Source organism: Carettochelys insculpta, chromosome 23 (assembly GCF_033958435.1).
Source record: "Carettochelys insculpta isolate YL-2023 chromosome 23, ASM3395843v1, whole genome shotgun sequence".
Classification (NCBI taxonomy): Eukaryota; Metazoa; Chordata; order Testudines; family Carettochelyidae; genus Carettochelys; species Carettochelys insculpta.
Genome location: NC_134159.1, coordinates 11510540 through 11580528, shown reverse-complemented (window position 1 = coordinate 11580528; position 69989 = coordinate 11510540). Strand labels below are relative to the sequence as shown.

Below are 69989 nucleotides of genomic sequence, written 5' to 3'. Positions count from 1 at the left end.
TCTCTTTGCTGACTTCAGTGAATTCCAAGGAGAATCAGGTCACATCCCACCTGCCGTCAGTTCTTTCCTTTCTTTAACCCCTCCCCAGCCATTCAGGGGCCTTTCGTCTGCATGCATGGCTCATTCTCATGCCTAGATCCTCCATCCCATGGCAGCTCGCTGGAGCAGCTACCAAGACCATGCCTTGCAGAGCTCCTGGCTAACTAACCACAGAGCAAAAAGCCAGCAGGCTCAGGGGAACATGCCTGGCTATAGAGCTTTTCTTCTGCCTGCTGCTAGGTTTCGCCTAATCCGGGATGCTGGATGCTGGTAGCTTTCAACCCATCCAACTCAGTTTCCCTACCCCACCCCCGCTTAACGATCCTGCTCCGTGCACATCTCCCTCCTCTTCCCATTCGGGGCCTGGTGTTTTCTAGCATCCTTCTCTTTGGCCAGCTGGGCTAAGCTACTAAGCATCTTCTCTCTGCTTTTTGAGTGCCCCTGGCTTTGGCTCCCTTCCCATCTCAGCAGCGGCAGCCCACACGGCCAAGCTGACCTCGCCTGATCTCTTGGCTTCATCCTAACTCAGATTGCAAGCTGCTCTTTGGGGCAAGGAGCAGGTGGTCCGAAGTGTGCATCGGGCACCAGGTACAGGGTTGTGCTACTGATTAAAGGGAGAGTTAGAGGCTATCTCATGACATCAGTTTGGTGGGCCTCAGACAGGACTATAAATCACACCCCAGCACTGGCAACAGAGACCAGCACAGGTGAGACCACCCAGACCAGTGTTCTTCATTGGAAGGCCTTTGGCGCATCCAGTTTTTGAAGGAAGTTTTGCATTATTCTGCTCTCGCCTTGGTGCCTTTTTAATTCCATATATTAAAAGTAACTTCTAGTTATTAGTTCATAAAGGAGAATTGTTTTCTTGCACAAGTGGACTTAGTTTTAGTCACTAGAGTGGCTCCGTAACATTACATCATTGAGGAGGAGTAAGCAACGCAGGCCCGTACGTGGGAGGTGGGTTGTGCAAAGGGTGTGAATGCATCCCCTGTGTCTGGTTTTATTCCCTTCCTCCTAGCTGTGCTGTGCAGAGGGCGCCTGCAGGGTATGATGGGAGAACCCCAGGCACCCTGGGAGCTGTAGTTCTTTGGCCAGCTCCCTGCCTAGTGCGCTGGCCCTGGAGCAGGGAAGGGGCTACATTTCTCAGCATGCCCTTGGCCTTTAGCAATGGGGAAGGGAGGGAGATGAGAGGATATTGGTTCTCAGGATATTACAGCAAGATCCCAGGAGGTAATGTGTGAGAACCCTTTACACCTGCCTACATATGTTGTAACAGCATTTTACCAATCGCTGTTGCCACAGTTTTCGTTAACCGCTCTTATGCACACTCCTTGCCCAGCTATTTGGAACCCCTTTATATTTAAAAAAAAAAAATGGGATCCACCTTTAATACCAAGCCCCACCCCGCGACATTCCTGCGTACGGGCCTGCAACGTGTCCGTTTAGTAGCTGGTGCGGCTCTCAGGTAGCAAAGATCCCTGGCCTAGACTATGCATGCTGCTCTCTCAGCCCCGAGGGGTCCCTCTAGGGCAGCGTCAGAGCTCACTGGCAGCAGGACAGGACGGGGAAGTTTGCCCTGTGACTACCCAGACTGTGCCTGGCTGGGGATATATAGGGTACAACGACAGGGCTGTTTCCTCTCCCCCGTGGTAATGTGCATGGCTGGTACATACTGATCTCAGCCGTTCCAGGGCGTTGTGCACTGACACCAGCTCTCTCAGAGGTCAGGTGCTGGGGACGGGATGTTCTGGACGGTATCCATGGCGATGTGGTGCACTGTGCTTTAACAATCAATCTGCTCTTAATCCCTCCACGGGGAGCTGCAGAATGATGTCACCTTCCCCAGCCCCTCCCGTGCCTCCCTTCCGACTGCAGCTCCAGGCTCCTTGTTTGGAAGCATCCAGGCACAACTCGCTATGGTGGGGAAGGGACTGTGCTGCACCAGCCTCTTCCAGCAGGAGGCGCTGTAGTGTACGTTGCCCGGGCTCAGGCTAGCAGGGCGTTTGCAGCCCCTCCAGCGTCAGCCTCTCCCAGTGGGAAACACAGTAGCACACGGTGGACGAGCACTGGGCAGGGGGTGCTTACAGCTCCTGCCTGCCTAGCCCCGTCCAGCAGGAGGCGCTGGAAGGGAGGTGCAGGAGGCTGGGGCTGTGCACGCGCCCAATCAGTTCCAGCACCAGTGGGATCAGTCTGGGGAGCTCACAGCTACCCCAGTCTTAGCCTCTGCCAGCAGGGGGTGCTGTGAGCTGCTGCTGCCCCCCAGCCCTGCCCCCTTCTACACGACCTAGGGCGGCAACTCTTGGGAGAGGCTGCCTAGTCAAGTAGCTGGCAGCTCCTCCATGCCTGTAGCTCATACGCAACCGTTTTCATGCTGCACAAAGCCTGGGAGAGCAGCGTCATGTGTGGTCACCCCACCATGGCAGGGCCACCCCAAGAGGGGTGCATGGGGCCTAGGACACCCCCCCACTGGGGGGCCCAGGGCACCCCCCCCACTGCAGGCTCCGCCCCTCTTCCCCCCTTCCCCAAGCCCACTCTCTGCTCCATCCCCACCCCCGGCCCCCTCCCTCAAGCAGTGCGGCCCAGGGGATGACAGTGGCCTGGCACAATAGTGGCAGCTGAGTTCACCTCCCCCCTCGCTCACCGAGCAGGCAGCAGGAGCCAGAGTGGCCTGGCAGCCTGGTCCGCGCCACCCCCGGCCTGCTGCGCCTCGCCTCTCCCCAGCAGCAGGAAGTGGGGCGATGGGGGAGGCGCTCTGTTTGCCCCGCCGTGGGCCGGAGGGTGGCGCAAGGGAGCAGACCAGGCTGCTGGACCCCTGCAGCTCCTGCTGCCCTCATGGTGCATTGGTGGGGAGGTGAACCCTGCTGCTGATGCAGCAGGACCCCCGAAAGCACGGGGCTTGGGGCGGAGCTCCGGTTCAGCCCAGGGATGGGGACACTGCCCCACGGAGCAGGCGGTGCCTCTGAGGATGCCCAGAAAGGTTTTCCCCACGATAGCCGGGCTTGGCCCAGCTCTGGCACCTTTCATCTGCCAAGCAGCAACCGCTCTGTAACCCGCGGCAGTCAGTCAGTACAGGGTCCGTCCGTCAAAGGAGGGGCGCTGGCGGGTACCAGGTGGCAACAGGACTGTGGCGCTTCCACGCCCCATCTCCTCCTTTAACCGCTCCCTCCCTGAAAGAGCCATTGCTCTGCAGCTGCCTTTCACCCCAGCCTTAAACAGCGTGGCGCCTGGGGAGCCCGTACATCAGACCCGAGAGCCCAAGGCCTGGGGAAGTGGCTCACACAAGCTCACGGGCAGGGAGGGCAGAGCCAGGAGCGGCGACAGGTCTCCCAGCTTCTCTCCGTATGGGACCTAAAAAGTGACCCTGGGTACGCGTGCTTTCGCCCCCAGCTACAGCATGCAGCCAATAGCATGACCCACTTCTCTTTCTCTCTCCCTCCCAGCTGGCTGCTGACGGGACCGTCATGAACACCTTCACCCACAAGTGCCAGCTGCCTGAAGACGTGAACCCCACCTCCGTCACCTCGGCCCTGGGGGTGGATGGCACCCTCACCATCAAAGCCAGGCGGCACCCAGCCAAACACACAGAGCACGTCCAACAGACCTTCCGGACTGAAATCAAAATCTGAGTGGCTGGGGCTGGGAGGTGGGCTGGGGCTGGGGAAGCCTGTGGCCCCGCGTGCCCTAGCAAAGCCGCTGCAGAGTAGCTGACTCAACTTACTAAACTTCAACAAAGCAAGGGCCAAATTCTGCTCACGGTGACGCCATCATGGGGGCAAAGTCCTAGTCCAAGTAAAGTTAGAGGGGGCCAGATCCTGAGCTGGCGCCAAGCGGAATAACCCCGTTGGCTTCATTGCCTGCAGTGAAGTCCATGGAGCGATGCAGATTTCCACCCAGCTGAGGAGCTGGTCCCAGGAGTTTTGCCCTTGTCCTCCAGTTGGCCCCTCCACCTAATAGAATGATTTAGCCCGGCACCAGTCAGGAGTGTTGCCAGGAGCTTCGGTGAGAGCAGGATTTGGCCCTGGCTCCTCTGGATTCACACCAGCATAACTGGGATCAGGATCTGGCCCAATGGGCTTGTGCTGATGCAAATGGGAGGCAGGTTTAGCCCCCGGCGTTTAACCCGGAACTCTTGGATGTTCCCAGTGAGACCCAACCTCCACCCAGGCCACCCGGTGCAGCAGGGAAGTGGGGAGCAAGTCTCTTAGCTGGCTTAGCACCGAGGAGGCTCCCCCAGGCAGCTCCGTGGAGGGCGACCCAGGGAGGTTCTGTGGGGCTTAGATTTTATTCATTCATAAAACTAAAGTCACTGGGCCTGAGTCGTCTCTGACCCTGGTTTTACACCACTGCTGTAGCCCCACCGGCCAGAGTTCCTCCTGCTCTGACCCAGTGTACGAGGAGATTCATGAGCGCTGACTGCATCCAAGGGGGATGGGTTTGGTCCAGTGAACGCTGAGCTGCCCCTGCTGAGCGCTGCCCGAGCTGGGAGCAGAGGGATTCTGCCCGCTGGATTCCCCCGCCTTTCCCAGGAGAGATCAGCTGCTCTGGGAGTGGAGGCCCAGTGGGAGGGGTTGGAAGACGGCAGCGCTGGAGCAGCAGTGCTGGGCAGGGGAGGGGGCAAAGGAAATATGATCTCAGTGCCAGGCTCTGCTCTCCACGTTCGGTTTGTAAGAGGCAAGACAAGAGCGGCCAGGAGCTGAGTTTCAGCCGCACGTCATCGATCTCCGCTGCACACCCGCGGCACTCCCTGGTGATCGATGCGTTTGGCCCCAGCGGTTCTCCCGTAGGACTGTCCCAACGCCAGGCTGGGCACGGATTCGGCACTGCGAGAACGTGGGCGCCCTCGTGGGGGAGAGCGAAGCTGCTGGTGGGACTCCTGCTGGAGGACGACTTTGGTGGTTCATGGGGCACTGCTCCCTCAGATGGGGCGGGGGAAAGACCTACTCAAGCATTCGAGTAGCGCGAGGAGGGGGAGAGGGCGAACCACACTCTCAGCCCCCGAGCTTCCGAACTCCGGCAGCGCTCACATCCGAGTCTGAAGTCTGGGTCAGTCCCATCCCCAACAGAGAACCTGCCAAGGCTCATGACAGCCCCCCAGTTCAGTAAGTAACACTGGGGCCAGGTGCCATTTGGAGGACCCAGCATGGGGGCCCGAACAGGTGGGTCTTGTGGGCATAGAAAGCTCCAGGAAAGCTGGAGACAGGAGGGAATCTGTAGGAGTCCAGGCCGATTTATTTACACGTGTAAATCCAGTCCTGCCTCTGGGACGGAGGGGCACATCGCAGGAAGGTGAGTTCAGTCAGAGCCAGTAGTGTGAGTGCTGGGAGGGGATTGGTCCTGTTTATACCGCCACCCGTCCCGTTCCGCAAGGCACGGCCGTCCTACACCCAGGAGCAGAGCAGGGACCTAGAACACCTGCTCCAAGGGCCACCCAGCACACCCAGTGCGCAGCAGTGGGGTCAGCAGTACCGTGGAGCCTGCGTGCAGAAGGCAGAGAGCAGAGAGGGGCAGGACGTACACATGGGAGGAGACGTGATCTGCCAGAGGCCAGCCTGGACTGCTCCAGATCCAGCTGCAGCCAGGTCCCGATGCAGAAGGCCAGGAGGCTGGAGGAGCGAGCGAGGTCAGCTGAGCGCCGGCCTGGGAAGCCTGTGACAAGCTAGGGGAGGGGTGGGGACTGACTCTTTGAGCCGTACACGCGTTGAATAGAGGGACGGAGCTGATCCCAAGGGGCTGCACTGGCAGGAGGGGAGCAGGGCTGTGTTCCCCACTGGTCGTGCGCTGGAGGTGTGTGTACATAGAGGGGTTGGGTGTTATAAACGGATCTATAACTCCTGACTGCTGCGTGCTCTTGGTTTATTGCTCTGCTGCTGCTGCTGCTGCTGCTTGCCCCCCAGGGAGCCTGTCTATGGGGTGAAGCCATTACCCCTCAGCAGCTGCCATCCCAGCTTCTCCCTGGCTCCTCTCTAGGCTGCCCCGGCAGGTGAGCCATCCCTGGCCAGACCCGCTGCACTGGGCCTATGTTCCAGCCAGTTGACCCCTCCCCAGGATAGGGCCATCTGGGCCTCCCCATCCCCACGGCTGGGCCCTTCTCAGTCCGGGTGCTGCTGCTCCGTCAGGCGAGCCCGAGCCCACTGGGGCCGCCTCCACCACAAACGCCCACCGGGGCACCCAGCCATGGCGAGGAGCCAGCGATGGGAAGGGCCACTGAGATGGAACTGGAACCTGCCCCCGGGGCTGCCTGGCCCCGCCCTCTTCTGCGCCCGCCCCGTCAAGCCGGCCCTCTCACCTGCATTCATAGATGGCTGAACACCCGCTCTGCCCACACAGCCGGCGCACTGGGCGGCAGGCTTGGGCTGGGCACGGCTGGAAGCCAGCGTCTGCAGCCAGTGAGCAGCATCAAGGGGCTGTCACTATAGGAAGCTTGTTCCTTCCAGTCCCCTTCGGCACCTGGCGCTGGGGAGCCTCGTGGCGTGTGGGGCTGACTGGCCACAGAGCGGGACGGGCCCGGCCTGCACCTTTGCCAGTGCTACCCCCTCTGCAGCACCATCCTCACCGCGCGCACTGTGTCCAGCCAGCCCGCCTGCCCCCCACGGAGCCCCTCCGTCAAGGCGCTGAACTCCCACGTGCCGGCCGCCGCTGAGCTTTCCACAGGAAGTCTGGCCTTCCCCAAGGCCTGTCCTACCTGCACCAGTCTCACACCCCTCACACAACGCACACCCTGTCCATGCACGCTTCAGACAACGCGTGACACGCACACCCCTCTGCACGCCGGCCGCATCCAATGTGTGCACACGCACAGCCCTCTGCACGCCTGCCTCATCCAATGTGTGCACACGCACAGCCCTCTGCACGCCTGCCTCGTCCAATGTGTGCATACGCGCAGCCCTGCACATGCACAGCCCTGCACACGCACCCCTCTGCACACCTGCCTCGTCCAATGTGTGCACACGCACAGCCGTGCACATGCATAGCCCTCTGCACACCTGCCTCGTCCAATGTGTGCACACGCACAGCCGTGCACATGCATAGCCCTCTGCACACCTGCCTCGTCCAATGTGTGCACACACAGCCCTGTACACGCACACCCCTCTGCACGCATGCCTCATCCAATGTGTGCACATGCACAGCCCCGTACATGCACAGCCCTGTACACGCATGCCTCATCCAATGTGTGCACATGTCCCGTGCACGCACACCTCGTCCAATGTGTACGCACACACACCCCTGCACGTGCATGCTTCAGACAGTGTGCAAACACAGATAACCCCCTCACACAGTGTGCGCCCCACCAACTCATGCTCCAGGGTGTGTACATGCACACCCATCACACACAGCATGCAACCTGCACATGCACACTTGTGCGTGAACATGCGTGCCTCATTCCACTTGTGACACACGTAACCTTGCACATGCATGCCTCATACAGTGTCATACACACACCCCCATGAATATGCCCACCCCATGTAGTTTGCATATATACATGTACTGCCCTGCACATGCACACCTCCTAGTGCGTGCACACGCACATCCCTACGTGCACCCCCACACACTATGTGTATGCACACATCCTTGCTAGTGCATGCCCCATACACAGTGCCTACAGTCACACCTCTGGACACACACACACTTCATGCATTCCTGCACACCCCTGCACGTACCCCCTCACTCATTGTACACCCCTGAACACACCCCTCACACAGTGCACACCCCTGTGCGCATGCACCCCTCACAGCGTGTACACACACACACCCCGTGTACACAGCGTGTATACACACATAGCCAGGCACACACTCATACACCACGCACACGCACCCAATCCTGCACGCACGCACACACCTCCCGGACAGCAGCACACAAATCCACAACCATCACACAAGGCCAGGTAGCAGCAGGCTCTACGCAAAGCTTGAAACTTTGGAGAAACCTAGGAGAGAAGCCACATGCAGGGAGCCGAGCAAACGCCTTCGTAGTGCAAGCAGGCCATGAATTCAGCCCACCGTGTGCCCTCAGGCAGAGCTGCGGGACATCAGGGCTGGCTGGCAGGACAAGCGCCCGCTCCATGCCAGCACGCTGAGTTCCACGTCCCTGAGGTGCCTGGAGATGGAGGGCGGAGCTCAGCCCCTGGCTCAGGTTTCAGACACACCAAGTGGCATCTGCAACCTTCTGCACCAGCCCCTGTTCCAGCCTCTGTCTGTGGCCAGCCCCTCGGCAGTGCCCAGGGCCGGTTTGCTGCGGGGGGCTCTCTCGGCTCGGGTGGTCTGTGAGTGAGCTCCCCTGTGAGCTCCTGGCACCCGTCGTGCTGCTGCTCCGGGAGGTGTTGGCAGCTTGCTGCCCTCCCGCCCCGCTGCCTTGCCCGGTAGAAAACTTTATTTCCAGAGCCGGTGACTCACTCCTCCCGCCTTCGTCTGGTTCCGAGCCGTCACCTCAGGCCGCTGGGAGACAGCAGGGTCAAACCCCCAGGTGTGGCAGGGGCATGAGGCCATGCAAAGGCCACCCACGAATGGTGCCACCTCCCCCAGCAACCAGGCAGGGGATCCCTTCGCGCCCAAATCCTGTGTCCCCCGCAACCACCCCTGGCCACTTTGTGGGCAGCTGAGCTGACCTGAGCCTGTCTGTGTTGCAGGGTGCAGTCTGGCCCTGGAGCAGAGGGGAGCAGGGAAGAGGAGGGTGAAGGCTCCCAGCAGAACCCCCAAAGTTATTTTCAGCTGATGCATTGTGTGTATTGCCTCCCCCCACACCCCACTGGACAGGCTGGAGTCCACTGCCATGGAAATGGTTCCCAGCTGGAAAGCAGGATCCAAAGCCCCCCAGCCCCCTCCCCCTCTGTAACCAGCAAAGCCCCAGACACAAGCACAGCCCCATGAGTGGGGATCCAGGCTTGGATCCCACCCCCCTTGCAGGGAACTTGGCTTTAGGTCTGAGAGGGGTTTGCTCCGCCTGCCAGTTAAAGGGCGCCTGGCTCCCTCCCAGGTGTCCCTCTGCTTCCGACTGGCCCCCTCCCCACCCCACAGATCAGGAGTCTCTGCAAGCCAGTGTCTGGGCTGCTCCCCACTACCCCCCCCAGCATCCAGACAGGCCTTTCCTAACCAGCCCCCGGGGGATCAATGTCAGGGCTATTTCTATGCATGACCCTAGAGACCCCAGACCCACCCCCAGCCAAGCTCTGCCAAGGCCAGTGAGAGAAGAGTGCTGAGGAGAGGGGCTGGCCCTATCCCCCCGGGACAGCCCCTGAAACTGGCCCCATGGGCTCCAGGGCTCCAGCTGGGAAGATGGAAGATAAACTATTCACTTCTCAGCCTGGGCACCAGGCCTGTGCAAGGCGGCTTGGGCCAGGCCATGTAAGGGGAAGGAGGCCGCTGTAAACCTGTCAGTCTTATTCCTAATGCACGCGGCTGGGCTGGCTCCCAGGAGGGAGGCCGAGCCGGCTCTGGTGTGCAGCCGGGCAGCGAGCAAGGAGAAAGGGAAGTCGCCAGCCGGAAGAGGACGCCAGCCCAGGCACAGCCAGTGAGCCGCAGGACGGCCCCTGTGGAGATGCGGGACCCAGCGGTGGGAGCGCCAGGCACTGCCCGCTGCCGGGGCAGGCAGCTCGCTGCACCGCCCAGTCGGGGGTTTGTTGGCAAGGGGGGACTAATCACTCCCTGTCGGGAAGGGGCAGGGCTAGAGGGGTCCTGGGCGTCTCAGCGCTGGGAACTGGGCCTCTCTCAGTCACAAGTGCAATGAGTTTGGTGGTGCTCACAGCAATACCTCTCATGTGTCCCCTCCGAGCAATGCTGCCTTCCCGCCCCATGCTGGAGGGACCCCTTGTGCAGCTTGGAGGGGAGGGCCATCTCCACGGCCCGGAGACTGGGCGAAGGCCAGTGCTGCCAGCGAGGGGGTGTGCTCTGTGCTGTTGAGAAGGGACGTGAGCCGTGCGAGCTTTGGGTCTGCTCACCTCAATCAGACAACATCGGTGCAGCCTCTGGGGGGATGAGCCGGTGTTTGACGAACTCCTTCCCCCCAGAATGGTTCATGGAATCTCAGAGCTGGGTGCGAAGCCCTGGGTTTGCCAGGCACACAATGTCAGCAGGCTATGCTAATCCAGGCCGGTGAACTGACGGCCCCCGGCGCCCGTCTGCAGTCAGCAAGCAGCTGTAAACCAACCTGCACCCCCCACACCCCTCCCACACACCCCTCCTGTAAACCAACCCACACCCCCGCCCCACATACACACACACACACCCTTCCTGTAAACCAACCCACACCCCCGCCCCACATACACACACACACACCCTTCCTGTAAACCAACCCACAACCCCGCCCCACACACACACACACACACACACACACACACACACACACCCCTCCTGTAAACCAACCCACACCCCCGCCCCACATACACACACACACACACACCCCTCCTGTAAACCAACCCACACCCCCGCCCCACATACACACACACACACACACCCCTCCTGTAAACCAATACACACCCCCACCCCACACACACACACAACCTGCACCCCCCCCACACCCCTCCTGTAAACCAACCCACACCCCCGCCCCCCCCACACACACCCTGTAAACCAACCCGCACCCCCCCCACACACCCCTCCTGTAAAACAACCCACACCCCAGCCCCACACACACACACATCCCTCCCGTAAACCAACCCGCACCCCCACCACACACACACACACACACACACACACACACACACACACACCCCTCCTGTAAACCAACCTGCACCCCCCACCCCCCCACACACCCCTCCTGTAAACCAACCTGCACCCCCCCCACACACACCCCTCCCTTGTGTCTCAGCGGCTCCACAAGCCCCTACTGCACACAGGCTGGACTGGTTTCAAGCAAGGCTCAGAGCATCAGCATGAACTGCAGCCTGCAGCAGCTTTGTCTGTTTGCATTAGGGGCTGGCTGAAATCCTCAGCAGAGACCCGGCCAGGGGCCAGTGAAACTCACTCCCAGTGGCTATCAATAGCTCCGGATCACTAGCACCAGGGGAGGAGGTGGATCCAGGTTTGACAGTTGCTCTTCATAAAGCCCCATAATCCCCATCTCTTTTTATTATCCAGCCCCAGCCCTTGTGCTTCAATGGTGGTGTGAACCCCCCCCCCGGAACCCAAAGACCCCGCCACTGGGGGTACTTGACTCCAGATTCCTTTTACAGAGACGGGCAAATCTCCTCCGGACCCCTGGCGAGACAGATTTCTGGGCTGGCTCCTGACGCCAACAACAGCCAGGCAAGGTGACCTCTGTGCGTCAGACCAGCAGCCAGATTACGCCCACATTGGAAGCTGCAGGGACTTTCGTCAGCTCTTTAAATGGTGAAGTTGGATCCCTGGCAGCCCCTTTGTTTTATTTTCTCTCCCAGGCTGTTTGCCCAGCGTCCTGGAGATGCAGGGCCTGATTCTGATTTCAGGCTGGTGCTGCTCCTGAGCTACCCTGGGCTGAAAGCAGAAGCTAGCCGGGCTGTTGGCCCCCAGCTCACCACCCGCGCTGGCCTGGCTCGCGATCCCCGGCACAGCTCCAGAGGTAGCAGCGACACTTCCCCAGGGGTCTGGTTTTGCCTGGCTAGCCTCATGGAGCAGCGCAGCTCAACTTTAGGGCTTCTGAAAGGGAAGGATTAACAGCACTGGAGCCCTGCAAGTGACAGATCCCACCGAGAGCTCTGACCCGCAGCCCTCCTGCTGCCCTGGGACCTCGCCCAGCTCCGCCAGTGTGTGTCTGGGTGCATACGCATGTGACACAGCATGAAGCCTCCTGCTATGCTGTGTGTGTACACATGTGATGTTGCACAAGGCCTCCTGCCATGCTGTGTGCGTACGCGTGTGATGTCGCACAAGGCCTCCTGCCATGCTGTGTGCGTACGCGTGTGATGTCGCACAAGGCCTCCTGCCACACTGTGGCATCTCAGGGTGCTCCAAGGAACACAAAGGACAGTGCAGGAGGTTTGTCATGTGGGCGCACATCAAACAGCAGCTGCTTTTACTCCATCAGCCTGAGCTCTCCTGCAGTCAGCCACAGAGAAGAGAAAAAGCCTGGCCCAGCCCCTCAACCATCCAGTCAGTTGCTCTGAGGTCCTGAGCTCCATTCCCCTTGGGCCTGGCACCCTGTGGCTGAATGCCACAATGAACTCCTGTCCATCTGCACAGGTGGTTAGACGGTTGCAACGGGCCAGCGGAAAATTCCTCCCATACCTGACCTTTCCCATCACTCTGCAGCAGCAGAGAACAGCCGGGGGCTCAAGGTGTCAGTGAAGCTGACTTGGGGAAAATCCCGCATCCCAGAGCCACTCTGAGAGTGTACAGCCAAGAGTGTTTGCCTGGTGGCAGAATCACCCCTGGAGGAGTCCGAACTCCCCCGTGTCTGCCCAGAATGAGGACCAGCTTAAGAAAACTTTATAACTTCCCGGTCCCATTGGCTCTCTCCAGGGGCCCAGAGCTAGCCCCAGTCTGAGCCCTTGCACGGCTGGGTACAGGACATTGCCCGGGTGGTGGGACACAAGGAAACTAAAGGGTGTGGGGTGGAGCAGTGCGAAAGCATGGGCGGGGTGGGGAGATCACCAGCCAAGGGCGACGTTCAGCTGACGAGTTTCATGCTCGTTTCTGGTGCAGGTGTCAGCCTACGCCACACAGCAAGGGTCGGGCTGCAGAGCCTATGCTCACCCCAGCCCCAAACCAGCTCTGGCGCATCAGTGCTAGTTCAGGAGCCTGGCCTGGGGCAGGGCGGAGGGGTCATTAGGTACCACTCACATGAGTCTGCATATGGTGCAGGTAGAGATTTGGGGCCTGGTCCCATGTACACTGAGGACAAGGCAAGTCCTGCACCAGAGTAGCTCAGGAGTGACTCTGCAGGGAGCAGGTGCTGGCTCCTGGTCCTTTCCAACATAGCCAGTTGCTGGAGGACATTCTCCTGATCTTGGTTCCAAGGTCAGCAGGGCCCCTGGAGGGCTCCAGGTTTCTGTTCCCATGGCCGAGCTCCTGTACGATCCCTGGCACATCATCCCTTCTGGAGCAAGGGCTCCGAACAGCAGAAGTGCAAGGTGCTTGCATAAGGCTTTGGCCTGACTCCCAGCGATGAGGAATGGCTGGAATAATTGGGGTTGTGTATACAAACAGCACAAGGTCCCTGTGTTTTGTGCTCCGCAGAGGCTGTTTATAGTTACCACATGCCTGGCAGGCCCAGTGTTTTGTTTGTGAAGCGCTGTGATCAGCTCAGAGGTCACTGTGTCCTCACCATTCGGGGAGGGGGAGCCAGCCCGTGACAGGCTGGGGGAACGGCTGGGACAGGATGGGGTGATAAGACAGATGTGGCCCTGGAAATGACGCACAGCTTGGGACTGTGGTGGGGAGTGGCGACAGCTTCGGGAGCTCGGCCAGTGGATCTTCATTTAATTAATTGAGGAGGTTGAACCGCTGTCAGCCCACAGGTCCTTTGCCCAGGTGTGACAGCAGTGTGTGTGTGTGTGCGTGAGAGAGAGAGAATGAGTCACACTGGGGTCCAAATGTGGCCCAGCATTGCAGTAAGTGTTTAATGCCCACCATGAGCTAGCACCCAGAGATTCCAGTCCAGGATCATGGTCCTGCTGGCCTAGGCACTGGACACACACACAAAGGCTGCCCCTGCTTCAAAGCGCTAGGCCCAGAGCAAGCCCTTTGCTCGGGAGACACAAGCTACAGACGTCAACTCCCAGGATGCGCCACGCCAGCTGTTCTGGCAGCCGGCCTCTCTGTTGAGGAGCAGGCCCAGGCCACGGCGTGGCTCAGAGAGTCGTCAATCAGCTCCATTTCGTGCAGCCCTTGCTGTCTCAGGCACAGCTGGGCACCCCCGGCAGCAGCTCCTTTCGCACCCCCAGTCGAGGGCTGCACTCTGGAGCAGACACTTGCCCAGATGCTTCCCCCTGCGCAGCTCCCCCGGTTCGTGGCTAGTGTCCACGTCCCCCAGCTGCTCCTGTCTGCGCACGGCTGCAGCTCCGACTGGGGCTCTGGGGCACCACAAGCACCAAGGCTGACCCTCAGCCATGTCACAGCTGCCTCTGGCCAGCTGCAGTCCAGGCTCAGAAAGGCGTAAAGCCACCAAGGGCAAGGGAGTCAGCCCCATGACCGGTAAAACAGTGACCCCTAGTGGCCTCCAGCTGGCTGTGCCGGGCCCTGGCAGGAGTAGCCGCACTGTCAGGCTGAGAATCCCTAGGGGTCCCCGGCCCTTTCATCGGCAGAGCTCAAAGAGCTTTGGGGCACAGAGGGGTGACATGCCTTGCCCTAGGTCACCCATTAGGCCAGCAGCAGAGCCAGGGGCCCGGTTGGGTGCTCTGTGCTCCAAGCCTCTCTAATGCTGGATGAGAACGCGAGGCTGACAGCCCTGGAGATCCCGTTCACTCTGCACGCCCTGGGTACGGCCCCAGCAGCCTCCGGGCCAGGCACAGCACTAGGAGCATTGATGATTGAGGGCAGGCCGCCTAGCCGACCACCAGCCTGTCCCTCATTTCAGGGGACACCCTGCCCTACGCTGGGTGCTTACCATGGTGGGGCAGGGCAGGGCTCGCTTTGCCCCATAGCTCAGGACTGCAATGCTGGCCATGGGGTTTTGTCCCAGCAACACAACAAAGCTGAACTGTATTTGTGCGAAACAGCCAAGGGGGCTGCTGGCTCACACTAGCTGTGTCTACACGTGCACGCTACTTCGAAGTAGCGGCACTAACTTCGAAATAGCGCCCGTCGCGGCTACACGCGTCGGGCGCTATTTCGAAGTTAACTTCGACGTTAGGCGGCGAGACGTCGAAGTCGCTAACCTCATGAGGGGATCGGAATAGCGCCCTACTTCGACGTTCAACGTCGAAGTAGGGACCGTGTAGACGATCTGCGTCCCGCAACGTCGAAATTGCTGGGTCCTCCATGGCGGCCATCAGCTGAGGGGTTGAGAGATGCTCTCTCTCCAGCCCCTGCGGGGCTCTATGGTCACCGTGGGCGGCAGCCCTTAGCCCAGGGCTTCTGGCTGCTGCTGCGGCAGCTGGGGATCCATGCTGCAGGCACAGGGTCTGCAACCAGTTGTCGGCTCTGTGGATCTTGTGTTGTTTAGTGCAACTGTGTCTGGGAGGGGCCCTTTAAGGGAGCGGCTTGCTGTTGAGTCCGCCCTGTGACCCTGTCTGCAGCTGTGCCTGGCACCCTTATTTCGATGTGTGCTACTTTGGCATGTAGACGTACCCTCGCAGCGCCTATTTCGATGTGGTGCCGCGCAACGTCGAAGTTGAACGTCGACGTTGCCAGCCCTGGAGGACGTGTAGACGTTATTCATCAAAATAGCCTATTTCGATGTTGGCTTCACATGTAGACGTAGCCACTGAGATGTAAATATCCAGGGAGGAGCTTCAGGGCAGGGACTTGCCAGCCCAGCCTGGAGCCAGCTACAGATGCTTGAGTCCTGCTGAGTTCCTCCCAGGAAGGGATCAGTGGCTGTTAGCGCCAACCACCTTTGCACCCTGCACGTCCTTGGCCCAGCTGGTGGTCAGTTGGGTCCATCAGCCACCCACAAGTCCCATCTGTCCGCTTTACCCACCTCGGAGGGACCTGAGGCAAATTCTCTCACCCCAGAAGAGACAACTCGCGCTAACGGCCTGTGCTGCGGCTGGAGTTGTCAGCGCCGGAACTCACTTCTCCCTGTCCTCTCGCCAGTGCCGGGTCACTGCCAACTTCCCAGCCGCTGCTGCTTCCTGTTCTCCCTGGGTGGTGTGGGGAGAGCCTCAGCCCAGGCGGGCTGCATAAGCATCCTGGCCCGTATCTCATTAGCCAGCTCTGGAGCCCTTCGTTAGCAGCTGCAGCCTTTGTAAGATGGCAGCAAGTAACCTCCAGCAGGATGCCCACATGGCTACCGCGGAGCCTATTGCAAGCCCAGTCACAAAATAACAGCCCAACAGGCCTTCCACCCCTCGGCCTGCTGGGGAGTGGAAGATGGAGGAGGGAATTCCCAGGGGTGAGATGCCACCCTCGGAGAGAGAAAGCACAAGGCCGCCCTGCTTCCCTGGCTGTTATGTTCACAGGACCCCCACCCCAAGGGCAGTGAGAGAACGACCATCCATGTTCCGGCTCCCCCCACGGCTTTCATCCTTAGAATCCGGAACAAGGGCACACAGCAACCCGGATCAGAGGGAGACAAAGCAGGCTGCTTCCTCGTGTAACAATGCTCCACTCCCCCACCTTGCTGCAGAGCGATCCAGCTCAGGCGCTTCCCTGCAGAATCCCCCACCCTGCGAGCAGAACCAGGAACATCCCTCACACGCCACTCTCTTAAAGTGACAGCTTGCAATTCCAACACAGTCCTCGCACACTGTGTGACAGCTCCCCCCGCACAGCCTCTCGCCCTGACCCACAGTCACTTACCCCACCCCCAATTTGATGGGACTCTGTTCCCACCAGTTCTCTATTACCTGCGTTAGACAGGCAGAATCCTCAGCAGACCTGGTGTTAAAATAGCCTCAAAGCCATGTCACTTCCAACCCACCTAATGCAGCCCCAGAGTAAAGTGGGTTTAAATACTTCCCAACCAGGCAGGTCTCATGGGTCCAGCAGCAGTGGGAGAGGATCTGAGCTGTCCAATAATAACGGCACTTCTAAACTACTTTCCACCCAGGAATCTAGGAAAGAACTTTTAGGGGCATGCGCGATCCCGCCTCTCCCTTTATGCACGTTCCCGCTTGCCTGGAAACATTTGCTATGGCATTGCTATGCACAGTTAAGCGATATTTCTCCCCAGAGGTGGCTGCATTTCAGTGCTGGTGACTTCTATAATATCTCCACTTTGTTGGATGTTTTGGGATGCTTCAGGAACAAAAACAAACACACCCGTTATTCTACTGACTGGGCCAAGAATCCACCTTTCGGCAATCACCAATAACACGAGAACTCCTGACTTGAGGCCCACGTAAGCTGAGCCCTCCCATGGGAGGGGAGTTTACTCTACTGTCAGCCAGTGATTAGCTGATGAAGCATGAGGGTTAATAGCCCCTGTCCTTTACCCTGCCTAGGCTAACTCTAGGGATAAGACATTAGAACTGGAAGGGACCTCGAGAGGTCATCAAGTCCAGCCCCCTCCCATCACGGCAGGACCAAGCACCTGAGCCTTTCTTAAATTTTACTGTGATATTAGCCTCAATAACATCCCAGGGGGGTGAATGTGCAGGTCAGCTATACATTGCATTCAGTCAGAGCATTTCCTGTTACCCACTGCCTGCATCCTCTCAGTCCGATCGCCCTACGGCACACATGGCTAAGCCCTTTAGGAAGTGTCTGACCACGTCCCGAGCAGACCTGGAATCAGACCGCCACCGTGCGGTGTTACTCTTAGCGTGGTTCTGAAGGCATTGCTGGTGCACAGAGACTAGAGCGTTGCTCCTCTTGGGCTCAGGTGCCTCCGTACATTCTCCAGCGCCCAGCTGTGAGGCTCGGGCTGGAGAGCAGGATACATCCTCCTTGCACGCTTTGCTTTGGACCATCTGGTGGCCATAAACAGACACATCACTGCAGAGTACCATGTAAGTCTCCATCCTTAGGCCAGAGGGGAAGTCGCTGAGCGGGCGCCTGTATATTTTGCTACCTGGCTGCCGTGTGTTCAGGAGTTCCTTTCTCCCATTGGGACAGCCTACCAGGAAGGTCAGGTGCATAAGGGAGACCCTGGCGTCTCGTTTTCCAACCAGGCACCAGCACTTCTCCGGATCTAGAGGAGAGGAAATGAATCAAATTACAGAGGAAATTGTTGAGGCAGGAGATGACAGCTCGGCCTTTCTGCTTACACGGAAGGAAGTCGGAGCAGCCGATCGGCACAAAACCAAACTAGCCCAGAGGCACCATTGTCTCTCTACCGACAATACCCAGCACTGGAACAGATCTGAATTCTCTGGAAGTGGACAATACTGAGGCCTTCCATAGCATTCTCCCTCCAAACTCCTCCAAGCGTTTTACAGACATTCACTTCTCACCAGTAGCTACCCAGCAGCTGTGAAATAGGTATTGTCTACACCAGACAGAGAGGGAAACTGAGGCACAGGGGTGACGTAGCCATCACTGTATTCATTTCAGTGGAATAAATGGACCCAAAATGGCAAAGGTGTCAATGCAGCCTCTCACTGCCCAACATTAAACCAGCAGTCCTGTAGCACCTTGGAGACTAATGAATTTATTAGGTCATATGCTTCGGTGGGTAAAACCCACAAGCTCATGAAAGCTGTAATACCAAAATGTGTGCTGTTGCGGCCTGCTGTCCAAGCTAGATTGACAGCACTACCAACGTTGTCACTCACTTTCTCCCATCCTGTAACCCACAGAGAAATGATTCCTTGTCAGCTTCGATTTGGCATGAAGAGTCATCTGATAACCAGCAAGCCAGGCCTCGGCATCAACAACAGCTGAGCCACGGCTCGCAGATCCAGCAAAATCAAAGTCAACCTCGCAACCCAGGTTTACGGGCTGGGTCCCGGAGAGGCCCAGGAGACTGTATAACTTCTGAGTTACCAGAGCTGGGCTCTTTAGCTCAAGCAGCAGAGGCTGGTGAGCAGCCGATTCAACTCCCACTTCACTAACCTCCCCAGGGCTGGGGCTCTGGAAAACCACTAACCTACTCTCTCCTCCTGAATCCTGCTTGAAGCACAAGGCCCCTGGTGCTGGAGGGCAGCCTCGGGACCTCTGCCCATAGAAAGGGGACCTGCACGTCCATGAGCTACCCAATCAGACCCAACGGCAGCGTTCTCACCTGCCTTCCAGCTCCCACCCTGGCCCTCTCCGCGAGCAGGTGGCACACCCAGCCCACCAGCAGACAAAGGCCAAAGGTCCACTGATTTACACAGCAGCAACTCAGCCCCAGGATTTCTCGCTCCCCGACACTGCCCTTCTCCACCTTCCGCTCCCCCACCAGCTGGCAGTGAGGGCGTCCCCGAGCTGCGCTTAGGCTCTAACACAGTCCAGCCTGCCTGCCACCTGCACTGACACCTGCTCAGGAGGGTCCGTCCTTAACCACACCAGGTCTGCCAAGCAGCAGCTGGTGGATCTCTCCAAGGCGGGGCTGGGGCAGCGTGAGGCATGTTTCTGGGGGAATCCCTGGGTCAGGCATCACCCCACAGTGCTAGAAGCAGGGGTGAAAGTAACTAAAATTTCTTATGGGTACAGCTGTATTGCCCTGGGGTTGGGGGAGGGTACTGGGGGTGGGGGCAATATGACAGTACCTGTAAGAAATTTATGTTTGGGTTGGAGTGCAGGGGGCTCAGGGCAGACGGTTGGGGTGGGGGGGCAGGAATCAGAGCTGCAGGTGTGGGGGGCTCAGGGCAGACAGTTGGGGGGGCAGGAATCAGGGCTGGGGGTGTGGGGGGCTCAGGGCACAGGTTGGGGTGGGGGGTTCAGGAGAACCAGGGTTCCCTTTAGGGAGGGCGTGGCAGCTGAACCCTCCCCCATTCTTACCGACACTGCTTGCTCTTCTCGTCCCAGCGCTGCCAGGCAGTGAGGGGAAGCACACAGTGTAGGTCACCTGCCCGTCTGTCGCTCCCCGCCCCAGCCAGGAGGGAGATGGATGCAGGGATCCGGCAAGGGAACAGGAAGATCAAGCAACAAGCAGCATCTGGGGGCCATGGCTTCAGCCCCCATTAGCTTTCCCAAAGGGTCCCGGAGGTGGGGGACTTGCGGCTGAGGCAGTTCTGACCCGGAGTGGGACATGCCCCTGGGCCAGGCCGTTTGCGGGGCAGCCTGCAGGAGAGCCCCAGCAGCCCAGCTGGGAGGGCACGGCACCTCCTCCTGCAGCCAAGCACCCAGCTGGCTCTTTCTGTGGTGGAGCAGCCCACCGGGGCACGGAGCTGCACGTTCAGCTCTGGCTGGAAGGCAGGACAGTCAGCGCACAGCTGAGACACCCTGGAGCGCTCTGCAGCCCCCAGACAGCAAGTGCTGGTGGAAAGCTCCCGCTGCCAGCCGAGCTCACAGCTGTGCTTCCCGTGGTCACAGCACTCACGGGCATCCACTACCGAATCCCTACAGCCCCCCCGGGATGCATGGAAACGGCTCCGTGGTACCAGCCCCAGAGTATGGTGGGGAAACTGAGGCACGGAATAGTGACACCGTGAGGCGGCCGTACAGCCGTTCATGGGACAATAGTCTACCCTGCTGGCCAGCGCTGGGGGAGCTGAATGAGTCTTCACAGAGGCACAGGAGCTGTCGGGCCTGGTCATGAAGCACTTGGAAAGCATAAGATGGAAAGTGCAAGAGACGGGCACGGCACCGGTTCGTCAATATCACGCAATGCAGATGTTGGCTGAGAACCCACCCGTTCACCAGCAGAGCTACAGGGGTGAACGAACACTGGTGGAAGAAACTCTTGTGTCCGGGCCAAAGTTATGATGAGTTGACAGGCCTGTTACCGGAGCCGATGAGCATGGGGAGGTGCTACTGCCTGGCTCACAGGTGGGGGGCTGAGACAAAGTGACTTGCCCAAGATCACACAGGAAGTCTGGGACAGAGGCCTCCCCCCAGCTCCTAGGCCACTAGCCCCCTCTATGAGCCAAGTCAGCTTGGAACAAGTTAAAGCCAAGCGAAAATAAGTTGCTCCGACTGAAAGACGAGTGTCCTCGGTAGGGTGACCATATGTCCCAACTGGGCCAGGACCCCTTTTACACCCTGGCCCACGTGTCCTGAGCTGGGTGGGGGGCAGAACTGAGCATTTTTCCCCTGCACTCCTGGCAACTGATTATCACCAGTGACAAATACCAGGTGTGCCAAAACAGCGGAGCACAGAGCGGCATGAACAGGGAGAGGGCTGTACAGCAGGCAGCATGAGCCAGCCCAGCCCCACACAGGAGAGGGAGATGGGAAGAGCGGCTCAGGCCAGCTCTGTGCAGCGGGCAGGAAAGGCACTTGGGTGAGCCCCGGCAGTGAGACATTTTCCCTTTGGAAAACAGGGTCACCCTTCCCCAAAGCCTTGTGCTCTGCTTTAATTCAGATCACTCTGAAATCCAGTTTGTATTTGACTGCCGGTACCTTCTCATCCAGACAAGCTCTGGTGGTGGTGAGTACTGTGTGTGTACGCAGCAGGAATCCTGCACATGCAGAGTGTAGGTGTTGTGTGGGTAGAATGTATGTGGGCATGTGCTGTAGACATGTTGTTCCCATGTGCATTGTGTGCAGAGTGCATGTATGTGCATTACAAATTAAGCCAAAAAAACCAAAAAGACACACACACCAACCTAGTGCAGACTACTCTATGCTCTAAGAACTGCCTCTCTGAGGCATTTAATAATCCCTAGCACTTTGGGTTTGACAAACAACTGCCTCATTGACCCTCACAAACCTGCAGTCAGGCAGCAGCATCCATATTTTACAGCTGGGAAAACTGAGGCATGGGAAAGGGAGAGACTCATCCAAGGTCACATGGGAAGCCAGTGACAAAGCCAGGTTTGTAATCTAGGAACCCTGTGCTCAGATCACGTCACTATTCGGTTCTTTCACACAGGCAATATTATATGGTAAGTGAAAGTATTTTAACTGTTCAACAGACTCCTGGAGTAAACTCTCCATCTGCAGGAGCCTTCAGGGTAAATCAGGGAACTGTCCCATGAGCTTTGAAATGTTTCCAGTTCCTTCTTTGGGCTAAACTGCTACGGTAATAGGAGTTCTCAGTATAGGCCGCTAATATTGCCCTGTTACACATGTAAAAGCAGGGGACAGATAGAGAGGAGAAAATGCGGCATTGTTTCTTACCTGGTCTGTCTTGTAGGGAATATTTAAAGCACATATTTGCTCCTGTGTGTTCTCCTTCATCCCCCAGGAGCTTTCAGAACCTGCTACAGGATCCTCCCTCCTTCCCGGAGTTTATACCGCCCCAGCAGGAACATCTGCATGCAGGAGCCAGCCCACAGCTCCACCAGCCCTGTGTGTATTAACCCAATGACATTATAACTAACGCAAGGAACAGTGATGGATGCAGGAACCGGCAATGGGCAGTTTAATGTTATGGATTCACTTAGGGCATCATAGATCACCAAACAAAGGCAGCCAGTTGTATGCAGGCTGGCTGCTGCTTGGCTGCCTCGTAGGCACCAACGCCTTGTCTCCGACAGACAGACACGTGAACCAAAAGCCCTTCTTCTCTCTCAGGATGTGGATTTATTTTTCTGGGGCAACATTAGGAGCTGAAATTCATCTGCCAATAAATAGGCATCAGGCGCTCTCCCTTTTGCAACACAGATTAACTGGTATCAGAGGGGTCACCGTGTTCGTCTGTATCTTCAAAAACAAGAAGTCCTGTGGCACCTGATAGACTAACAGACTTTTTGGAGCATAAGCTTTCGTGGGCAAGGACCCGCTTCGTCAGATGCATGATGAATCCCTCATGCATCTGATGAAGCGGGTCTTTGCCCACAAAAGCTTATGCTGCAAAACGTCTGTTAGTCTATCAGGTGCCCCAGGACTTCGTGTTGTTTTTACAGATTGACTGGTTTCCTTACAGGCTTATAGGGGATGATTCAAGTCATGGCCAGGATCCACTAGGACTGATAAGGGCAGAGTGGAAATTTCTCCCACTGTTGTAAAGTCCCTAGGCCAATAAAAATGTGTATGCATACCAGCATTCCCACTCATTTTTTTTCCATCTCTGGGCAGAATAATTTTTGTTATGGGCACCAAGCTATGTGCCCATGTGCACCAGCTATAGAAACATACGCTGCCAGCTGTGGACGCTCTGCTAATCAGCTGGGCATTATCTGAATCGCTTCTGGGTGGCCGCCCAAGTGCTCAGCTTACAGGGAACATAACCAGAGAGAGAAAGGGATCAGGGCAGATTTAGTTATCTCCTTCAATCAATAACCTAAGGTACTCCTGGTAAAATTATCCAGTCTCTATCGCATTTACTGGGCCGAATTCTGCTCTCAGTTACATCTGGATGGTGAGTTCAAACACAGAGCAGAATTTGTCTCCCTGTCTATATTTGTCCAGACACATAACAGCCCAGAGATTCCTTACGGATTGTGGCCATGCAGGAATTCTGCACCTTTCACTTTGCTCTCCTGGTAACTTCATAGCAGCAGCAGCAGGAATAGAAATCAAGGAATGATAGATGATTAGATGGAAGAAACCTCAGGAGATCATTAAGTCCAGCCCCCTGCCCAAAGCAGGATGAAGACCAACTAAATCATCCCAGCCAGGACTTGGTCAAGCCAAGACTTAAAAACCTCTAGGGATGGAGATTTCACCTCTTCCCTAGGCAAAGCATTTCATTGCTTCACCACCCTCCTGGTGAAATGGTTTTTCCTGATATCTAACCTAGACCTCCCCTCACTGTAACTTGAGACCATTCTGTCATCTGCCACCACCGAGAACAGACTGGCTCCATCTGCTCTGGCACTCCCTTCAGGTAGCTGACAGCTGCTATCAAATCCCCCCTCACTCTGCTCTTCTGCTGACTAAATAAGCCCAGATCCCTCACACTCTCCCCTTTCGTGTGCCTCAACCCCTAAACACTTTCAATGCCCTCTGCTGAACACACTTCAACTTGTCCCCATCCTTTCTGTAGCGGGGGCCCCAAAACTGGCCTCAATACTCCACGTGTGGCCCCACCAGTGCTGAATGGAGGGGCATAATCACTCCCTTTGATCTGCTGGCTGTGCTCCTACTAATGCAGCTCTGTATGCTGGTAGCCTTCTTGGCTACAAGAGCACATTGTTGACTCATATCCATCTTCTTGTCCACTGTAATCTCCAGGTCCTTTTCTGCAGAACTGCCTGTTAGCCAGTCGGTTCCCTGCCTGCAGCAGTGCTTGGGATTACCCCCCTCCTAAGTGCAAGACTCTGCATTTCTCCTGCTTGAAACTCATCAGATTTCTTTTGGTCCAATTCTCTGATTTGTCGAGGTCACTCTGGACCCTGCCCCTGTCCTCCCCCAGCTTAGTGCCATCTGCAAACTTGCCGAGGTTGCAATCCAGCCCCGCGTCCATTATTGAAGATGCTGAACAAAACCCGCCCCAGGACTAACCCCTGGGGTAATCCGCTTTGTACTGTCTGCCAAGACAATGAGCTGTTGGTCACTTGCTACTGAGCCTGATGATCTATCTGGCTTTCTAGCTACTTTACAATCCACTTATCCAGGCCAGGCTTTTTAACTTGCTGGCATGAATAGTGCAGGAGACCACTAAAGTCAAGGCATACCACGAAATCAGCTTCTCTGACTGTGAAAGCCTCAACCCTGCCACCTGAGCTAAAGGAGAGTCAATGTGACTAGGGAAGAGGAGAGGAGACAATCTGAGAAGTGCCTACCCGACCCAGCAAAGGACAATAGCACACATGCCCTCGGTCCAGCCTTTACACTAGGATGTGCATGGACATGATGGAGACACTTGGGTACAAGTGTGAGTAAGCCCCTCACACCCAACTCACACCTTTCCCTGACTAGGTCACTCTCTAAATAAGCCCTGTTCACCTCCAGCCTGTACAATAACAGATCACATAGGGCATGAGTACACCACAGCACTAAACCTTAGCTGTGACTCAGTATCGTACGTCTGTTCAGCATCTGTGCACTCAAGAACTGTGTGTAATGTGGTGACCACGGTGCCTCATGTGGCAAGAGACGGGGGACATGCAATTACAGGTCTTTACGCTGGGATTTGCCTGGGCCCACCCAGATGGGTACATGTCCCTGGGATCCCCATCTTTGTGCTATTTCATTGAAAAGGGCCAGGTGTGGTCCCCACCAGAAGCTAAGAACTTGCTGGTTGCCATGATTATTGAGGGATGTGTGCACAAAAAATATCTGTAGAGCAACGAAGGGTCCTGTGGCACCTTATAGACTAACAGAAAAGTTTAGAGCATGAGCTTTCGTGAGTTAACTCACTTCTTCAGATGCTGCATCTTCAGACCAGCATCTGAAGAAGTGAGTTAACTCACGAAAGCTCATGCTCTAAACTTTTCTGTTAGTCTATAAGGTGCCACAGGACCCTTCGTTGCTCTACAGATCCAGACTAACACGGCTACCCCTCTGATACTTAAAAAATATCTGCAGAGTTATGTGCCCGTGTAGAACGTCATGTTCTGAGTGGCGAGAGCTGAAACTGGTCACCTGGGGCTGAGGGATTCTCAGCTCTCCCGCAGTCAAGAGAGAATAACTGACATCTTTCCACCTAGCCCAGCCAAGAATTTGCCCTCTAGACAAGGTGCAAACTTGGGCCTTTACAGAGCACAAAAGAGGTAAGAAAAAGACCTGAAGAGAGGGTCCATCAGGGTGAAATGAAGTTAATGACACAGCCTGGTTACGAGCAAGGCAACAGGTCTGGAACTGTGACGGGACAGAATGGTGTCCATTATCGAGCCAATACTCTGTTAGCGAGTCTCATGCCTCCTGCCACGGGCCAAGCACTGCATGGATGGACCACTGGGGGAAAAATGTCTTATTAGACAGGAGAGGATGTGGTGATAAGACCACCCATTTTGCTTCTATCTGCAACCACCTTTCCAATCCTTACGCTGGCTCTGATGAGAATCTCTGCCTGAAGCATTGTCACATAAGCTTCCAATTGGTTTTACGACAGCTGCGTCTCAGTGCTGCACATGCTAAGGAAGGCGTTGAACTGGGGGAAGCAGCTCCCCAGACAGCACATCTGTGGGCACTATGGGCATCCGGAGAGTGAGTCTAACAAAGTGGAATTGTGCCGACAGGTTGGAAAGACCTGTGCGCCAGAGCCAGAACAGAATATTGGGCCTTCTCTAGCTCCACAGATTCAGACCCTGGGTGAAGGTTGTCCCAGACCCTGCAGCGCCCCTGGGACAGCCCTGCCTGGATGCTAATTTGAGGTTACAGTGTAAGCACCCAGAGGAAACAAACCAGGTCTAAGGAAAGGAGCATTCATGGGACTGTATCTCTTTTATTTTGACACCAAACAGTGTTAGGATAAGCCTGTTTGGTGTTGCAATGAGAGGTGTTTTTAGTCCAAATAAGACCTTCTGATCCCAAGCTGGCATGTTGCAAAGTTCATCTCTAAGGGTCTTTGTCTACAGATAAATACCCTGCTGTTCCTTTCTGCTTGACCCCTGCTAGACGTGCTGCAAGTCTCAAGATCCACCCTTGCTTCAGGCTCCATGACTTGTGAGGTGGGAGTGTCCCAGAGCTTGGATTCCAGCCCATGCTTGGAAAATCTACACAGCAATGAAACAGTCCTGCAGCCCAAGTGCTGCAAGCCACAGTCTCTTGGCACCAGGGTGATGAGGTGTCCAGTTTTGGACTGGAACACACATTTGAAAACAGATCCTGAAGGTTCTGGTCAGCAATGCTGGCCGGGCTGTTGACTGGTTGGTTGGTGGTGCCAAACAGCAGGGCTGGCAGGCTCTCTGCTAGCCTCTGTTCCTTGAGACTCCTGGAAAGCAGCCAGCAGCCCCCTCTGCACCCTCAGCTTCTATGTGTAGAGGCATCCAGGGGGCTTTGCACGCTCCCCTCACCCCAAGTGCTTCCCACCGCTCCCATTGGCCAGAAACTATGGCCAACGGGAGCGGTGGAGGCAACGCCGGCAGACTGAGCAGCACCCCGAGCTCAACCAGTCAGTCCCCAGCCTGTAACAATGCTTGGGGTTCTTCCAGCCCAAGTTGAACCTCATCAGATTACTTTCAGCCCAATCCTCCAATTTATCTAGGTGACTCCGGACCCCACCCCTGCCCTCCAACATCTCCACCCCTCCCCGTAGCATGGTGTCGACCACATGCTGGGGAGGCTGCGATCCATCCCCACACCCAGGTCACTGACAGAGCGCTGAACAACACCGGGCCCAGGCCCGATCCTGGGGGCTCGGCCCTGGACCCCGACCGACGGCCAGACGCCGAGCCGCTGCTCGCTACGCCTCGGGCCCGTCCGTCCAGCCGGCTGTCCGTGTGTCCAACCCACACGCCCTTCGCGGGCGGCTGGGCGGGCGGGAGGCCGCGGCAGAAGCTCTGCTAATGTCCAGGTGGATCATGTCCATTGACTCCCCTGTGTGCCCAGGGCCGGTCACCTCGGCCTCGAGGCTGACCAGGTGGCTCAGGCAGGTCTCGCCCGCGGTGCACCCAGGCTGGTGCACATTGAACTGGTCTGCGACCCTGCCTCAGGTCTGGTGGCCGCAGGAGCGGTGCCCCGCAGGGCCGGGCCCTGAAGTGGGTGCCTGGCCTGGCCTGGCCCGCCCCCGCCGCCGCCGTTTCTATGCCGACAAAGCCCGGCCCCTGCCGGAGCAACCGCGCACGGCCCCGCCCACTCTGCTGTCATGGCGCCAGGGAGAACCCTGGGGGCCGCTTTCCATGCCCCGCCCCGAGCCTGCGGCGCATGCGCCGCATGGGTCTGCCCGCTAGCTCGTGCTTCCCTCTCGGCCGCCGCGCTTGCGCCGGAAGCCGGTGGGGGCGGGGGAGGTGAGACGCCGCCGCTTCCGCCCGGCTCCAAAATGGCGGCGCCCTTTGTCCGTTCCGTGTCAGGCTGAGCCCTGCCTGCTGAAATGTGACTCACCCGCGGGGCCCGGGATGGCAGGTAGCAGGGGGAGGGGGCCGGGGGAGCTGCGGGGGGGAGGGGCCACTGTGGGGAAGGGGGCTGTGGGGGGCAGTAGTGGGAGGGGCAGTAAGGGGAGGCGGCCCGGGGGCAGGTCTAGGGCGGAGGTACCGCGTGGGGGGGGGAGCTGGGTGTGGCCCAGGTGGGGGTGAGGGGGACCCGCTCCGGTCAGTGACAGCAGCACGGGCTCGTCTTCAGCCCGCTGCCTCCATGTGACCCCCCTCCCCCCCGCACCTGGGTCTGGTCTCGCCTCTCCCCCCTGGCGCTGGCTCCGCACCTCTGCAGCGCCCCACGCCCCCTGGGGCCCCCGGGCCGAGACTGGAGTCGGGGGCAGGCCGTGCTCCGGGGCGGGCTCTGCCTGGCACGGCTCAGCGCCCAGTGTGAGACCCAGCCCCGCTTACCCCCAAGGGCAGGGAAGCGCTGGCCGTGAGACAGCAATTTCTAGTTTAATCAGCACGGAGCCTTCCCTGCAGTCTCCAGGATCCACCTGTCGAGCGTAGGAAATGTCTTATTCTAGAGCTCACTGTTCAGCTGGGCTGGTGGCGTCAGGGGTGTAAGCTCCAGCGCAGGTCTGGCATGAGGGTCCTGGCACATCTAGCCCAGCTAAGGACACAGAAGGGACACTTGCGCCTTGTCTGTTCTAGACTTTATACTGTTGGCAGTAGTGATGGAGCTGCCCTGCTGCTGAAATCTGAACTTGTTTGTGGGGTTATGCTCCTACTCACTCTTCTTTCCTTGCTGACAGTTCATCTGACATGTTAACGCTACAAGCCTGAGCAATGCAATTTAGCATTCATCAGGTTACGCATTAACATCTTAATATTATATAAGAAGTTTTAGCTGTTTGCCAAGTAAATCACCGCAGACTAGATTAGTAAGACTGCCTGACGAACTTCTGTGTGGTGGGCTTCCATCCAAGAATATACCTTTTCTGTTCTGATAACAATACTGAAATTCCCAAAATAACACCAGTGATCCATGTGTATTGCGCACATGCATACTACATGTAATTGCAGTATCTACCTTTCAAAATCTAATCAATATGTGTCAACATTTGAAACCAACATGACATTTGCTTACTGCCATCACTAAAACATCTCAGATTAATGCAGCAGTGGGTAACTTGAAAGTCTGTTAAGAGTGAAAAAACTGCAGCTGTTACTAGCCCAGCACCTGGATAGTGAAGAGAATTGCTATGGAAATACATAGTTCATTATCAGCAAGAAGTCCTGTGGTACGTTATAGACTAACAGATATTTTGGAGCATAAGCTTTCGTGGGCAGAGAACCGCTTCCGCTTCGTCATCTGACAAAGTGGGTCTTTGCCCACGAAAGCTTAAGCTCCGAAATATCTGTTAGTCTATCAGGTGCCCCGGTACTTCTGGTTGCTCTCTGAGATACAGACTAACACGGCTCCTTCTCTGATATAGTTCATTATATTATTTTGGTTAAATACATGAGCAAAGTGTCTTGTAGGTGTAGCCGTGTTAGTCTGTAGCTTCAGAAAAAAAGCAGTCCTGTAACATCTTAAAGCCTAATAAATGTATTTGTGAGCAAAGTATATATATTATAGTTAATGTGTGTAGCTCCAACGTTACTGAATTTTAATATGAGCTCAATATTTTAAAGTGTAACATATAATGGATGGCAGAATATGGTCCACTAGTGCAATTCTGTGCAAGGGATTATAGGCGGTGTTCTCTCTATTTTTTCCATCCATTGGCAGAATAAATTTTGTTGTTGCACCAAAGCATGTGCACCACCAATAGCAACACATTGCCAGCTGTGGGCAGCTAATCAACTGGGCAGCATCTGAATCTCTCCTGGGTACATGCCCAACTGCTCAGCTTCGGGGGAGCACTGATTGTAGGTCTAAACTGTGCCATTCCCTAATTTGTTGGTATAGTGTCTCCCACACACAATGTGTTATTCATCCTCTGCTGTACCGTGCTCATCACTTTAATAGCTGTGAGCCAGTCACTCAGAAAAAAGAACTGGGCATCTCTGGAGGCAGCTCGCTAAAAAACACCTGCTCAAGTCAATATAAAGTAACAGTGCAAAAAAGCAGACCTTGCTAGCATGTATAAGATTTAGAGAAAAATACTGAAAATATGATAAAGCAATTATGCATGTTAATGTCACACCCTAATTTTGAGTACTGTGTTCATTTCAGGTTGCTTATGTTAAAAAAGGATCCTAGAGTGATAGAAGGCGTGTAGAGATAGGCAATACAAATTATTAGGAACAAGAAGGTTTCCCATATATTGGGTGAATGAAAAGATTAGGACAATAGTTTATAGAGTAGATATACGAGAGGGGAGATGAGGGTCAACTGAAGGTAAATCCGCTAATCCAGTTTAACCTAGCAGCACAAGAGTCAATGGGTGTTCAAGGAAATTGAGAGAGGCCACATTTAAAATTGAAAAAAGGAAATAGTTTTTTTACACAACATGTAACTGTTGGACTTACTGCCACTAGCTACCGCTAAGGGCGAGAATTTAAGATTCAAACAAAGATTAAACATACTGATAGCAAGAGGATCTTCAGTTACATTACAAATAATTAGAAATACTTGGAAGAGATGCAAAAATTCATGCGTCAGGATATAAGCCAGTCTTTTACTGTTGAGGATCGGGAAGAAACATCCATGGACAGGATATTTTATATTCGTCCATTATGGAGATTTTATACCTTCTGCTGAAGCATCTGGCATTTGTTGTTGTTGGAGAGAGAATGCTAGCCTTGGGAGACCACCGTATCAGAGCAGTGTGGCCGTTTCTTCGTAGTGACTTACCTATATACCTAGCATTTATTAATTACATCAGTAAAACTCAAAGTCAAGCTTCCACATACAATCTGAACTGTGACCCTGAAGTAATACATACTGCACAGGCATAAATTCAGATCTGATTTCCCTCAAATAATGCAAATTATGACCTCCCTGTGCAATTTGTTTGCCATGTATCTGACCAACAAGGGAAAGCTGCCCACAACACCCTTGCCAAGGCCCCTAAGGCTTAGCCACACTATCAGCAGGCACCACAATCCCACCACTGGTTTATAAGGTCCACTGGGAATAGCCATGGTTGAGAATCCCCAGGTGAGATACCACTTTAGCTTTGCTTCTTCACATGTGGGCATTATTGGTGTGTATCTAACCTTGCAGCGAGCCCTGTGCTTAAGTGCACCTTGGTACCTCTCTTTCTTTGCTTGGGGCACTCAACAGCTTAGCCTCTTGAGGCTCTAATATTTTGCTTTGATTCCACTTGTTGGGTTTTGTGTGTGAGCGCTGTGCAATGGTTAGTGGTGTGAGATAGAAAGGAAGTCAGGTCAGACTACATGATCTGGTATTCCCTTCTAGCCTTAAACCCTATAGTTATGGCTACATGAGTGGGTTTTTTCTGGCAAAACTGGGCTTTTGTCAGAAAAATCTGTGGAACGTCTACACACAAAATGCACTTTGTCAACGGTTTGTGGACAAAACTCAGCACATCCGCCATCAGTGTTATAGCTCTTCCTGTTCAGATATAACACCTCTCTCGACAGTGTGCTGTCAAGAAAACAGCCATGTAGACGTTCCGGGACCCTTTTGTCGACAGGGCTTCTGGTTGACCAGGCAGCCCTCTTTGCCGAGCTTCCAGTCAGCTGTTCTGTCAAGAGAAGGCTGGGCAGTCTGGCTGCTCTCTGTTGACAGAGCAGATTGCTCTTTCGATCCGCTTTTATGCATAGATGCAATTTGCTGGGAAATCTCTTCTGACAGTCACTTCTGTCAACAGATGCTTCTCCTGTCTCATGTAGCCTGTGACTCTGATGCTGTGTGGTGTTGGCATGTCCGTCATTCCTCACAGGCAGTAATGGGTGGGGGCTCACGTGGAAAGCTTAATTTAAACTTAGCAGATTTATTCATCTGTAACTGTGTGCCACAAATGCAGGTGTCTAGTACTGAGCTCTCCATCACTATGATTGATACAGTAATAAAGGACTTGACAGCAATGTCAGAGGAAGATTGAAAGGAAAAACACTGCTGATGTGATTTGGAGAGGGTAAGACTCAGCAGTTGCTATCGTTCTACTTACTTGGCTCCAGTTGAATTCCCTTGCCTTTTATTTTAGTCCAGGTGCCCAAATACCACGGTGATGGTCACAGTAGAGAGTCACGAAAAAACAAGCAGTCCTCTAGCACCTTAGCGACTAACAAATTTATTTATTAGCTTTCATGAGTAAAAAGCTTCTTACCTAAAAAATAAAATTGTTAGATTTTAAAATTCTACAGGACTGTGGCTACATGTACACTTACTAAAAACTTCAAAATGGCCACGCTAATGGCCAAAGTGAAGAATACTAATGAGGCGCTGAAAGGTATGTTCAGTGCCGCAGGTTACTCGCCTGAGGCTCGTCTACATGGGGGTCCTTTTTGAAAGGACCCCGCCAACCTTGAAATCCCCTTATTCCTATCAGCTGATAGGAATAAGGGGATTTCGAAGTTGGCGGGGTCCTTTCAAAAAGGACCCCCATGTAGACAAGCTTCAGATGAGCGAACCATGGCGCTTTCGAAGTGCTGCGGCTGGCCGCATGCTAATGAGAGGCTGAGTATGCATTTCAGCCCCTCATTGGTATTCTTCATTTGGCCATTAGCATGGCTATTTCGAAGTTTTTAGTAAGTGTAGATATGGCCTAGGAAGCTACAGACTAACATGGCTTCCTCTCCTAGACAGTAGAGATTATAAGTAGAACAGAGCCCTGTACAAGAGAGTTACACACACCGTCCAGCCTGGTTTTTCTTTTCGGGGGTAAGATTGACTTTGAGGCTGCGGTTTTATATTTTGAAAAACAACTTTTTGTTGAATCTATCCAAGACAACCCCTTAAGGCATGACATACAGCAGTCAGCTCTGCTCTTTAGTAGAGGTTGTGGGTAGAGGTTTCAGAGAGGTATAGTCTTAGTATCTGGGCACCTGCACGGTGTTTGGCCTCACAACAAGGCTGTGAAATAGGAAAGTGCTATTATCCCAATTAATACATGGGGAACTGAGCCTGCAGAGTAAGTGACCTCCCCCAAGTTACTCAAATACACATGCTGGCACTCTAACCACTGAGCATTCCTTCCTCTCACCATGTTAACATGTATTTACTGTTTTAAAGGAGATAAAATGCAGTTGAGTAGTATTTAGGTTGTCAAGAAAGAGAGACATCCAGTTCACAAAGAACAAGTATTAATATGCTCAATATAACGTATGCCACTGTTCTGAGGTGCACAGGAAGGGTAAAAACATCGCTATCATATGGCAGCAGATCTCCTGGTTGTTATCCCAACATTATCATGTTCTGAATAGTATTTGAATGACATAGAATAATGCTAAGATGATATGTACTGAGGAGAAATTGACCAGACAAAAGAATTCTTAGCGGTTCCATGACTCGGCAGTGGACTAGAATTGCCAGTGAGGTCGGTCTTTGCCTTTCTCTTCGATAGATTCATCACACTTGTCACCTTCCTTTATTTTATCTAACAGTGAGAATGTGAACTAATGTTCCCAAAAGATTATTTCTCCCCCTTTTTGTGTAACTTTAAATTGAGTCTGTCTTTTATCTGCGGTAATAGGCATTATGGCATCTCAGCTATGCCTTACATATTTGACAGTCATCACCTTTTAGTGTAAAGTAACATTAAAATTGCTTTCTGCTATAAGCTGTGGACCATTCTGTAATAGCAATCATTGCTGAATCAAGCAATTGTTTTGTTGAAAATGAACCCCTACTGAGACAGAGTTCCCAGCAGCTCTTCAGAGGGCAGTACAGTAGAAAGCTTAAGATGTAGGACTGAGAATTCAGAGATGTCGGTTCTAAGTCCCATTTCTGTCCCTGACTCTGACCTCTAAGAAGTCAATTAACCTCTCTGTCCGTCAGCGTTCCCACCCATAAAAGTAGGGATCATGATGTTCTCTTATGGAAAGTAAGTGTTATTACATGAATTAAATGGGCCTAACACACCTTCAATTCTATAACATGCAGTGCCCATTGGCCTTGACCTTCGATTAATGAGGGGTCTTCACTTTTGTTGTACACTATTATTTTAAGGCTTCGGAAAAAATATTTCCAGGCACACAAGGAAGATGGATGATTCCTGTTGAGGGTAGGCAGAGGGGATGCCTTTCACCTGATCAGATATGTCGTTTATAACCTAAGTGAATTCTACAGGTTATCCCAACTGGGTACCAGTAAAATCCTTCCTACACCACCACATCATCATGTACTCTGCGTAGGCCACACAGTTTGCAGAAAAATGATTGCAGAAAATTTATAGAATTCTTAAAATTTATATATTGGAGGTGTTTCTTCAGGGCAGGGGACCCGAGGCTCACAGTCTGGATACAGACTGAGGTGTGTCTGGATCTGGACCCCAAGGCTTGGGGCTCCCCTCCATGGTGTCTGGCCCGTGGCAGGGTGGAGAGTTTGGAGCCCAGAGCCTTGCAGGCCGGATCAGATAAGCCACGTTCCAGATCCAGACCCTGGGTTCTGCCAGGGGCAGGAAGTGGCTCCTGGCTCTGCTGCTGGTTGCTGCTGTTCTCCCACTTGGGAGAAGGGAGGTGAAGCAGCAGCTGCTTCTGCAGTCTGACCCGAGGTCTACTACTGCTGCTCTGATTGGCCGGAATTCAGGAGGGTGGTGCCTGGGAGCAGGTGGAGTGGGGGGCAGAACTTTGTGCATCTGAGGGTGCTGCAAAGGTAAGCTGCCCGCTGGTCATCCAGACCTTATGCCCCCAGACACCTCCTGCACCTCCCTCCCATCCAGACTGCCACTTCCACCCTCTTCCTGCACCCCCTTACCCCTCATCCTCCCTCCCAGACCCTGCACTCCAAACCGTCCACCCCTCCTGCCCAGATCCCACACCCCCACTCCTGCTCCCGCCTCAGCCAAACTCCTCACCCACACTCTGCTCCTGCCCCCTCCCTTCAAGACCCCACACCCCAAAACCACCTAGACCCGCACCCTCTTCTACCTGGCTCCCACCTAGATCCCCAGCCCATTCCCACGCCCTCCCTCCCACCCAGACTTGCCCCTTCAGCCATAACCCAGCCTGCTTCTGCACCTTCCCTTCTGCCCAGACCCGTTAGCTCGTAGTTGCAGGCCACATCAAGAGGTGTGGGTTGGTTTTGGTTTAGTTTTTTTTTTTTTTGTCAAGCTGTACAGGTATTAGAATCAAGGGAGAACTATAATTAAAATAGGAAACATCTGTTTAAAAATGACATGAAATAGCCCTCTGTTACATGCAGATGTGTTGATTTTCAAGCCCCATCTCTCAGGGCCCTCAGGGACTGGACTGCTTGTTCCACTACAAAGGAAAACGCCTCCTTTTACTAACAGTGTGCTGTTCCCGTTTCCAATCTTATGGGCTCATAACATATCAGAACTTAAGCCTATTACCAGCTTTGACCTGCATATTGCTTGTGCTGGGCTTTGGGTCAGTGCCATTTTAGATGGGAGCAGGCCATTGCTGAAGAAAGTTCATCCGCATTTTAGAGAAAAGAAGATAACCTCTTGATGGCAAGCTAAGGTAGATGGCAGCCGTTCGAAGCTGCTTACGGCAGTTGGCTTGTTTGAAGTAGGTCCCAAGGTCTGTGTAATACTGACCAGAATGCAGGTGAGGCTATTAAATGAGCTACAGTGAGTGCTTTGTCTTATGTGGCTGTCATTACTACAGGGTATCTTAATCTCGAGAACCTCGGAATTATCAGGGGGGTCGCCGTGTTCGTCTGTATCTGCAAAAACAACAAGAAGTCCTGTGACACCTTGTAGACTAACAGATTTATTGGAGCATAAGCTTCTGTGGGCAAAGACCCTCTTCGTCAGATGCAAGTGGGTCTTTGCCCACAGAAGCTTATGCTCCAATAAATCTGATAGTCTCTAAGGTGCCACAGAATGTCTTGTTGTTTCTGAAGTATCACTTGGTTGAAGGAACGGACAATCCATTGCCTGTGTTTAAAAATGGACAACACAGAGAAGATCCAGGTCAGTAGGAAATTGATTTTGTCAAAGAAACACTGGTAAGTTGCAAAACAAGTGACATCCGGAAAATTTAAGTACATCTTGTACCCTGCCAAGATCTGTTCCGAGGCTTAGGAAGAATGGATCTAAGCCATTTAGCGGGATTCATTCGTTACTTTAGAATAAAATAATGTGTGAGCTGTTACCTCGTCTCACAAATTCATTGATTCTGATAGAAATTTCTGCTCTTGGTAACGAGGACACCAGATTGGTGGGTTTGGAGGATATGTGGCTCTGTAACGACGGGAAGTTGAGGTGTGTCAAGTTGAGACATTCTCAGAAGGAGATCGTCTCCAAGAGATGGGCTGGCTCTTTAAAGCGGTAAGAGAAGGAACTGCTACTGTATTGACAACCTAGGTGCTTGCCTTTGTGAAAGGCTGCTGTAAGGTGGTACTACCGGAGTGAATTTAAAATTCCTGGTTGCACATCAGGGCAGAGACTTGGCAAGTTTAAAAGCAGATTGGGACGGACTCTGCGTGGCAGGTGTCAATATGAGGATCAGACTTGCTCGTATGATAAATGGCTGGTCAGGAAAAGGATAGTGGGGTTATATTTAGTATAGCAGTACAGGCATCCGAAGTGTTCCACATAAACTCATACACCAAGTGACAAGTACCATGTTAACACCTCAGTAGAATAGAATGGCAAATTCCCAGTGGCCCTAATGAGGGAAATCTTGCAAAATTCCCTGTCCATGCAATCGCACCTCCACTCTCCCACAATGCCAGCAGAACCAAAACCTAACAAGGCTGCACTGAACTTCATGGGCAAGTTGAAACAGCTACCAGTTCAACCCTTTCAAGAATTGGTTTTTCCTTTGTCCGCAAAAGGGCTGGTGAATTTTATCCCAAAGATCCGGAAGTGCCAGACGTGGAATTTCTTTCCAGAATAGGCATGAGTTAGTTACAGGAAACATATTTTGAGTAGAGACAGGATAGGCTAATGGTTAAATCACAGGGCCAAGAGTCTGTTTGTGACTCTTCTGCTTACTTGCCGTGTTGCCGTGGACAAGTGACTTGAACTCCCATTGCTTCAGTTAATTTGCTTTGTAAAATTGAGAGAGTGCTTCCAGGGTTATTGTGAGGGCCAGATGCGGGTGCTTTTATAGACGTACAACATGGTGATAATGTTAGTACACCAGTAAGAGGGGCTAGCGTAAAAGGCATTCAAAAGGCGCTAAGTTTTTAGAGGGCAAATAACTTCTGTTGTCTGCAACATATTTGATAAAAAGTGAAAAGGCTTATTCCAGTCTTGAAATGTGATAAATGCATTAGGCTGGATGAGTACATCTGGGCCCCTCAGATGTATGGCTACGTCTACACGTGAAGCCTACATCGAAGTAGCCCATTTTTGATGTGGCAACATCGAAATAGGCTATTTCGATTAATAACGTCTACACGTCCTCCAGGGCTGGCAACGTCGATGTTCAACATCGACGTTGCGCAGCACCACATCGAAATAGGCGCTGCGAGGGAACGTCTACACGCCAAAGTAGCACACATCGAAATAAGGGTGCCAGGCACAGCTGCAGACAGGGTCACAGGGCGGACTCAGCAGCAAGCCGCTCCCTTAAAGGGCCCCTCCCAGACACAGTTGCACTAAACAACACAAGATCCACAGAGCTGACAACTGGTTGCAGACCCTGTGCATGCAGCATGGATCCCCAGCTGCAGCAGCAGCAGCCAGAAGCCCTGGGCTAAGGGCTGCCGCACACGGTGACCATAGAGCCCCGCAGGGGCTGGAGAGAGAGCATCTCTCAACCCCTCAGCTGATGGCCACCATGGCGGACCCCGCAATTTCGAAGTTGCGGGACGTGCAATGACTACACGGTCCCTACTTCGACGTTGAACGTCGAAGTAGGGCGCTATTCCCATCCCCTCATGGGGTTAGCGGCTTCGACGTCTCGCCGCCTAACGTCGATGTTAACATCGAAATAGCGCCCAACACGTGTAGCCGTGACGGGCGCTATTTCGAAGTTAGTGTCGCTACTTCGAAGTAGCGTGCACGTGTAGACACGGCTTATGTGAACCACTGATACTCCCTTGATTTCTCTGGGCAGATTTTAGTGTCAGTTGTTTATAAGTGGGAGGTTTTTATTCATGCCCTTCTTCACTGATCACTTGTCATCCTGCCTCTGTAATTAGAGCACATCTGGCTTTCCCTGCTCATTATCACTGTTGGTGGGGGTTGACACTCTTACCTTAATGAATTTCTAACAGTCCTGCAGCAAATTGCCACCCGGGGATAGCTGAGGATCTGAAAAGGGTCACAGCTCAGCATTTCTGTGAGGAAGACATCCTAGGGTGACTATGAGAATCACGTTAACTTGGTGACAAGGTGCAGCTGATACATTTGAAGTAGGATGTTGTTGGTCTTTAACACAAAAAGACTTGGCACTGTAAAATTTTGGGGCAAACTTCAACTTGTCAAAACATACACACGTCCATTACCTTATAGTCTGTAAATCAGGAGATGGTGCCCCGATTTTGTTATCAATAAACTGCAGCTGCTTTCCTCAATACAGTGGCAAGGGCACAGCGACTACATAATGGAGCATGGGAGAACTTGGGCTATGTTAGTGGAGCTCCTCTTACCTTTTGTACTGGCTTCTGGTTCTTAGTGCTTTTCTTCTGGCTCTGGCTTTGGTCTCTTGTGAATTTTTCAAGCCCTGGATTAATAATCTGATCACTTCTTCTGGCAAACTGCATCAGCTGCAAATAGCAAGTTCACCGATTAGTCTTGAAAGCAGGTTTCATGTGGAGGGCTTTGATTGTGAAGAAGCAAGCAGCCAAGCATGGTGTGGTCAAAGGACACGGCAAGGGGCACTTCTGCACAGATGGAATTGTGTTAGCATCGAAACACACATGATGTAAGCAAACAAGTCAGAGCCTGCAGCAGGAGCTGGACATTTTCTTCCAAGAATGTACAGTAATAGCAACTTTCAGGTTCAGTTTTGATTAAGATTGAAGCTGCTTCCAGGACTTTAACTTGTCATGAGGAAGAAAGAGCCTGTACCACTCGTTTTCTGTGTGTACCCACAGCTGTTACCTTGGGGTGCTTTCCTACTCTGTCCCAGGGCAGCAGGCTAATTTGTTACCTTGGAAACCCAAAACTATGGGACTGTTCTCTCAGAAGATTCTCTCTTATCTGCACTTATTTGAGCCTGTTCTTGACATGTTTGAGGGTTGTATCTGGTCTTTGCCTGCACGTATAGCATTGCCTGTTCAGGAGTACGTGATCGCGTGCATTTCTCTGAACTTGCAAAGAGCCCTTCCCATTTGACTCCATCTTTGTAGCCATTGCAGGAGGCGTAGGTCTAGATTGAGGATACTCCACCCATGGTGCTAGAGTGGCACCAGGTTCTTGGAGGCTCTAAACACGTTACTTGTGGACTCCATCTCCCTCACAAGAACTAGCCATGCTGCTTAGTTTAGTATTTACAAGGCTGCATGTTGACTCCATCCACCCCAGCGGCAGCAGTTCCTTTCTTGGCCTCCAGAGCAGCTGGGACAGGAGAAAGTAAGAGGGTTGCATTAGATGGAGTCACACAACTCCGGAATGGTTACAGCTAGGGTTGGAAAGTCCTGGTTAATTGGTTAACTATTAAACGCAGCTTGAAATGGTGAACTGATGAAAGGGGAAGGCAGCTGGGGGCTGGAGCATCCCCCATCTGCAGCAGCCTGGAAACGGCCCTTGTCTGTGGTAGCCTTGAGCATGCCGCAGGCAGGGGTTGCTCCAGCTGGGTGGAGCAGTCCCGCTCCCATCCTGTCACCCCCAGCTGCCGCAGACGTGCTCTGCTCTAGCTGGGCTGGAGTGCCCCTGCCCATAGCAGCCCTGTGGGGCTGGAGCGACCTTCTGCCCACGGGGGGCTGCTCCAGCCCCTACTGTTTAACCGTAACTGATAAGCCTCATCTGTTTAGGATGAGGTTTACCAATGTGACAGGGTCTGTGTTTCTCTTGGGCCCAGTCCTCTGCTCAGGCCACGGTCCCACAGCATGGGGCCTGGTTGCCCCTGCTGGGATGCTGGTGTTGGTCCCAAGGTCATCAGGTGAGAAGAGCCCCCTGGTTTGATCAGGCTGTGCCCAGTCCCCTCAGCCTTTGGCTGAGCTGCTCCCCGCCTCCACTGTGGCTGGTGTTAATATCAGATGTCTGCACCTCTCTCTCTCTCTCTCTCTCCCCCCCGCCCCCTTGTTTGTCCGAATCTCCAGCCTCCTCCTACACCCTCCCCTCCACCCTACTGGGGGAAGGCTTTTAAAGGCAGCCTCAAGTGGGACCGGTGGGCCCTCATTGATTTAGGGCAGCTTCTTCCCCGGCTGGTCCCACTCTGCCTCATTGCCAGAGCTGTGTCGAGCTGCTTTTCCTCTAAGGAGTCATTTGCAGCTCTGGACGCTGCCGTCGGTGATTCCTCTGCGCCTCCCTGCTGCCGCTGAAACAGTAAAACTACGTTTAATTGGTTTAACGGCCGACAGGGCAGCAGGAAGGAGCCGACCGTTAAACTAACTGAATTTAGTTCCACTATTTCAGCAGCACCAGGGCAGGGCAGAGAGCCCCTCACTCTCCTCGTCACTGGCACGTGCGCAATGGGGCCGGGGCGGGCGGGGGAGGAGTAAACTGAGCCAGTGATGATCTGGAAGGGGAGCCAGATGGGTCTGGTGGTTCATGCATCGTCTTCACCTTTCATTGGCTGCAGCTGGCCTCTTGCGTTGCCATAGGTGGCCAATGAAATCGGGCCCTCGGGACTAGAGTCAGAAGAGCAGCGTTGGCTAAGTTAGGTTGATCTGCCATGTTGGGTGAGGTGACAGGAGCAGCTAACTTGGGCAGAGTTTGTTCAGGTGGGATTAAGCTGGCGGCCTCTCTGGGTGGATGGGTTAGTCCTGGGGGCTGAAGCAGGTTAATCCTGAGGATGGGGAGTGGGTTTGGAGCAGAGAGGGGTTAAGCCATATATGACTGTTATTAGCGGTTCTGCAAAATTCTTTTGAGTTTAAAAGGGTTCGGTGACCAAATAATATCGGGAAACACTGAACTATACTAATTGTAGAACCATCCGTCGATAATGTCTCCATTGAAGAAGTACAGCAATGTATCTGCCCTATGGTAGTATTTCACGCATGGAGAAGCCCTCATATTCTACAACCCAAAATGGTCTATTTGGGGCTGTGATCACTTCCCTGTTGTCATTATTTTAAACTCTTTTCCCCCCTTTGCACACCCCAGGCTCAGTCCCGTTCTCCCCACGCCTCCACCCCGCCCCACACGCACACTTGCTGCGTGTAACTTTCCCAATATATGATGGTTGGGCTGAAAGTATTTTTGGGTCCTGGTCAGTTTTCCCTGTAAACTGAGCATTTAGGTGGCCGCCCAGGACAGATTCAAACCCTACCCGGCTGATTAGCAGAGTGTCCACAGCTGGCAGCCCACATTTGTACTCGGGATGCACGTCCATACATGCCTCAGAGCACATAAAGCAATTTATTCTGCCCGTGGATAGAAAAAATCTGAGGGCGTACTAGTCCTGGCCCAAATCTGAATAATTTTTGCAAATATGACCACATTTGATGCACCCATTTCTGAGTTACTTTGAGTTTGAAAATGTACTTTCCCCACATGTTCTGCTCAGAAATTGTGCTCTTGGATAACTCTGGGCAGGGCTTAGAAACACTAACGTTCACTGAGATTTGATCCTCTTTCCCAATGCTGGAAGCACATAAAGAATATGCCCATTGTGAGCATGAAAGGATGTACCTGAATGCCATCTGTCCCATTCTGTGAGTGCACCTTTTGCTCTGTTTGCGTCATAATTTCTACGGTTTGTCTAATTCTGTTACGTCGTTATAGGAGTTCTTCAGTTAAAACCCTGACTTTCTGCCTCTCTCTTCTCCAAGCCTTTATTAACAAAGGCATAAATATGGGGCCTCTGATTTTTGTTGTCGTTTTTGTTTTTGTAATTATCCATATATTTGAGTGTTGGCGCTTCTTGCTTATTCCTCATTTGAAACCATACACCCCACACACCTTGTGTCTGTGACATTGTAATTAGCTGCTGTGCAAATGAGTCACAAATGGAAGATTAGAATTCCAGGTGGTGAATAATCTGCGGGAGTTGATGGCCTCTTGAGAACAGGTACATCTCACTCCTGCAAATGGCCTTGACTATGTTTTGTTTTCTAAACGAGATGATGAGTCACAGAGTGCTTTTTCATGGGGTTTCCTGTAGCGTCAGTGGCCCTTTTTTGTGCTTGACATAGTTTTCATTTTGGTAGGGGTTGGAAGCCAGGCAGGAAGGGATAGAGATTAAATCTACAAAGATACATGCACACGTTTATAGAGAGAGCCATGTTAGGGTGGGTCTTCACAAAGCAAACAAGTAGCACTTCGAAGACTAACAAAATAATTTATTAGGTGATGAGCTTTCGTGGGGCAGACCCACTTCTTCAGACCTGGAATGGTTTGTAATTGTAATTGGGTCCCCATGGACAGACTCTTGCACCTGTCTGGATCCCAGTTAGCCTACGGGCAGGCACAGAGGTCTGCCTGTTCAGATCCAGCTGAATGACTGAAGCGGGAATTTGCCAGTGCAGTAAGAGCTCTGTCGCTCAGCTGTACTTAGCCCAGATGGAGTGTTTCCCTCCTCGTTACCTTCCACGTTGCTGGGAGAGGTGCTTTTTCAAGAGTCGTTTCGGCAGGTTATCTAAAGAAGGGTGGGTCCCGTGTGTTGTAACCGCAGTCCTCCTGCCCCAGTTCTGGGCCGCTTGGGATAGTGCTGTTAAGTGGTGGTTGCCCACTCTCCAGTTTGGTGATCAGTCAGGGTTGGCTGCTAAAGCGCACTGACTGCAGGGTGCAGCTTGTTTGAGGTAAACCATCCTCTTCCCTTTGGAACAGCCCGCCTGGAGGTGGAGGATTCTTTTTGTATGGGTGGCCTTACGTAGCAAAAGGAGTCCTAATGTGGTCCCTCCTACTGAGATGAAGATGGAGCTTCCCTTCGGACTGCAGTCTCTGTGACCTTCACCTTCATATTGAAGATGAGGGCTTCAATCTGCTCTGCTGTGTACCAAAGTAGAGCTCCCTGGGGTCCTTGTGTGAGCTTTCAAGGGCCATACAGGGCTGTCTGAGAAGCTTAAGTGGTGTCCTGGGAAAGTGGGAGCCACAGGAAACCTTTCAAAAACAGGCCAGGAGTATGGTTTGATGTTAGCAGCTACTATTGGATGGATCCCTGAGCTTACACGAATGGAGGGTGGTCAGTGGGACTTTAAGTGTCTGGTTGAAGGGACAGGGGACAGGTTAGCGTTTTAATGTGATACTGTAGATCAATATTTAAAATTCCATCTGACATTTCCCACTGCTGCTCCTCGAGCAACTGAGTCCCTTCGTTTGTAGTATTTGGCTGCTGAAGTTCAGTCAGAAACCTGCCATCTCTCTTTGGAAGAGAAGGTGGCAAAATGACAGAAGCAGCTTTTATGCCAAAGCAGGTTTAATACAGGTCTGCAGCATTGCAAGGAGGTGATTAAATGGGTGGGTCTGACACAGTTGCCCACGCTTGCTAAAGCTGTGGCATCTGGTGTCGTGCCACCAGCAGTGGCCAGCACTTCAGCTGCTGGACAAAGTACCTAAAGGCCCCCTCTTAACCTCGATTGCCCTTTTAAAAAGCTTTCCAAGAAACGCGTTTGCGCTTTCTCCCACACCAGCCCTTGTTCATGGAAGGGGCTTCTGCAAGTCTGCCAGGCCATCCTTCAGAGTTCTTCTTAAAACGCTTCTCTGCTACGATTCCTACAACCACTCGAAAGCTGGAGAGCTGTGACCAGTGTTTATCTCGCTTGACCTGTATCGTCTCATCGTTTCCTCATATTCTTCCATCTGTCTGTATCCACCTGTTGTCTGGAGTTTTGTATTTGGGGCCAGGACCTTCTCGTAGGTGTTTGTGTCCCAGTGGCATGTTGGCCTCCAAGTGCTACTGCAACACAAATAATGCATAATGGTGCCTGGAGGTGCACTGTGAAGCTATCTTTCTGATGGTTGATGATGAGCTAGGCAATGGAGGTTGAAAAGGCACGACAAGCCAGCGGTTCATCCAGGTCACGGCTGTGGCCAGTGGATGGAAGCCATCTGTGCTATGCTTCAGTTTTAAACATGGGCCATCAACACTTGCACATCAGAAAAGTGCATTTTAATAAAACCAGTCTTGCACCTTTCACGCCCTGTGCCAGCCTCAGCACGGTGTCGGGAGGGACTCAGCATAGGCTCTGATCAGCGGGGATTGTGCTTTCTCTCCTCAGCCATGGATTTCCCTCAACACAGCAAGCAGGTCCTGGAGCAGCTGAACCAGCAGAGGCAGCTGGGCTTGCTGTGTGACTGCACCTTCGTGGTGGACGGCATCGACTTCAAGGCTCACAAGGCTGTGCTGGCAGCCTGCAGCGAGTACTTCAGGATGTTGTTTGTGGATCAGAAGGACGTGGTGCATCTCGACATCAGTAACGCAGCAGGTATGCACATGTGGCTCCTGGGAGAAGCTAGGGGTGTGTTTGGGAAAGGAGCCCTGAGGTAGTAGGCCATATCCTCCGCTGGTGTAAATCAGTGCAGCCTTACTGAAGTCAGTGGAGCCACACCAGTTCACACGAGGAGCAACTCTGACCCAAAGCGTACAGAGCCTGCTAGGAAACGCTGGGCTGGGCTGGGCTGGGCTGGGCTGGGCTGGGCTGGGGGCATTGACTTTCCTCCAGAACACTGGACTTGCCAGACTGGATCAGACCCATGCCGAAGCCCAGCATCTTGGCTCTGACACTGCCCAGAGGATGATGCAGGAACACAAACGTTGACCTCATTAAGGTCTCTTCCTAATCCCCAGTGGTTAGAGACGGACTTAAACCCAAAGCATGGGGTTTCTAGAACTTGGTTTGCATTAACTGTTATAACTGTATTTTTGTTATCCGTGGAAAAACAGCCACTCACTCTGTTCTTGGCCTCAGCGACCTGCTCTGGCCAGGAGTACCACAGTTTCATGACACTTCATGCAGCACAGTGTTTTTCCTTTGGTTGATTTTGAGCTTGCTTCTTTTCTGTTGGCCCCTTGTTTTTATGTTAGGAGACCAGAAGGAGAGCAGCTCCTACTCTACCTTCTCTAGGACATTCATTGTTTTAGGGGATTTTTATCTTTTATTCATCTCCCTGTGTCTCCACTACAGAGGTCCTACCAGGCAGCTGTATTAGCAGAGCTGCCTACAGCAGAAACAGCCGATACCCGCAGTTGTTTTTACCGATGCAGGGAACTCCACCCTGCCTAAATGAGCTTAGCTAGGTCAATGGAAGCCTTTTTGCATTGACACTGCTGTGGCTGTGCTGGGGAGGAATTCTTGGCTGAGCTGTGCCAGTCAAGATCGTGGGTTTTATCATGGCCCAGACTGACACAGCTATGCTGAGCATAATTGTTCAGGGAAGACCAAGCCTAGGATAACAATCCCAATCTTCTCAGTCTTTCTTCTTGCGAGAGTTTTCTCGTGCCCTGAATGATTCTCAGCGCCCTTCTTGGAAACTGTTCTAATTCTATAATAATCTTTTCCAGATGAGATGACCAGTTCTGCACACAATATTCTAGAGGGTGGGGGGTACCATCAGTTCTTATCATGACATTACCGTATATTCTCTGTTATCCTCCATCCCCTTTCTTCTCCTGCCTACCATCTTATCTGCTCTTTGACTTCAGCTGCTCATTGAGTAGAGGTCTCCACTGAATTATCCACAGTGATGCCCTGATCTCTTTCCTGAGCCGATCAATTAGTTTAGAACCCTGCCAGGTTCATGAACCTGTCAGATCTGATTTTTTGTCCCTCTCTCCGGTGTGCATGCTTGGCATTTATCAACACTGAATTTCATCTGCCCTCATATAGCTCATTCACCTAGCTTGATTTACGCTCTGGAGTGTCTGTTTTCTCTGAGTTTGACTAATCTGACTAACTGTGCCTTTTTGCAACACTTGCCTCCTCACTGCTCATTCTTTCCTCCCAATTTCCAGATCATTATTAATGTATTAAACAACTCAAGATCTTGTAGGAACCTTGGCCCTCCCCACCATTGATCTTTTACGAGGAAAACTGGTCGTTTGTCCCTATTAGTTATTTTTTTTGTCTCTTAGCCACTTATTGGTCCATGATACTACCTTCCCTCTCCCTCCATGCTCCTTCAGTAGTTTCTTGTGTGGAATCCTGGGACACATCTTTTGAAGGCTGAAATAAAGGATGTTCATGGGTTCTCCTTAAAATACTACCTTAGACACAGTCAAAGAATTCTGGTATGTCAGTGAGATGGGGCCCATCCTATCATCGTCTTCCAGGTGCTTTGTTCTATTTTTAGTTATCATTTCAATCAACTTCCTGGGGACAGATGTAAGACTTGCTTGTCTGTTTTCCCCCTCAGGCAACCTGTTGGATTCCTGTGATGAAAATGTGGCCAATACCTATACAAACACACACTACTATAGTGGGGCTGGCGAAGAATCGCTTAGAGAGAAATCATGATCCTGCAATATATAGCATGTCTAGCCAGTAGCTATTACTCCAGTAGTGTGGGGTTGAACAGATGTGCCTCACATCTGGAAGCTAATGGTCTTAGAGTAGAATGGGAAATTAACACCACCCCATAACTACAATATGCTTTTCATGTTTACCAGTAAGTGGTAGAAAGATTTTTATTGTTAACATTGGAAGATGCTTTGTTTGTGGTCCGTTAGCACTTAGAGGGCAGAGGCCATTGTGGTAGGCTCTGTGTCAGCGCTGTTGTCAGAGAGTTCCTGCTTCACAGAAATTCCAGTCCAGCTGGAAGAGAAGAGAGACCGAGAGTGGAAGTGCTGTTATCCGCATCTTGCAAATGAGGCAGGGGGCCCAAAGAGAGGCAGCAGATCGCTCAAGGCTGCACAGGGAGTTTGTGGCAGAGCCAGGAACTAGAGCCAGATCTCCTGAGCCCCAGTCTAGAGTCATAACCATGGAGTCCTCTTGCCTCACTCTGACAGTCCCAGGTTACAATCTGAGCTGCTGACCCCTGCGTCCCCTCAGTTCTCCGAGCCGTGTGCCTTTTACATGGCTTTGCTGGGAGAGAGCCACTGCTGATCTGCCTGTGCACAGCCTGAAGCAAGTAAATTTCTCCCAGCTGACTTACAGGACGGCTTTCAGCCAGGCCCTCCTGAATTATATTGCAGTCATGCCAGCAAATTCCCAGTCCTAGACTTGTCCCCAGAAACGTGCACCTTTCGTGACCCAGTTCGTTCCTGCTGTGCAGTGCAGGCTCAGAGGAGGTCATAACAGAAACAGTTATGTACTAACCTGTTATCTCCGGTGGAGTTTCTCAAACACACACTGCTCTAAATAAAACAGTAAAACAAGCTTCTTAACAACGGAAGGGTAGATTGATGCCTCATTTCTTGTAATCACTTAAGTTATTAGGGATGTTAACGTTTAACTGGTTAACCAGCAAGCCTCAACCTAAAAAAATGAGGCTTACCCCTTACAGTTAACTAGTAAGGGCTGGAGCAGCCGAGGCACACCGGCTACCACGGCTGCTCCAGCCTGGCTGGAGAGCTCCTGCCCATGCACTCCCAGCCCGGGCCGTGGTAGACGGGGGCTGCTTCAGCAGCACTGAGCGCCCCCCACCCACAGCAGCACTGCTGGTGGGACACTCCCTCCTGGCCAGAGGCATCCCTGTCTGTGATAGGGGGACCAGCCCAGCCAGGTTGGAGCAGCCTCTCCAGCCACACTCCTCCCCCTGTTTACCCAGTTAACTGATTAAACGGAATTTTACATCCTTAAAAGTCAGACAAAGCAATAAACGTTAAAACACCGCTAAGACCTAACTGAGTGAGTTCAGAGAATTCAATGAAAATGGTGTCCCTGACCACATGCTCACTGCAATCTGCCTGCTTCACTTCAGCCAGGCCCACTCCCCACCGCTCAGTGACGCTTCCTTTTTCTTTCAGACGTTACTGACTCTCTGAGTAGAGGTGAGAGGTGATTTGGGGGTCTCTGCTCCTCTTTATCTTTTCCTGCTGTTTGGGAATCATCTCTAGCTGGGTTCAGGTGACAGTTAGTCTGTTTGCATGAGCGCCCCCCAAGCTGTTCTAGTGCCAAGATGTAAACTCCTTGTTCATGTCTTTCTTCCTGCCAAAGAATGGCCAGGTGCTCATCCATTTGATTCACTGTCCGTTGGTGGAGGCCTTTTGTCTCTGGTAAACGGGTTTCAGCTGCTTCCCTTGATGGCAAAGGTGTATACTGTAGTCACAGAGAGGTAGCCGTGTTAGGCTGTATCTTCACAAAACAAAACAGCCATCCTGTGGCACTTTAAAGACTAACAAGGTGACAAGCTTTCGTGGGACAGACCCACTTCTTCAGGTCTCAGAATTTCCAGGTTAGAGTTCCCAGATCTGAAGTAGTGGGTCTGTCCCACAAAAGCTCGTTACCTAATAAATTACTATGTTAGTCCTTAAATTGCTACATGTGCACTGTAGAATTTCGTAAGTTTATGTACAGAGCTGCCACATATATTTTATCAGGATATTAATGTGCACCAGATTGAGTTTTCAAAGGATACCTTCCAAGGCGTACTTTGTACAAACTTTTTTTTTTTTTTTTTACAGTTTATAAATGAAAAGACAAACATAAGGGTACAATCGCATTCTGAGTTCCATAATTTATTTATTTCAGAGTGAAAAATTTTATCTTTACCTCATCCTCTTGTGCTAATCTAACAGTGGCACCAGCTGGTTAAAGTAAAATTATTTGTTACTCTTACGTAGCCAGTAAGAATCTGGCACGGTCTGGTGGTAGGCTTTTCGGGGAGTTGTTTTTGCTGCAAGTAGAATACGACATTAAGGCCTTTGAAATTCTTAGCCACCTAAGGCACTTTAAGAAAAATCTGACATTTAGTCGCTAATGCATGTTCAGCCTCTAAGCTGTTGGCAACGTAGCTTGCTGTGAAAAAGGCTTCTCCTCTCTGGAGCTCTGATTTGTGTTTATTTTGTTCCTGTTTTTGTGCAGGCCTTGGTCAGGTACTGGAGTTCATGTACACAGCCAAGCTGAGCCTGAGCCCAGAGAATGTGGAGGATGTGCTAGCAGTGGCCGGTTTCCTTCAGATGCAGGAAATAGTCAGCGCTTGCAATGCTTTGAAGTCCCTCACAGTGTCAGCCGAACCCCGTTCAGAAAGCCCCAAGGGTCCTGCACTGACCGGTAGGCAGTCATCCCGTGCCCTGGGGCTTCCTGCTTCCAGTAGGAATATGCTAAAAAAGGCTGGCTTCGAGGGGTGTAATAAGGCGCCCTGCGGACGGTGGCGAACTCGGCGGTTAGTCAGGCCATAAAGAGCCATTTCCCAAGCTGTGCGTGTGGCCTGCCAATGGGGACACAGAACACTGGCTCCCAGGCTTTGGTACAGCTCTGGCAATTTGCCAGATAAAGAGCACAGCTGTACCTGGCAATGGCCATCTCCTGCTTGGGCTGTTCTGCCCACTCTGGCTTCAGAGTCTGGGCGCTGCATGACTTGCACAGGGATTGGGTGCCCTGAGATCAGATTGGTTGGACCCCTGCAGCACATCTTGGCATTATTGCAAATCACAAACTCTGTCTTAGATCTGTTCCCTCCTTGGCCTCTACAGGTGTAAACTGAACTTTGTATCTGGCTAATCCCCATGGGATTGCGCCAGTCCTTATGTATTTGCTGCTAAATGGCTGTTTTGTTTTCTTGTCCCACTGTTAACTTGTGTTGATAGTGTCTTAGGACTGTTAGCACTGTTCGATTCTTTTGGCTGGCCTTCCCGACTGCTCTGTCCATTGTCTGGACTCTTGTGGAGCAGTGTGTGGAAGTGCTGGTGATTTTGTCCCTCTGTTGCTTACCCAAAGTGAAGGGAGTGTGGTTTGCTTGTGTGTTTCCCCTGTAGGCGATGAAAAAGCACTTGGAGCAGGTAAAGCAGCAGCAGCACTCGGTGAACTTAGCAAAGCTGAACAGGTCCCATCAGACAGACAGGAGGAGAAGGTGACAGTGGAGGCTGCAGCAAAGCCCGGGGAGAAGGAACCTGAGCGGGAGAGGAGCAAGGAGACGGAAGACAGAGCAGGTCAGCATTAGGAAGGTTATACATTGAAAATGAAGGTAATTAAACCTCCTTAGCTACAAGACTTGACTTGTGTGGCCACACGCCCTGGGGGCAGTCTTCCCCTCGCCCCTGCTCCTTTCCCCGGCCCCTCACGGGTCAGCTGTAGCCACGCTGCTGCCTGGCTGCTGGGATTCCTTGCAGGACATGGCAGCTGTTGCAGGCAGTGGTTCCAACATGCTCTTTGTTTCCAGCTGCAGGCAGTGCTGTACAGGAGGACTCCCTGTCCGAGGTGCCCGGTAGCCAGCGGCCAGAGAACACTGGGCCCCGCAATGCCAGCCCGCCTGCAAAGTGTGGCTTCTCCCAGAGTTCAGAGCAAGGTGCAGCTCTACAGCTGGTACAGGGTGGTGGTTTTCCATTAGCTCCTTCCCTTACATCCCACTTTGTCATCTCCAGCTCCTCGGGCACCGAGGAACAGCCCCAGACCTCAGGCTCCTCGTGGCTAAGCCCCGCACTGGGCACGTGGTTCTGCCCTGTGTTTGACTTCTCTGCTCCCTCTGGGCATCACGCTGCGTGCTGACAGTTGGCTGCTCAGCTCCACAAGAAGCAGGCCCAAGCGGAAAGCCACGGAAGGCTGTGCAGTCAGAGAGGGCAAGAGTCACTGTTTGCTGTCCTGCCTGGGCTGTTGTAGCGTGAAACCTACGACCTGGGCTGTCCACGTTGTCAAGGACATCAGCCGTGAGCTGCAAGGAGCTGAAGCTTAAGCTCGGAATTTTAAGGGCTGTATTTTTCATGATGCAGGATCTAGGAACAGCGTATCACCCTGCTTGTTGGGCACGGCTTGTTCGAAAGCACAGGATTTCCCTGGGTTTTGTGTAGATCCCTTTGTGCTGAAAGAGGAAACAGTTCACAGCCCAGCTGGGCAGGTGACCCATGGGGGCGGTGTGGGAACCTGATGTGCCACACCAAGGACTAGCAGAAGTTGGAAAGCAGCATTTCGGTAGCTTTAACAGAGGTGCTTAGAGAAGTTACAGGAACTCTAGACGACTCCTGCAGATCTTTGTTTCCAAGCAATGAGAGGGGCCCCATGTGCCAGAAAGTGAATTACAGTGGGGACCCCGGATCTGCGTGGCTCTGAGCCCCCTCTACTGCTCCAGCATTGCAAATGCCAGGAGGCCTGGCTGGATCAGATCAGTTCCAACTTCTGTGCCCTGTAGGAAGTTCAGGGAAGGGGGAAACGTGGCTGATCAGAAGTCCAAAACCCCTCGTACACGGCTTCCCGACATGCTGTACGTGTCCTGCGCCACGTCCCTAAGGTGTAGCAATGTCAGTACGAAGAGGCAGTTAGCTGCTCATTTATGAGACCGTATAATTTCAGCTTAACGAGACACTCTGGGAGTATTGTAGAACCCTAGGGCTAGAAGGGACCTCAGGAGGTCATTGAGTAGGTGCTGAACAAAAACAAGGACCTTTTATGGACAGAGCAACAGGCAACAGCTTCCTGGTGCTGTCCTGCCAGCCTGGCCCCTGCTCCTCCCTGGGGCCTGCTTTGGTTTCCCAATCAGTATGTGGGGGTGGGTTGATGCTGTGTAAGCACCTGTCCAATAGGAACTGAACTGAGGTCTTCAAACCCCTTTGTGTGGAACCACCAAACACACACCCAGGGCAAAGTCTCTCTTTCACCCCCAATTCTGTCAACTGGTGACCCAGCTGTGAAGGGCCATATTCTGACACTGGGCCCTGGGACCCACATTGAGGACATCTGCATAGCAGTGTTGGTTGAAAATTTTCCATCAAAAATTTTTGGGGCAAAAATAGATTCGCCAACCCTCAGAATTTTGCACAGAAGCATTTGCTTCCCGTGGAAAACTTTGATGTTTTTTTCTTTTTCCCCCATCCAGTTGAAGAGCCGAAAACCAAAACGTTTCAATTCTGAACAGAAACTGTCGAGTCTTAGAGGAATTGTAGGCTGGGTGCCTCACTCTCCCCGTCTCCTCTCTGGGTTGGACTCCCCAGCCCAGACTTAATTTCCCTTGATGTGTTATGGCCACATGTGCATCCCTGTTCCCTCGCTCACGACAGGGCTGCGGCCCACCTCAGCTGGGAGCCTGGCCCTAGAGGGGCCTGGAATCATGAGGCTGCCTTTCAGATTCAAAATATTTTGGCTTTCACCAGAAAAAAAAAATCAGATTTTTGTTTGTTTTGTTTTGTTTCTGACAAAACCTCAAAATTTCCCCTCCAGCAATCAGCTCTCACCCCTGGGGCTTCATCTCCCACATATACAGGCTTATCTTGTTAACAATTGAAATGCCGCGGTAGAGTTTTGTCTCCCACCTTTTATTCCTGGTTTTCAGCATCCCTGTGTCTCCTAAACCTGCAGAAATGGAGGTGGAGCTGGAGGGGAAGGAGGAGGAAGAGGAGACAACAGAGGAGGAAGAAGCCAAAATTGTGAAAGAAGAGCATCCCCGGTTGGAAAATGGTGACAGCCCTGAGGATAACGAGTCGGGGGGCACAGACTCTGGGCAGGAGAACTCTGGGGAAGCCAGGCTGCTGCGATCAGGCACCTACAGCGACCGGACCGAGTCAAAAGCCTACGGCTCAGTGACTCACAAATGTGAGGTAAGGCGAGAGCAGCTTCTGCCCAGGGCCTCGACTCCCGTGGACCCCCGCAGGGCTTGGTTTTTACCCTGCGGGTCTTTGTGCCTAGGAATGTGGCAAGGAATTCACACACACGGGTAACTTCAAGCGGCACATCCGAATCCACACTGGAGAAAAGCCTTTTTCCTGCAGGGAGTGTAACAAAGCGTTCTCCGACCCGGCAGCCTGCAAAGCCCATGAGAAGACACACAGGTAGGGTTTGCGTCCAACCCAGAACAACATGCCGGCCAGTGCCGGCACCTCACGGCAGCAGAGGACAGTTCTGGGTTGTACTGCAGCCAGGCAAGTGAGCTGCAGCTCATGTAGATGTATCCATGCTCGCTTTAATCTACCTCACTGAAAACAGAAGGGTGGATGCTGCCATGATGGCTTCCCAAGCCCACCTGCAGGCCGCCCGCCCCATGTACATCCTCACTGTGTGGTCTTTTATTTTTATCAAGCTAGTTAACCCTAGCATGGGGCCTGCAGATCCCACCTGTGTGTGCCAGCAACTGTGGGTGGGGAGTCGCAGGGCTTTAGGAAATAGAGGGGAGGGATTGCCAGCAGGGTGAGCTCCTCTTCAGGTGCAATAGCCAGGTTGATGCACTGTGTAATTCTCCCTCTGCCTGCTGTTGCCTGTGTGGTTTCAGACGTCTGGTCGACTGTGGTGCTTAGAATCATAGGCTATGGGAAGGTCACCTAGTCCAGCCCCCGGCACTGATGGCAGCACCAAGCACCATCTAGACCATCCCTTACAGATGCTTCTCTAACTTGCTCTTAAGAAAATCTCCACAGATGGTGATTCCACAACCTTCCAATTTATTCCAGGACTTAACCGCCCTGACAGGAAGCTTTTCCTAATGGCCGACCTAAACCTCCCTTGGTGCAGTTTAAGCCCATTGCTCCTTGTCTTATCCTCAGAGGTTAAGGAGGAGAATTTTTCTGCATCTTCCTAACAATGTTTTAGGTACTTGAAAGCTGTTGTTGTGCCCCCTCTGTCTTTTTTCTAGACTAAGCAAACCCAAAATGTTCAGTTTTCCCTCATAGCTCGTGTTCTCTAGACCTTTAATCATTTTTGTTGCTCTTCTCTGGACCTTCTCCAATGTCTCTTTCATGAAATGTCATGCCCAGAAGTGAACACAGTGTTGCACATGAGGCCTAATCGGTGCATAGTAGAATCATGGAAGAGAGGAAGAATAACTTCTCATGTCTTGCTCACAACAGCACAACAAGCCTGGTAACGCGTCCTGGAAGGATGTTTGCCTTTTTTCTCTTCTTTCTTTTGCAACAGTGTCACGCTCTTCACTCACATTTAGCTTGTGATATAATATGATCTCTCGATCCCTTTCTGCAGTGCTCCTTTCTAGACAGTCTCTTCCATTTTGTATGTGTGAAACTGATTGTTCTTCCTAAATGGAGTACTTTGCATTACAATACTATCCTCAGAAACACTTGCAACCTCTCCCAGCACGGTATCGTCTACAAACTTTGTAAGCATACTCTCTATGCCATTATCTAAGTCATTTCTGACTGTATGGAAGGCAATCAGTCCAAACTGATCACTGCAGAACCCCCTTCCAGCATGACTGTGAACCATTGATAACTACTGTCTGGGAAGAGTTATTCAGCCAGTTGTGCAGTTACCTTATAGGAGCCCCATCTAGGTAGTATTTCCGTGGTTTGTTCATCAAAAGTTCATGCAAGACTGTATCAAATGGTTTAGTAATGTCTAAGTATACCACATCTACTGCTTCCTCCTTATCCACACCCTTGTTATCCTACCAAAGTCAGCTATCACGTTGGTTTTCTATAATTTATTCTTTTCAGATTCATGCTGTTACTTATCACCTAATTACATTACAGATGTTTGCAAATGGATTCCTTAATTTTTTGCTCCATTATCTTTCCTGGCACAGAACTTAAGCTGACTGTTTTGTAGTATCCTGTATTGTCATTATTACCCTTTTTATTAAATGGGCTCTATTTGCCCTTTTCCAGTTTTCTGGAATCTCTCTCGTCTTCCATGACTTTTCAGTGAGCTAATGACTCCTTGAGTAGTCTAGGATGCATTTGATCAGGCCCTGGTGATTTGAAGACATCTAACTTTTCTAGGTAATTTTTCACTTGTTCTTTCTCTTTTTCAGCTTCTGCTCCTATCTTATTTTCTCCAGTATTATTATGCGAGGAGTCCAGTCACCACCAACCCTCTTGGTGAAAACCCGGACAAAAGTCATTAAGCACCTCTTGCATTTTCCTCATTTCCTGATGTTGTTTTTCCTCCCCATTGGGAAATAGGCCAACCCTCTCCTTGGCCATCCTCTTGCTTCTAATATGTTTGTACAATGTTTTCTTACTACCTTCTATGTCTGTAGCTAGTTTGAGCTCGTTTTGTGCCTTGGCCTTTCTGATTTTGCCCCCACATTCTTGTGTTTATATTCATCCTTTGTGCTTTGACCTAGTTTCCACTTTTTGTAGGACTCGTTTTTGATTTTTTGATCATTTGCGAGCTCCTGGTTAGGCCAGGGTGTTCACTTACCGTATTTCCTACCTTTCCTACGTAGTGGAATAGTTTGCTCTTGTGATCTTAACAGTGTCTCTGGAAAAACTGCCAACCATCTTCAACTGTTTTTCCTTTTAGCTTGGCTTCACGTGGGATCTCATCTACCAGTTCCCTGAGTTCGCTAAAGTCTGCCACCTTGAAACCCATTGTCTCTATTTTTCTGGTTTCCCTCCTACTGTTCCTTAGACTCTTGAATTCTATCATTTCACGACCACTTTCACCCAAGCTGCCTTCCACTTTCAGGTTTTCCACCACTTCCTCCCCCGTTGTTAAAATCAAGCCTAGAACAACCTTTTCCCACTTTCTGAAATAAAAAAAAAATTGTCTTCAGTGTGTTCCGAGAGTGCGTTGGGTAATCTCTGTCCTGTGTTGTTCTCCCCATAGCAAGCTGGGTATTTGACGTTCCACATCACCTCCAAGTCTGCTGCTCTAGATAATCTTAATAGTTGTTTGAAAAAAGCCTCATCCACCTCTTCTCCCTTTATCCCCACCTGTGTTCATCTCCTGTGTACGTTTTTAATATATAAGACAACGCCGCCTCCCTTTTTTCCCTGTCCGTCCTTCCTAAGCAAGCTGTATCCGTCTGTACCAACATGCCAGTCACCATCCCAGAGTGGTAAAGGGCAGAAGCCTCTTGCACCCAGGGAGTCGCCCATCTCTGCTGTTTGGCTACTGTAGACCTCGCCGGTGGCTGCACGTGGGAGCCCTGGGAGGTGGGGTGCTGTCTCGGGCTCTTAGTGCAGGGAGGACTCGGCAACACACCTGGCTGACTCTTCAGGCAGGTGTCTTCTCTGAGGGTTGATCTCAGAGCTGCCAAAAGGCGAAGGACCCAAAACGTTCGTCCCTTATGAACAAGCTGCCTGCCACTGAGCTGGGCCCCTCGTCCCTTCTGTATCCCCCTTCCAGCCCCCTGAAGCCCTACGGCTGCGAAGAGTGCGGCAAGAGCTACCGGCTCATCAGCCTGCTGAACCTGCACAAGAAGCGGCACACGGGGGAGGCCAAGTACCGGTGCGACGACTGCGGCAAGCTCTTCACCACCTCAGGAAACCTCAAACGGCACCAGCTGGTGCACAGCGGCGAGAAGCCCTACCAGTGCGACTACTGTGGGCGCTCCTTCTCCGACCCCACCTCCAAGATGCGCCACCTGGAGACCCACGACACAGACAAGGAGCACAAGTGCCCTCACTGCGACAAGAAATTCAATCAGGTGAGTGGGTGGGAGCTGGGGAGCCCAGGCTGCTTGGTGCCGAGGGCTCCTCTGGCAGCTTGCCCGCCCCCCAGGACACCGCCAGCGCCTGTGGACAGCAGACAACCCCCAGCAGCCTTGCTTGTCCCTTGGCACCAAAGTTGCTGGAGCGGGGTGGGGCTGGGGGCAGACCAGTGAGTCTCTCTGGGCTGCACCTCCTGTTTGGTTCAGGGTCTGGTCCACAGCCCACAGATGCTTCCGCAGGCTTTGGCTCAGCCCCTGCTGAGCCGACAAGCAGCTGAAGACAGCATTTCTGGGACTGCCTGAGCTGCATCCGGCTCTGGGGCTGTGCTTCGGGCTCCCCAGTTCAGAGCTAGTCCTTTGAGTCAGACTGTGAGTTGTCCCTGAAGACATGTGGCATCAGGTGGCTCCTTAGTCCTCAAGAGACCTTCATCCCCAGAGGGAATCCCAGGGGCACCTGGAGGGGCCATAACAGACCTTGTCTCAAGTCCTCTGAGGAGAACTAGGGAGCAGACAGCTACTGTTACCCCAAGATTAGGTCCCCCTCTCTTATGCTCCGTTCAGGTCCTTACACTGTCCTACCACCTTGATGTCTGAGTGCCTATGCTTCAGCTCTCCTACAGATTTGATCATCCCCATTTTACAGATAGGGAAACTGAGGCACGGAGCAGGGGTGCCGATTGATTTCCCCCCCATGCTGTCGCAAAGAGCCAGGAAGAGAACTCAGGTTTCCTGCCTCCAACTCTTGTGCCATAGCCCAGGACCTCGGCACTTTGGGGCCCAAGAGACCCATGGGTGGGAAGAAAGGTCTCCCTGGAGCCCTGACTGGGGCTGTCCCTGCATTAGCCGTGGCTGGAAGAAGGAGCGTCCCACTGCAGCTTTGGGTCGAGCTTTGTCTGGGCAGCATCCAGGGAGCTGAGTCTGCCCCGCGTAAGCCCCACTCCCGTTCCCAGGGCGCGACTCCAAACCACCTCCCCAGGGCTGGGGGTCCTGCTGCCCTGGAAGTCAGCGGCAGGGCTCTGGCTGACTTGGTGAGCAGATCCGTACTGTGCAGAGGAGAGTAATAGGCTGGGTGAAGGGCGCAGGCACCTGTGCCTGAGAGAGCTTGGCCCTGCGTGGACCCACGGACGCTGCTGGGGATGTGTTCTGTGCTCTTGCCTGGGATCAGCTGCCCGGGGGCAGGATAAACACAGGATGTCCCTGCCCTGCCCGGCAGGGCTTAATGCAAGAAGCAGCAAGGAAGAACCATGGCCGATCACCTCCATCCCTACGAGCAGCCCGGCTCCTCTTCCGCAGGGGTCTCTTGCACAGACTCTTCCCCTGGGCGCCCGATGCTGCACTGGCCTCTTGGGACTTTTCCCTGTGTGAAATTCAGGGGCTGGCTTGTGCTCTGCAGAGCCCTCTCTAGCGGAGGTTTGAGCGCACGGTGTGACACCGCCGGATTAGTCCTTGGCTCTGGCTGCTCCAGACCACTGGGGGAAGAGGGGGTCTCTCCAGCCCCAGTCTGCCCGAGAGACCCATCTGGCCTCCCCACGTGGGACTCAGCGCCTCGTGCTCTCCAGTGATGGTCTTGCATGCCCCTGTGTGGCATGGCAGGGAGGGAGCCGAGACCCCGGGAGCCTGTCTGACCCCAGGTCCCCTGGACATGCAGTGGGTGGTGGGTTGCCCGTGTCCTAGTTCCCTGGGCCAGCCTGGCTCTAGTGGAGCTGTCTGCCGGACAAGGGGCAGGGGAGGGTTGGGCTCCTGGATTTCTCCGGCTGACGTGCCCCTAGAGGTCGCTGTGACACAGAGAAAAGTACCCGGCAAGGCCTTGCTCCGGTGGGTCGATCATTCACCGTTTCTGTGGCAACCCGGGCTAGTGGCACGTCTCCCAGACTCCACGGCAGGCCGGGGAGTCTGACCTCCAACTGCCTGAGCTCAGCCAGAACCAAAGGCAGCTGGACCCTCACCCTTCCCTCCCAGGCACCCTGCACTCGACATTGCGGATCGTATTTTGAAATGAGCTAGTTCGGCATTTGGCCATGTCTGACCCGCCCCAAAGGTAGAAATACGGCGCTGGCCTGAGGCCCCAGGACAAGGGGCACAGGGAGGCCGAAACAGCACCTCTCATTCTGAACAATATGTCAAAATCCCGGGCACGTTTCGCAGACACGGAGTAGCTATATCAGGATTCCGATGTATCCCAAATGGCCGGGCTGGGCAGACATCGCCTGGTGCCCTTCCAAGTTAGTGTGAAGGAAGCACATCCTGGGAGCAGGCACCTTTGCTGGGCTTTGGCCTAGGAAGCACGTTGGTTTCCTGGTCTGCACCGGCTAACGGCTCTGCAGGTGCCATGGTCGGGTGTGGTGTTACTGGGCCGATCTTTCAGCTTTCCCTTTGATACTCGACTCTCTTCCCCAGGCACACAAGTTTCCTGAGGGCTGGATGTATTGGTTAATGGAGGAGAGGTGGAAAAGCAGCTTCCAGCTTGGTGCTGAGTGGGGCTTGCGGGCTGAGCCAGCTGCGCTGGGCTCCCAGTGCTCTGCTCAGCTCGGTCAGCGCCAGCAACACTCCTCGCAAATGCCCAGAGTTGGCCGCGTCCTCTGCCTTTCTCCATCTTGCTCCTGAGGCTGCCAGGGCCTGGGCTGCGAGGCTGCAGCACCCTGCTCCCTGAGAGCGCTGGGGCTGAACACGTCTCCCAGGACGCCAGGCAACCATCGTGTGCAGCACAAACCCCGCAGGCCAACGCTGGCATGTGGCACGAGCCTGGAGCCCAGCAGAGTGTGTGGCTGCTGTGCTGCCCAGTCATACCGCCCACCTAGGGGCTTCCCATAGATCTGAGGCTGTCCCCCGCCTCCCCCAGAGCAGCAGCCAGGCGCTAGGGGCCTGGTTTTCTTAAATATTGGAGACACACATCTAGAGCTGGAAGGGACCTCGGGATGTCATCTAGGCCAGTCCCCTGCCCTCTTGGCAGGACCAAGCACCATCCCCGATATCTATTTGCCCCAGTCCCTAAACGGCCTCCTCCAGGACTGAGCTCACAACCCTGGGTTGAGCAGGCCCATGCGCAAACCACTGAGCTGTCCCTGCCCACAGGTGGGGAACCTCAAGGCGCACTTGAAGATTCACATTGCGGATGGGCCGCTGAAGTGCCGGGAATGTGGCAAGCAGTTCACCACGTCAGGTACCGCTCGGGGCATGGGGGGATGGAGATAGCACCAGACACTCGGCATCCCCCGAGGCAGAGCTCTCCCTGCTAGGGAAGAAGGGCCTCTGTGCCGCCCTCGGGCTAGTGAACACAAATCCAGCTCCCTAACCAGGGGCTGGATGACGGCCCGATGCCCTAGTCACTGTCGTCGGCCCTGGACTTCATGACTCACTCGCCAGGCCCCAGAGGGTCGCGAGCTGGGCTTAGGGCGCACCGGTTTTAAAAATAATCCGTGACAATTGCCCTCAGACATTGGGGCCTTTCGGGGGTCACGGCCCCAGGCTTTGCTGTGGGGCTGAGGGATGTTCTGGTCTCTCCAATGCCAGCTGAGGTTCTTGCGCTCCGAGCCTGGGAGTGGGGCTTTCCGAAGCACAGCCAGCGCAGCGAGAGCTGGCAACGTTGGCCACGAGCATTTCACGCGGGGCTGGAGGAGGGGGGTCAGATCTAAAATCCCCCGGTGCTGGGTGCGAGGCTCGGGCAGCGAGTCCCCACTGGACCAAAGCCGTTGCTGCTGCCCTGGGTCGCTGTCTGCCAGCACCGAGCCCACCTCGCGGCACAGCGGGGATCTCTGGCTTGCTGCGCGCAGGGCACCGGCTAGAACGTGTCAGACATGCCGTGGGCCCCAGAACGCCACCCCCGGAGCCCAGCAGTCCCTGTGGCCTCGGCAGCAGCGGGCGGCGCGAGGCCGTGGAAAGCGCAGTGTTCGCCGCCGGCGCTGACTGCTGCCTGGCCTGCAGGCTTGGAGCGCGGGGGTTTGTGAGTGCTGGGGGTAGGGCACCCCCACTCCCGGCCCCCTGTGCTACTGACGCCCCCTCGTCCGGCTCCTCCCAGGCAACCTGAAGAGGCATCTGCGTATCCACAGCGGGGAGAAGCCGTACGTGTGCGTGCATTGCCAGCGGCAGTTTGCAGACCCCGGGGCCCTGCAGCGGCATATCCGCATTCACACAGGTAGGAGCCGTGACCCGGGCCACGGGGGAGTGACCGGAGGAGACAAGGCCCAGCACCCCCCCGGCTCCGGGAGCCGGACTCCGCTCAGCCAGCGAACCAGCAGGGGCTGGGGGGGAGACAACCAGGCGGCAGGGCTGGGCTGACTCTGCAGGGCTGCGTTCCTTTCTGACCTCTGCCGGGGGACTGGCAAAGAGGCTTTGGTTTTGTGTCCGTCATGCGCTGCAGCAGGGTCTTGTGTGTGAACGCTGTCCCCAAGGGCCCTGTGTCTCCTGCTCCCCCTTTCCCCCGGGATGTGTATGTGGCACAGCCCACGTGCTTCCCTGCCCAGGTTCTTCGGTGAGCCGCTCGGCTGCCCATCGTGGCAGCGTCCGAGCCCCTGCCGTGCAGCAGCCGCAGCAGCCAGGTCTCTGGTAGGTTTGGATTTCCGACACTTGTCCTGTTTCGGTGCCGGAGCTCAGCCTGGGGGAGGGTAGAGCCAGCCAGGCTGTAGCACACCAGAGCACACAGCTGCCCGCTGGTCCCCAATGTGCTCAGTGCCACAGCAGTAAAGCCGCCTGCTAAGGAGTTACCGGCCTGGCAGCGTCTCCTCTTCACACCCTTCTGCCTTGCGCTGGGCTCCCTCATTTAACGCTGGGTTAAAATTACTCGGGAGGTAGGGATCTCGCTGGGGAACCCAGTGGCAGCTGCAGTTCAGTGTCAGTAAAGGCAGAGCAATGCTGGGGGAAAAGAGAATCCAGCTTAGAGTCACAATGGTGGGGTCAGAATTGACTCTTACTGCCTTGGAGACGCTGGGGGTCGTTCTCCGGAAACCTCCTCTCCGTGTGCTCTGACCAGCCACGCACACAGCGTGTCGGGAAGGGATAGCGACTAAGGCAGAAAATGCGAGACACCAGCGATACCTCCCCGGCGTGCGGGCAGGACTGCTCGCCCCGTCCTGAAAAGAGAGATCACGAGTGGAAAAGGTGCCGCGAGAGGCGACGGAAACGCAGAGGGCTGCGCGAGGAGGGAAGGGAAAGACGGGGAACGTTCAGCTTGGACCGGAGGCAGCTGAGGGGGTCTGGCAGAGGGTGGTAGAGCTGTGCATGGGGTGCAGAAAGCGAAAAGGGAAGCGTGATTTACTCCATTGCACGACCCAGGGAGCAGCTGTCACCCAGAGAAATGGAAGGTTTAAAATAACCCTAAGGAACAACTTCCTCGCCCTCCAACTGGGCTGGCGCATGTTGTGAAGGCCAAGACGCTAACCGGGTTCCTAAGAGAACTAGCTAAGTTCCCAGCGGATCGGTCTGTCGGCAGCTAGTACCGCGATGGGCAGAGATGCTTCTAGGTTGCTTGCCAGTGGGGCATTGGCCACTGTGGGGAGACAGGCAGCTGGGCTGAGTGGACCTTCAGGTTGGCCTGGCTTGGCCATTCATCTGCAGGGCCATGTCCAAATGAGAGCTGGGGCCTCGGAGCAGCTCACGCCTCCGGTGCCCCTCAGGCAGCTGCATCGCTTGCCAGATCTTCATTTCAGGCCCCCAGGGCGCAGGGAGCTGCCTCTTCCCACCCGCCCAGGGAAGGCCTGAGGCGGCAGCACCCCCGGGGCGTTGAGGCGATGTGTAGGGGCAGCTGGATGGGTCCTGTCCCCGGGCCTTTGGGGTGGGTGGGACTGAGGGACAGCTGAGCTGTGGAGCTCTCCCCTTCTCTCCTCAGGCGAGAAGCCGTGCCAGTGCCTGATCTGCGGCAAGGCCTTCACGCAGGCCAGCTCCCTCATCGCCCATGTGCGCCAGCACACCGGAGAGAAGCCCTACGTGTGTGAGCGCTGTGGTAAGAGGTGAGGCTCTGCCCCTTCCCAGGCACCCAGCTGGCCAGACTGCTCTGGATTTTAGCCCTGCAAACCTGCAGGAGCCCAGCAGCTCCCATCCTACTTCCCATGTGTGCTTCCTCTGCCGTCCTGCTCTGCCCTGCTCCTGCGCCCAGGACGCCAGAGGCAGGGACAGTGGCTTTGGTGGGATTGATGCTTTCTTTCCTGTGCAGCCCCGTTGAGGGGGGGACTGGGTCTCAGGAGCCACCTGTGAAGCACTCTGGTCCCTGTCTTGGCCCGGTGCCCGAGTGCAGATGGTGGGCGGGTTCTGCCAGTGGGTGCCCGAGGGCTGTGCATGCAGCGGGGGAGGGCAGCGCTCCGGAGTCGGGAGCTGCTGTCCTTTCAGCCCTGCAGGTGAGATGGGAGGTGGGGGGCGAGGTCAGGCTGCTCCCAGCCCGGGGCCAGGCAGCACTGGCGCGGAGCAGAGCAGGACGGGTGGATATTCTGCTGTGGCGGGAAGGGGTCTCATCCCACGGGCTGGGGGTTGCCATGGGGCGCTCGGTTCAGGGCCGTTGCTGGGTGTGGCTCTCTGCGTCGAGCTGTGAGCTTTCGCCCGCCCTCTGCAACTTGCAGGGCTTTGGTAGCAACCTGAGGGCACGAGGGGCCCACCTGTCGTGTGCTCCCAGCCGTGCAGCTTGGCGAACGGGCCGTGGGCTCTGAGCCAGCCCTTCGGCCTGGGGTCGGGAAGTCCTGCGACTGCACCTGCCCCCTCCCTTCCCCGGCAACAGCCGTCCCCTCTCCCCCCACTAGGTTCGTCCAGTCCAGTCAGCTGGCCAACCACATCCGGCACCACGACAACATCCGACCGCACAAATGCAACGTGTGCAGCAAGGCCTTTGTCAACGTGGGTGACCTCTCCAAGCACATCATCATCCACACGGGTGCGTCCCGCCAGCCCGGCCCGCTCAGGCCCCAGCCGACCTGGTTCTCCCCCGCCGGCAGCCCCTGGGCCCTGCAGCACAAATGTCCCGTGCTGGGAAGGTCCTTCTCCCTGGGCGCCTGCTCTCCGTGGTCCACTGCTTAGCAGCTTCGCCCCACGTGGCCATTCAGCGTCTGCCCTGGCCCGATCTAGGGTCTGGTAGGGGCAGGGGTGGGGATCACAGCTGGGCACACGCTGGGGTGGGGGAATCCCGGCAGTGCTGTCTGGCGTCTTGATTAGTCCTGGCCCTTGAAAGGACCTGGGCTTCCATCCAGCCGTCTGTGACTGGCCCTGCCCTGAGCCTCTCCGGGAGCACTTCCTGCCGAGCTAAGCCAGCCTGGGGCTCGTTCCCTGCAGGAGAAAAGCCGTTCCTCTGTGACAAGTGCGGCCGCGGCTTTAACCGCGTGGACAACCTGCGCTCCCACGTGAAAACCGTGCACCAGGGCAAGGCCGGCATCAAGATCCTGGAGGCGGAGGAGGGCGACGAGCTCAACATAGTCACTGTGGCCCCGGACGACATGGTCACCTTGGCCACAGAAGCGCTGGCGGCCACGGCGGTCACGCAGCTGACGGGTGAGTCTCCATCGCGGTTCGCAGCCGGGGGCGCAACGAGGATGAAACATGCCCGGGCTCTGGTCTTCCCCGGGGTCCCAGCCTCCTGCCCTTCTCTGGCACTGGCTGAAGTCTGCCGCGCTGCAGGGCAGGGCTGAGAACCGTTCAGCTGCCCCCTGGGGCAGGTTGGAGGGTCTCAGTCCAGGGCCTCCCTCCCCCCCCGCAGCTCCCCCAACCACCCACAGGCACTAACCGCCTGGCGGAGGCTTCGCATCGGCCCAGGAGTCCTGCGCCTGCCAGGTGAGTTCCCCCTCGCGCCTTGGGCCATTTGTGTGCATGTGGGAGGCCTCAGCTGCCCCTCCTCCAGGTCCCACCCCAGCTCCAAGCCTGGCAGGGGCTCTATACAGGCCGTTGAGCCAAGGCAGCCTGGCCAGGGACAGCCCCAGCCCCATGTGCTGCCACGTCACAGCTCTCCGCTTCCCTCCCCCGCGGCAGTGGTCCCCGTGGCGGCGGCCGTGACGGCGGACGAGACGGAAGCACTTAAGGCAGAGATCACCAAGGCCGTGAAGCAAGTGCAGGAGGCAGGTGAGGTGGACCTGGGGGCGGTGGGGCGAGGTCTGCGCACCCGGTGCTCCCACCCTGACCCCCGGCGGCGCTGCCTGGCGAGGCCACGGCGGCTCCAAGGGGAGCTGAGCTGGGCCCTGCCTCAGGCCCAGAGGAGCTGCTGGCAGCCCAGCACATGGCAGGCGGGCGGGACCACTGGTGGCTGCAGCTCCACTCCCCGGCCAGTAGCTGTGGAGTTTGGCTGGCGGGAACCCCCCTCCCTTGGCGCTGTTAGGGCCCAGGGACATTCTGGGAGCAGGGAGAGCCGCTGCCAGTGGCCGTCCTTGTCCCTGTCCCTGTCCCGGGCCGCTGCGGGGGCTCAGGGTTTGCAGGCCCTTGGTTCTCAGCTGTGCTGAGTGCTCCGGCCGGAGGCGCCCAGGCGCTCTGCATCCCCTTCCAGCTTCTCCGCCCCACCCTGCGCCCCTCCCTCACACACCCCTCCTGCTGCTGCCCTGCGCAGCGCGGACCCCGGCATCTGGGCTGCCCCAGTGCCTCACGGGCTTTGTAATGGTGGTGGGGGCCGGGTAGCGGGGCTCTCGGCCGGTTCCTCAGCCCTTCCATCGCCTGGGGCAGCTGTGGATTACCCCGTAGCTCGGGAGGCCCTGGCCAGCTAAGGGGCTTTGGGAGAAGTCGCAGCGCCCTGGCAGAAGCTGCAAGCGGCGGTGGGGGGAACCCCACACCCAGCTGGGCCTGGGAGGAGGGGAGCGCTCGCTGCCATGACTGGGGGCAGAGCCTCGCCGGGGCTGGGCCCGCAGGGGGGTGGTGGGAGAAAGGAGCAAATGGGAGGATGTGAAATTGCAGTGGTGGGGGGGGCAGAGCCAGGCCTCACAGGACTGGGGAGAATGGGGTGAGGCTGTGGGTGGAGTGGGGTGGGGTCACAGTGAAATGGGGCGGGGCTGTGGGCGGAGCCAGGGGGTCACAGTGAAATGGGGCGGGGCTGTGGGCAGAGCCAGGGGGTCACAGGGGAATGGGGTGGGACTGTGGGTAGCCCGGGGCGGGGGGAGAGGTTCCAGTGGAATGGGGCCTGGCCCTGCCTGTTGCCTGTGCAGGGCTGTCTCTGGAGCTTTCCCAGGGCTGTGCCGCTCAGTGTGTGAAGGACTCAGCCATGGGTCCCTCCTGCAGCGGATGTCACGCTGGGTGTGGGCAGGGGCAGGTCCTCACCACGCCTCCCCGGGGCCCCTCGGTGAGTCGTCTCCCCCTTTGTTCCAGACCCCAACACCCAGATCCTCTACGCCTGCGACTCGTGTGGGGAGAAGTTCCTGGACGCCCACAGCCTGGCCCAGCACGTGCGGATCCACACAGCGCAGGCCCTGGTCATGTTCCAGGCCGACACGGACTTTTACCAGCAGTACGGGGCCGCCGCCACGTGGCAGGCCGAGCAGGTGATCCAGTCGGGGGAGCTGCTTTTCCGAGCCCGCGACGGGGCAGAGGTGCAGCCCCCCGGTGCCGAAGAGTGCCAGAGCCCTGCCGAGTGAGCCGGCAGCCCCCCTCCTACTCCACCCCCGGAGCAGGAACCACCCGAGGAGACGGATCATGTGTCAGCATTTGGCAACTGCTGGTCTGCACAGGCAGTGGGCGCTCCCAGGGGCGCTGGAGTCTGCGCTGGGCACCTCCCCACCCACTTATTTAAAGACAGCTCCAGGGAATGATGTACAAATGTATTTCTGTAATGAGAATCCACCCGAGTTGTGTCATATCTAGAGCAAATAAATGCCCTTATTTTCTAAGCCCTTCGTACCCCCTCCCCCCCGCCACAGCGGCTGTCTCTGCTCTCGCCCGTCGCATGCCGAGGCCCCGTGCCCCTCGGGGAGCCCAGCCCAGGGCCGGGTTGTGCCCACCCCAGGGCCTGGCGAGCAGGGCTGAGCCGAGGGCCCTGCCCAGGTCCCTGCTGGATGCTACAGGGGGTTATGGCCCAACCATGGTGGCGTGTACAGTGTGAACCATCGGACTGGCTCCATGGGCTGCCTGGAGCTGGGCTCAGCTTCACGGGAGTGGGGCTGGGCACTGCCCACGTCAGAACTTCAGCCGCTGTGCCACACCCCGGTGAAGGGCTGGCCGGGAGCAAGCCTGCTGCTGCTTCGAGACGTGGGGCCGAAAGGGACCTCGCCCGCCCCTGCCCACAAGCAGGACAGGGACCAAGACGGGATTCTCGGTCTCTTTACCATTGTGGGTGACACGTGCCCCTCTCTGAGCGTTATGGGGGCTGCAGTCACCCCAGAGCCAGGGCTGGGTGCTGAATGAGCCCCAAGCAGCCTGAAGGCCCCTGAGTGGGACTCACGGCTCTAGCTCATCCTTGGCCGGGGTTCGTCTCCCCTGCCCCCCATGCCCGGAATCCCAGCTTGTCCCTGGGTGCAGCCCTGTGGCCCCAGGCTGGGTGGGGGCAGATGTCCCTCTTGCTGCCCTCTGCTGGAATGGGAGGGGGTGCTGGGGTGCGAGAGAGACTGCGTGACCTGTCACAGGGACATGGGGCTCAGCATCATGCTGTGTGCGTGCAGGAAGTGGGGGGGATGTTGCAGGGCAACTCATGGGGGGATCCCCTGTGTAGAGCTGGGGTGTGGGCTGCCCAGCCTCTTCTCAGCTGCTGCATCTACCTGTCCCCACCCTGGCTCAGCTGAGCAACGAGCTGGGCTCCTGTGCACGAGGGCCCAGGGGAGATTGGGCTCCTGTCTGGCTCCCCTTTGCTTCCCCCAGGCCGTTCCTGGGCATCTTCCTGCTCTCCGAGGGCTCTGCCCCCTTCTCCCTCAGGAACCAGCGCCTGTACCCAGGAGCCCAGCGGCCACACAGGCTCTGCCAGCCCCAGCTTTGACCCTGACCAGCAAGTGTGACAGTGGAGCTGCCGTAAGAGCAGGTTCTGCCTGTCCTCGACCCCGGCCCTGCTGGCTGGACGGAGCCGCAGTAACAGCAGCCTGGCGGGACCCAGAGTCGGGCCTGTCCCGTGTGTTTGTACAGCACCAGTCAGGGTGGGCTCCTGCCATACCCCATTACAACCCCGCTCTGGGGCACAGCCCCGCCGGTGCATGAGCCAGAGGGGACCGGGGCTGGCACTACACCAGCCCCATGGCTGGGCAGCACGGCTACAGTAGGCGACGTGTGACCCGGTTCCCATCCCCAGCCAGGGAGCAGCAGGGTAGGAGGCACAACAGCACTGGCAGCAGGAGGGGCCTGGGGCCCAGCGGCCAAGCACCAGCCTGCCAGAGGCTGCCCTGCAGCTCACACAATGCCACTGCTGGGGCCCAGCTCCAACCCCCCCCTGCCCAGAGCAACACCCCCAAGGTGAGTGGGGGTTGGGGGCAGAGAAGGCAGGGGCTGTTCCAGCAGAAATGTGAGGGTTTTTAAAAACATAGTCCCTGGTTCTCACACCTCAGGCCCAGCAGTGCCCCTGCGTGCGCTGAGCACCTGGCAAGCTGGGCCAGTACCAGGAAAGCAGCTTTCATTCAGCTCAGTGCACAATGCTGAATCCTTCCTTCCCACGCTGTTAAACCACCGGCCCAGGCGGCCTGGGATGAGCAGGTGAGTCGAGGGCAGCGGGGAAGAGGGGGTCAAGCAAGGTGGGAATTAAGCCTTTGATCTTCTGGTGCTGCGGAGGCTGTTTTCTAGGCACATGCTGCCTCAGCACTGGTCAAATCACTTGGGCACACTCAGCCCCTCCTGGCACAGGCTCCCAGCTGTGGTACAGCCATGGTGCAGCCTGGCTCAATTAACAATGTTGTTTTACAGGCCAGCCCAGGGGCGTAGGTCTTGTCCAGGGCAGAGTCCAGCTGGCAGCTCTCAGGGCTGGTGCTGAAGCTGTGACTGTGATGCATTTCCCTGCTCTTAGCAGCCCACAACAGCAGGAGCTGGGCCCCTGCACCTGATGTAGGGAAGGGGCCCTGTTGAGCCACAAGACTTCTCTGAGTTTAGGCAGCTAACGCTCAGCTTTATTGCATTCAATAAGGCAACAGCTGAGCCAAACTGGACACCAGTAAAACCAGGTCCAGCAAGGCTGCTTGATGCTGCTAACTCCAGTATTTCACAGTCTTACACAAACCAGTCCTGTGCCAGAGGCAATTAGTTAGAGAAACATCAATTATTTTCAGAGCAAAAACTTCTCAGCAAGGAGGACCAGGTGTCAGGGAGTAAGAGCCCCAAAGCCAAACAGTTCATCACCGCATTCCATAGAGCTCATCCTCCCGGCCCCCTGAGGTGAGGAAAAGGTCAAGCTCATGTGTCTGTGCAGTCATGTGAAATGGCATCGATATATGATGGCTTCCGCAGCTTGTTTCCGCCAGCATCATGTGAGTGCAGGGAAGGACACGGGTGGGCAGATGGGAGGAAATGGGCTGGATCTGGGGCGGCTAGGCTGAAAGAGAGACAATGGGGCAGTTTCACATGGAATTGGTTAGGACAGGAGTGAGGGTGCAGAAGCCGCTGGAGCACATACACACAGGTGGCCAGGGGACAGGTCACACTTGAAAGCAAACTGCAGCTCCCAGCCTGGGACTGAACGTGCTGGGCCTATTCCCACAGCTCTGTTATGCAAGTAAGTGAGCTGGGGATGTTTTTTCAGCCCATACACACAATGATCCTGGGCGGGGAGGTGGGGGGGGCAGTGCGCACCTCTGGGCAATGGCTTAGCTAGCTTTTGAACCATTTGACATCCTTTGTGAAATGCAATCCTGCCACGTGGGCCTCCAAGTCATGGTGGGAATGAGCCAGCCCCTGAGAATAGCACTAAGTAACCGCACATGAGAGCAACAGGAACCCAAAGTGCGTATTTGCTGAACCTACCTACTTAACTGCCAGTGCCCACACAAGTTGACAACTCTTACGACCAGCACCCAAGAAGTTGGAGAGAGAAGAGGGGGGAAAAAAAAGGCTTTCCTCGTTTTTGTTTTGTATCCGTGATGGTGCTGTGGGTGGTCATTTTCAATGGTCCTCCTGCTTTGGTAACTGCCCCTGCTTGTGGGATCTTCCAAACAGCAAGAAGGCAAGAACATCATTTGTCCAAACAGTGTAAAAAATCATCCCAAGGGCCTCATGCACAGATCAGATGGGTGACAACTTTGCACTAACACAGTGTTAACTAGCTTTCCCGTTGATTGTGCTACCTTAAAAGGACTTTGGCTTTCCCCTTTTGAAATGCTGCCTTAATTATCTCAAGCTGGTTCCAAGCCCATAAGAAAAGCTTGAGGCCTAGCAATGTGGTAAGTTGCAGGCCTTTAAAAGTGAGATGCAAAACAGAACCAAACAGGTGGGCTACAGGAAGGCTTTAGGCGCTGTGCACTGCTTTGCTGGGTCAGGAGCAGCATGCAGAAGAGAAAATTTGAACTAGTCCTTTAAAATAAAAGCAAAAAGCAAACCAAGGCTCCCTTGCTCTTGTGAGGTTAAGGGCACCGAGCAAATCCACATGACTCCAACATAGAGCTGCTTGCAAGACCCCTGCCCTATGATGAGACATTGCTGCTATCCCAGAATGCATCAGTGTGTGAAAGCCACTACACCTTGGCTTGCAAATGAGACTTCAGGTATTTATTGGGTTAGTGCAGTGGTTGGCCACCAACATAGCTGAAGAGCCATAGTTTGCAAATTCAGTTAAAAAAATATATATACATGTATATCAATATTTCAAGAGTGTCAGTGCATGTGAGTAAGACTTCATAAGAAAGAGGATCAAAACACAGATACAGGATCATATCCCACAATGCACTGCACATATTAAAGGTGGAGTTCTCCAATGGTTGGAGATGATTGTTGTTCATTGCTGGACTTTTAGATGCTCATTTATAGAAAATAATCAGGAGTTTTTATTTTTTTTTTCCTTAACTTTTCAGTTTAGTGTTGGGAGCCACACAGAAATCCTTAAAAAGCCACAGGGGTCTGCAACCTGTAGCATTCTGAGGCCTCTTCTCATT

At 54.5% G+C, this 69989-nt stretch overlaps 2 protein-coding genes across 3 annotated transcripts in view; both read left to right on the top strand.

Moving 5' to 3' along the window:
* The window catches only part of HSPB7 (heat shock protein family B (small) member 7), a 12194-nt gene extending 6320 nt beyond the window's left edge, over positions 1 to 5874 (top strand). Inside the window, exon 3 of the mRNA XM_074976026.1 lies at positions 3480 to 5874. Within this exon, the coding sequence (XP_074832127.1) occupies positions 3480 to 3665 (186 nt within the window). The 3' untranslated portion in view covers positions 3666 to 5874. The remainder of the gene's footprint in view (positions 1 to 3479) is intronic.
* A 21564-nt stretch (positions 5875 to 27438) lies between these two features.
* On the top strand, positions 27439 to 65817 carry ZBTB17 (zinc finger and BTB domain containing 17). Of its 2 annotated transcripts, XM_075018099.1 has the most exons (15): positions 27439 to 27530; positions 43860 to 44066; positions 48603 to 48791; positions 49496 to 49669; positions 49900 to 50025; positions 52026 to 52264; positions 52353 to 52495; positions 55749 to 56049; positions 59125 to 59212; positions 60068 to 60184; positions 61874 to 61994; positions 62775 to 62905; positions 63301 to 63516; positions 63991 to 64080; positions 65308 to 65817. In XM_075018099.1, exons 1-15 carry the CDS (start codon positions 27524 to 27526, stop codon positions 65571 to 65573), a joined length of 2415 nt encoding a protein of 804 aa, XP_074874200.1. In that variant the 5' UTR covers positions 27439 to 27523; the 3' UTR covers positions 65574 to 65817. The 2 variants fall into 2 exon arrangements, with proteins under 2 accessions (XP_074874200.1, XP_074874202.1); XM_075018101.1 differs by lacking the exon at positions 49900 to 50025.
* Positions 65818 to 69989: the final 4172 nt, after the last annotated feature.

Bases quoted from the DNA above. Each gene is read 5' to 3' on its own strand.
- ZBTB17 (XM_075018099.1), top strand. The intron at 48,792-49,495 runs GTAGGCAGTCAT...TTTCCCCTGTAG, and splicing joins CAAGGGTCCTGCACTGACCG to GCGATGAAAAAGCACTTGGA. The intron at 50,026-52,025 runs GTGCAGCTCTAC...CTAAACCTGCAG, and splicing joins CTCCCAGAGTTCAGAGCAAG to AAATGGAGGTGGAGCTGGAG.